General features: G+C 35.7%; 1 pseudogene; it reads left to right on the forward strand.

Annotated features, from left to right (window-relative positions):
- Nucleotides 1-10771: 10771 nt before the first annotated feature.
- Nucleotides 10772-59536, forward strand: LOC102905043 (actin, cytoplasmic 1 pseudogene; annotated as a pseudogene).
- The last annotated feature ends 12553 nt before the right edge of the window (nt 59537-72089 follow it).

Consider the following 72089-nt stretch of genomic DNA (forward strand, 5'->3'; position numbering starts at 1 on the left):
AGGCTGAAGATGATGCCCCAACACTGCGAATAAACCTCAGGTGACTGTCCAGGCAGCTGGCTGTTTCTGTCAACTCACAAAATTTTTGGAAGTTGCTTTTGTGCACTTCCTGTTTTTATTTTTGTTAGCTAATATTATTTCCTTCTTGGGTCTCTGAGGGAGTTGAAGATTACTTAGTTATAGTTGAAGATTAATTAGGATAGAAAGTGAATTAGATACATTTTGGACTTACTAAAATAGGATAGATAAGGGAATTATTTTCTCTGATTTGTCAAATACAAATGGACTAGACATCGTTTAGGTATTTGTTACTTGTATATATTGTATATAGTTATTGTACTTTTGTATATAGTTTTTCTTTTGTTAGTTACAACCTTTTGCCTTTTTTCTTTTTATTAAAATAGAAAAGGGGAAATATGGTGATATTTTATTTGTACTGAAATGTGATTTTAATTTTATGTTAATAAATAAAGTTGCCCTGGGGTCAGAGCTATTAGAGCCATAGCAAGAGCGTGGTGGTTAGAAGAGCTAGGTAGATTTCTGTGTGTTCAGGGATACAGCCAGTATTGGAGACATATGCCTTTAAGACCTGGAGGGCAGTACTTACAGGCAGTGATGAGGCAGTCATGTGGCTGGGTTTACAACCAAAGAGAAGACAGAACAGAAAGACTATTTAAACACAGACAAACAGGAAGTAGCTCTCTCAGGGAAGCTAGGAGCACTGCAGGAGGTAAGATTTTATCTCTGAGCTCTGACCTCTCGGCTTTCTCTTTTACATTGGCTCTGTGTTTCTTATTTTAATAAGACGATTGGTTACATCTACAAGATACCCCCACAATAGACTGCTGGCAATGGTCAAGAGACAGCCGGAACTGAACTACTCTGGTGATGGGATGGCCAAACACCCTCATAGTTGTGCCAGAAAACCCATCCAACAACTGTGGGATCTGGATGCAGAGATCCACAGCTAGGACCCGGGTGGAGTGCCGGGAGTCTAGCGAGAAAGAGGAGGGTTTATATGAGTGAGAATTGTTGAAACCAAGGTTGGATAAAGCACAGGGACAAATAGTCAAACGAATGGAAACACATGAACTATGAACCAAAGGCTGAGGGGCCCCCAACTAGATCAGGCCCTCTGAATAGGTGAGACAGTTGATTTGCTTGATCTCTTTGGGAGACATCTAGGCAGTGGTACCAGGTCCTGGGCTCTTTGCATGAGTTGGCTTATGAAGGGAAGCTTGGCTCAGTCTGGGAGGAGGGGACTGGACCTGCCTGGACTGAGTCTACCAGGTTGATCTCAGTCCTTGGGGGAGGCTTTGCCCTGGAGGAGGTGGGAATGGGAGGTGGCCTGGGGGGAAGGGGAGGGGGGCAGGAGGGGGGAGAACAAGGGAATCCGTGGCTGATATGTAGAACTGAATGGTATTGTAAAATAAAAGGAAAGGAAAAAAAAATCTTGCTCCAAAAAAACACAAACTAATATTTTGAAATAAAAATACAGGCAGTAAGGCAGACTGTATATATTTTCTAAGCTTGTTTTATCACACTAGAGAAATAAACTACTGTAGGGGGATTGTTACTTAGAGAACGTTTTTTCAGGCTAAATTATACGGCTGTTTGTGATGACTAATTTATAAGCTGTGCAGTTCCTATTTTACAGGGAAAGAAACTCTTATAGGTGATCTATTTTAATATTTAGATCTTTCTCAAGGCTCTCTTAAGGAAATGAATTACTTATAAGATACTCAAACCACTCCTACGTCCTGTGCATTACTAAACCCCAGATAACATAGCGGTTTGGGAAACTAAAATAAAAGATTAATGCTAATCCATTCATAAGATCCATATTCAATAGCTACCAATTGCTAGCACTATGCTTGGCATTTATGCAGATTATGACACTTTCGTGGTGTTGAATAGGCTTCAAGTTTACCTGGAATTTTCTTGTTTAATTTAAGATTCAATATTTAGTTTCACAACAATCCAAAAACACATTAACAGTAGTTTGACTGGATGGAGGCCAAGACATTTCAAGAATACTCTTTCAGAGGCCAGTTTGTGCTTACTGGATGCAGGGTATCTGTTCATTCATGAATCTTTGCTTGGCATCAGACCCACCTTGACTCTTACCATAAATCAGGACACATATTTTTAGTTTCTTATATTACAATTTAAACAAATCCTCTCTAAATATTATGTTTTCATTGTCTTTATTAGGCAAATAAGAAAATAATATTTTACCTAATTTTAGATATCTTGTTTTAAATATAGTACAAATCTAAACAGCAAAATTTAGAAATATTTTAATTTTCAAACAGATGTTTTCTGTGCATATTTAGAACATTCTTGATGTTTTACTTAGTCATAGAAAAATTTGCTCTCTTTATGGCTTGTATCAAATTTATATCTGTTCTAAATTTTAAGTAGATGTATAGTAAAATAGTTTTTTTGCATTTACTTTGGTAAAACTAACATTTCAAATTTAGAACTTGTAAAAATCAAGTTTAAAATAATTTTTTAAAAATAACTTTTAAGTAGTTACTTAAAAATAGTTTTAATGAAAAAAACTATCTAAAATTCTTTTTAAACTTGCATACAGATACATTTACTTTACATAAAAACACAAAATACATAAATCTTATTTTATAACACATATTTTCTCTATTATTCACATATAGAATATTAAATGAGGGAAAGCTTGTAAATAATTAACTCAATATTAAATTTAAAATACATCTAATTTTTTCCAGGAGCATTATCCATATAGGCTGTATAACAAAATTATACAATAGAACATTTGTTTATCAAAGAAATTTTTAGGTCATTATATATTTTCTCCTATCAACTCTTTAAATTATTTTAAATAGGTATGCTTACATACAAATGTATGTGCATAGAAAAGGTTTATTTATATTACACTTGCTTGATAAATTAGACTGACACAATTTCACTTGTTCTAAAGTATTGAGCATGAAATTGATATGCATGACCACTTGAATTCCTTTTGTCATTTGAAAACATGTTTACATTCTGATGGGGTATAAATGAGCTGTGAGTCTCTCGTGGATCTAAGCTTACTTTTAATATAAGGTCTTCAATTAATTGGAATATTTCAATGTTGAAAGTACAAAGAAATATTTTATACCAATCCTATGATTGTGAGAATGAAGTATTCCCCATCTAACATAGGAATAATACCCAATATTAGAATACTATAACACTTCCCTTAATTACTAGCTTACAGATAGGAAAGTATGGATGACTGTAGACCATGGTGAATCAAAGATTAGTTTTGGAGTCTATGTCTGCCAGGCCATCATGGCAAGACCTCATGACAGAGGAAAGGCAATCCATCATGCCATGAGTTCATGAAGAAGATGCTGCTCAACTCAAGACACAATGAAGGTGAAAAGGAGAAAAAAAGGACTGCAATTCCTAAAATTGTTTCATTCATACCAAATCACTAAAAGATTCTAACAACCTCAAGTATTGACATAGAGACTAGGTATTAACACACGTAGTTATCAGGATATGTGTTCAATTATTACAGAGACTCTCACAGATTCCTTGATTATAGCCTTTGAAAAATAAACAGAAGGACTTCTTAAGCTGTATCAGAATGCCATGTACAAGTAAATTATGAAATAAAAGATGTATGTTGATTTAAAATGAGGAGATCTTAATAATTCACTATAATTTTAGTACAGTGCTATTGCAATACCATAAACAAATAAGAGCCTCATAGAAAACATAAAAATTAATTTTAATAGACAATGTAATAGTTCCCTTTTTAATGCAAAATAATCTTATTAGATGGGAAAATGACATCAACTTTTATGTAAATAAACATGTAAAATAATTCATAAAAACAATTAAAATGATAACTGAAATATATTCTAGTGTTGAAATATTCATTTTTTAAAAGTATATTATTAGAGGAAATGAAAATGTTCGTTTGTTCAGACTCCTTTCTTTATCCTGTAATCTGATTTTTTTCTCTTTCACACATTTACAAACTGTCTTCCATATTTATTTAAGTTTTCTCTATAACATTAGAAAATGACCAAATTTACAAAACATAAACTTCAAATTACATCAGTGATTATATTTATGTTTATGGGAGAAAAGCATATTATATTTATTTAAGATGCAAACCTAGCTGGGCACTATCTTCATTTATTTACTTATGGTTTATTTTTTTATTAACTTATTCATTCTATCAAATATTTTTGAATCAGGAAATTGCCTGGAAATAACTGGGTAGATGTTGGGACACACAGAATGAAAGACAAATGGATAGGTCCAACATTCAATTAACAGATATTTGTAGTACCTCTCCTATACTGTAAAGGGTTTAATCATCAATATAGATAGTTTCATTAGGAAACGGTTCAACTTTTATTTCCTATGCTATAATAAATATATATGAGTAATACATGAAACACATATCAGTAAATTACAAATCTGACCTAGATTTGAGTATAATTATAGTTGTCACACTATATAGTATGCATTATTTTACTATTTTGTATTTATCAAGAAATTTCAAATAAAAAAATGAGCTTGGCAGCATCTTTCTCAATGATTTTTTTAATTAGCCAGAAATCTATTCTGATATACTGTCAGGCATTCAAGGAAAAATGAGAAAAAAATAACTGCTTGTACCTTTGCCTTTAAGACAAGCTAAATTCAAAGTAATTTTGAATGTCTTCAAATGTTTTTTTATTATTCAATGGAATCTAAATGATCATAATCTCCAGTTTCAAATACTTATGTTTGTTTTGCCTATTAGTACATAAAATAGGCATTTTGTGCTTTATATTTTTTCCATTTATTACAAAATTAGTCAGTCTATTTACCATAATAGACATCATAATTCTTCCTTAAAAATAATCTGAGAGACAATACAAAGTATATTAGTATTATCATGTAAATCCATTTTAATGTATCTGCTAATATCAGATGTAATATGCAATCTAGGCAAAGAAAATATAATGACAATTATGTATCTAGACACAGACTAAAAAATAAACTGCTAATGTGCTTGAATATTTTGTCCTTAATCATCCTCAGTGATTGCAGAAAGTTAGCTAGTAGATACCCTGGATCATCTGCAAATATTCAATTCCATTGGTTTTCTATGAGGATGTTGTCATGGCAACATCTCTGTGGATGTACCAACCCATTATTTCATTAAAATGGTGTTCTGGAAAAGTTTTGAAATAGGTTTACTCTTGACAGCTCATTAAACTGGCAACTTTTAGGTGAAGAGTGTATTGGGATGTCTGAGGAAATATTACTCTCTACTAGTGCAAAATGCCTAAAGCTTACTTAAAGAAAGATAAAATTCCTCCAAATATTCATATCCCAGATGATACCAGTTGCTGAGAGATTGTTACTAAGCCATAGTATAAACTTCCTGCTTTTATATTTATTTTAATGATTTAAAATACATAAAAAATTACTCTTGACGTTAATGTTGACATCTATTTTATCCTATGGTAACATTCAAATCATTCAGTTACATTTGTGAATTTACTTTAAAATGCTGAATAGAGAAATGGGCATGGCCCTGAATAATGATGAAAAGATAATTCATATACTTAGGACTAGGTGTCATCATTGGCTGCTTGAATGTCATTTTCCTTTGGAGCTAGTTTATTCATTTAGTTCATATCATTGATGGTTTCAAAATCCAAAGTAGTCCCAGCTCTGCTTTGCATAATTTCATATATGATAGTCTGCCTCATTTGTGAGACATGCATTTAAAGAAGTTCCGTGAATGCTTGAGGTCAAGAGCATTAAAAATATTTTGTTGTTCCTGGGTTCCACAATGGGAAAAAAAAAATATAACATCCTTCTTCATTCCTCTCATGTAGTACACTAACTCCACTTTTTAAATGTCTTTAATCATAGATGACTGATAAGCGTTTAATATGACAAGCGCCAATAAAACATTTCAGTGTTGCTCTAATAGGATACTTTGTGACAAGAGACATATCATTTCCATCATTTGATCTTTGTTGTTATGACACTTGGCTTTGAGAGAAAAAACAAAAATATTCATCATTAATCTGGAGCACATACTGTATCAAGGATGGCATTTTCTAAGTGTAATCAAGCATTTTCATCATTCAGAAGCCAAAACACATGCTCATGGTTGTTCAGCATGTCTTCCTGCCAGTCAGGGCAGCTTATTTAAAGGCAAAGCTAAATCATTCAAATTTCTCACCACAATGACAATAGTGACTCCCATGTACAATAAAGTAAGTATCTGGGCCAAGCACAATGCTGTGATTCAAACCCATTAACAGTAAAAAAAAACTGCACATTCTTTTCTTGACAATGGGTATAAATGAATGTAAAAAAGTGCCACCCCTTTCTACTTTTCAAGTGTAATTGATATGCATTGGTTTATGGCTGGTATCATGGTGAATTAGATCACACTGTGTGCTCTATATTTCATTTATTTTGGATATGTGTATACCCAACAGTAAGTTTAGCAATATTTACCTTGGCTAAGTAAAATGCATGCTACTGAATGAAAGGATAAACTCCAGCTGAGTCAATATTATCATTTTTAAAATAAACTTTATGGGTTAGATTGTCTATGAAATGAGTTGGTGGTGTAAGTGTTTCATAATTTCTCAGTATGTTGCTTTGTATTGAGATGCATTTTTATTTACTTCTGCTTTCTACAGGTTTTCCATAGCTGCCACGTTGGAGCCCACTGAGGTTTCCCAGTAGCTTTACCATGCAAGACTTGCAAAAGATGTTGATTGGACCACAGTCCTGAGTACCAAGTGTTTGGAAGGGTCTACACTTGGCTGTATCTAACAAGGGGGTGGTACTTTGCCCCTCCCCTTGGCATTGTTATAAAAAGCCTTTTGGAATAAAGTTCTGGGCCGGTACATAAGGATCCAGGACCACCCAAGGATATCCTGCATTTCTCTCTGTTTCTCTCTCCTCTGTTTCTATCTAAATCTCTCATCCCTCACTCCTCAAGAGTCCTGGGGTAAATAAATGTGGAGACTGGTCTCCCACAGATGGCACCACTGAACAGGGACCCAAGGACTTGGCAAAAGGAATGAGGTGGCATTGCAAGTATGAGGCATGCCAAACAGGAACTGAAAAATGAAAGCGATGGTATTTTATTCTGGGGTGTGGAGGTTAGGTGGGGAAGCGCAGCAAGGGTGCAGCATAGATTTCTCTCTGTCTAGGTTTTTCTTCCTCCCTCTTAATTTCTATCCATAAAAATTAAGGAAAAACGTAAAGTAGAATATAGGAAAATAGTGTAGGAAGAAATATACAGAAAGGTAGAATATAGAAATATTGGGTTAGGAATATAGTTAAAGAAAGAAAAAAAAAACCCTAGGTTAAAGTAAGATAAGATAAGCAACTAGGCAGAGAAACTATGTCTTTAATTTTCCAGTGATAGGGCTAGGAATGCAAGCTGGAAAAAATCAGAGGAAAAGAAAAAAGGGGCAGAAAAAATAAAGGATTCCTGTGGAAGCTTTTGGCCTGTGAACGATTTAATTTAAAGTCTCAAGTGGCAGGGAAAGATTTTTCCTTGAGTCAAATGTGGATGAAATAAAACTTTTCACTCTGCAGAACCTACCACTGTATGGATACATCATTCCACCAGAATTAGTTTCTTCTTGGTCATGAAGCCAAAGTATAGAGAACAGAAGTTTTGGCCTTTCTCTCTCAAAAACGGAAAGCTTTCTTAAGAAATACTTAATCTCTCTCTAAAATATTAAAAGCCTTTCAGGGCAAAAATAAGATTCACCTGAAGATATTAATATGGGAACCTGTGGTTCGCTCTAAGGAAAAAAAAAAAAAAAAAGACCTCTTGGAAGTAGACAAATCCTTTCCGCTAGCCAGTAAAAACAGCACACAGAAGTTTCCTACAGTTAGAGCCTCTTGAGAAAGTGCAGGCAGAAAGCCAAAGCAGGGACAGCTTCCCTGAAAGGGGCAGGGACAGGAGTGGGGCTGCTGGTAAGGAAGAAGCAGTGGAGGCTTTAAAAATCCTCCTTGCCATAAGGGAGGCAGGGCTTGAATTACCAAAAATCTCTGAGCTTTTTTTTTTTTTTTTTTTTTAAATCAGGGGAAAGACCTTTCTAAAAAACCTTTGTTTCAAGTGCTTTCCTTTTATTTCACTGACCCTGTGAGGAGAAGGAATGAAGCCCTGAAGGGTTTTTGCCTCTGGCAATATGTTCTATCTCAGTGCACATGTACAGACAGATGCAATCTGCTCAGGGACAGGGTCAGGTGAAAGGTCCGATTGAGGAAGTACACATGTCCTAATGCAAGCTTAGGGAAAACAAAAACATCCCTTGGTAAAAAAGCATAAGCTTGACTTCAGTAAGAACACAAACCACACAGACCCTGTAAACAGAAACAGGAAGTGGTGTGCTTGAAAGGCATCATGGGAAATGTAGTTCAGAAAAGTAGCTTGGGCAATGTAGTAATAGCATGATGCTATAGAGAAAAGCAGTCTGGAAAACAGAGTGCCTAATGGAACAGTGGGCTCATATAGAAAAAGGCACCATGTGAAATGTAGGTTTTTCAGCTCAAAACGGTGATGCTGTCCAAAAGCTGTTTTTTTTTTCTTCCAGCTCAGAATGCAGTTTCTTTTCAAAGCAATGCTACAAAGCTTAATTTTACATCCTGAGAACTAAGAACAGGCAAACAACTTGCCTCTAAGGACATAATTAAAGTTCTAGTACCGTTTGTCAATAAGTCACTTTGAAAAACTTAAGAAACTAAGGGAAAGTGGTCTGGACACTGGAAAACTGTGTTGTAGATGGGGATCAAACTCCAGAATATCTAGCTGTCTTACTAAAAGTTGAAAAGCTACAACTATAACCTGAGTTAAATAACTCATGGTTAGACTATATCACAGCTACTAGTAAAGTTGGCATCAGGGTTTGAGAAGCTAAAATACTAAATCATGAAAATATTCTTTCTCAGAGTAAGCTAATGAAGGATGTTTCATGAACCAACAACTATGTTCTTGACTCCTTTGAATAGTAGCAGTTTTAGTAAACAAATAAGCTTGCCAAAATATTGGGCATTGTTAAAAGAACTCGTGGTAAGTACAATTTTAAAAAATTAAGAAAGGGGAAAAAATCAATCATCTGAGAGTTTGGTGAGGAGTCTGGAACAGAGCAATGTCAGCTCCAATGACACTTTTCTAGAGGAACTGGGAAAGCAGCTGAACCAGTGTTCCTGGTATTAGAGGTTCCCTCCTGCAGTGGGAGGAAAACAGGAGACTTAGGGGCCTCACAGACTGCTGAGGAGTTTGGGACAAAGGTTGTGTCACTATTCAGTAAAAGCTGAAGAAGAAACGGAGTTCAGAGCCACATGCTTTTGACTCGCAGCAAATCAATGCAGGCTCCTTTGAGAAAGTGCCTAATAGCTGCGCAAAGAGTTTTTGTTAAGAACTTTACAGTAGTTCAATCTGGTAATTTCATCCTCGCCCTGAGGCAAGGCTTCTGCAGCAACTGAGTGAAGTCAACAGCCTTTGTTGAAATTGAAGCGCTCAGGGGAGCTGTTATGAATTTGGGCAAAGGGAGAGCCTCTAGTTATAAACCATCTGCCACTGAGTGCATTGGTACTGCCTCAGGAATGGCTAAGAGAACTTGGCGGGGAAAGGTGTTACAGCTCCCTAGCAACAAGTGTTACTACTCCATAGTGACAACACTCACTAAGTCCCAGGGTTGAGGGAGTCATTGACAAATTAGGCTCTTGTTTCCAACTGTCAGGAGAACTTTCAGAATGATATTAAAACTTTATTATAAACTGATCTTTAGAAATGATTTGCATACTTCTGGTCTTATAATAGTTTAACTACGAAATATTTTCTAGGTATTAAGAAATCTCATAGATTTTTGCTAATTTCTGCTAAGAGATTCTTTCTAGTGTAAGTTAGTTCTGTTAAGAGAGTCTCATAGTTTGATAATATTCTCTTAAATATAAGTTTGGTAAATATTGCTTCTACGAAATCTTTTCTAAGAGATGTGATGTGTAAAGTGTTAAGAGTTCAGAGATCTCTTCTAGATGCTAATAAAGTCATCATATAGAATGTAAGTTTAAAAAAGGAGTGTAAATACATGTAGTAAAGTAAGTCGTAAGTTCAGTTTAAGAAATGTAGGTTTAATTAGGGTAGAATAACTTTTAGGCATAAGGATGTTGTATAGGCTAAAGTAAAACTTGGATATAATAGAAATTTAGAGTAAAGTAGGTATTTTTCCCCTGAGTACAAATGCAACCTGGGATGCAGAAAGCAGCATCCACAGCAGACTGCAAAATTGGCAGTCTAAGTGGCTGCAGAAGCTCCAGAAGCCACCAACAATGGCAGACACCAGAGCCAGGCATAGGCAACTGAGACCTATGGAACATTAATGCAGCACAGGTGGCAGGCACCCGAGGGTCTGCAAGCTTTCTGCCCAAAGGAAGCCAGGTGGAGTGGAGATGCTACACCGTGGGAGAGGTGAATTCCAGGCAGCAGCTTGGAAAGCCCAGCAGAGATGCTGCACTGTAGTGAGAGTGAACAGTGAGCAGTGGTGAGCAGTAGAGACTGCGGAGATCAGACTGCTGCCAGGGGCAGGGAAGTGGTGTTAGCAACAGATGAGTAGCTGAGATGTGGTGGAGCCCAGGTAGCTGTGGAGGTGAGAGCCATGCTCCAAGCTGAACAGACAGGCCTGGTCTCTGCGGGAACTGTTGAGACTGACACAGCCTGAGCTCCCAGCAGCAAGATGTTGCTGGAACCATGGAGTTGCCCTCGGGCTACATGTGGTCATGCAAGCTGGACAGCAGACAGAAGTTCCTGGGAGCCAGGGTGATGAGCAGGGGGCCACCAGTGAATCAGGTAATGGTACTCAAGGAAGCCACAGTTTGTGGTGCCTGGGTTTCCTCCCAGAGCCAGGGTTGCTCTAGGAAAGCCACAGCTCAACTCATAGCAGCTCCAGGAACCTTTAACCCATGTTTCCTGAGGTGACTGAGAGCCCTTTAGCCTTAGGACATAGTGGGAACAGCCCAGTGAGGGGAAGCACAGACACATCAGGATTGTGAAAGCTGTAAAAGCCTGAATAGAGCTATCAGCAAAAGCTTTGCAGTTTCTGCTTGCTGGCTGTAAGAAAGTCTCTTTTGAGAGTACTTTGCACCAACCAGCTCTTGTGGAGCTAATAGCCTGAGGCAAAGGTTCCTCAGGTAAAACTTCCATAAAATGCTGCTGTAACTGAAAGTGCCTCTGGCCTGAGAATGAAAGTTGCAGAGAGACACTTGCTTGAACTAAAATAGTTAGTGGCAAAAAGATATTGGTTGTGAAAAACGTTTCTCCATATTTGGAAGACTGGTACCAGAATTAATTAATTTATTTGAACATTCTGGACTCAAGAAATGGTTTGGACAGGAGTGATTTCATTGCATTTGGGACAATTTTTTTTTCTTTTTTGGAGTGGAAAATTGAAGTTTATATTTTAAGAATGTTGTATCCAGAGTCCAACAAAGACCACCAGGAGACCAAATCCAATGCAAAAGCAAAGAGTCTTGTTGCCAGTTGACTAGGAATTTAGGGGAATTCCAATTTACTTGTGCATATAAACTCTATTAATGGTGATGACTTATGAACTGCTTATAGAACTGGTTTTGTGTAAAAAATGGACCTGTATAAATGGAAAAGTTTGGGTTTTTTTTTTCTAACCTGGCTTGAGATTTAGTTTAAAAACTTATAAAGAAAGGGGAGAATTAATATTCTCAGTCTATTTAACTTAAAAAAAATTCTTGTTACTTGAGTGGATTAATGTTATATTTATATAGTTCTATTAAGAAATTACTTTTGATCCCAGCACTCGGGAGGCAGAGCCAGGTGGATCTCTGTGAGTTCGAGGCCAGCCTGGGCTACCAAGTGAGTTCCAGGAGAGGCGCAAAGCTACACAGAGAAACCCTGTCTCGAAAAACCAAAAAAAAAAAAAAAAAAAAAAGAAATTACTTTTGTGGATTTCTGGGGACCTTTCTACCACGCTGCTTCTTCCTATTCTCCTGGGATCTTCATTCATCATGGTATCTCTCTCTCCCTCTCCGTTCTCCCACTCTGCTCCTGATCCAGCTGGGACCTCCATCTCCCCTAAGCTCTCTTTCCCCCGACCCTTGTCTTCAATAACCCCCCAACCCACCCCCAGTTTGCTCATGTAGATCTCGTCTATTTCTCTGTTGTTGGGTGATCCCTGTGTCTTTCTTAGGGTCCTCTTTACTAGGTAGCCTCCTTGAAGTTGTGAGTTACAGTAGACCCAGGAACTGTCCTTGGTGCATGGGCTGGCTTTTTGGAGCCTGGGGCCTATGCTGGGATGCTTTGCTCAGCCTTGGTATAGGGAGGAGGGGACTGGACCTGCTTTGGCTGAGTCTACCAGACTGGGCTGACTCCCCAGGGGAGACCTTGCCTTGGAGTAGGTGGGAATGGGGGGGTGGATTGGGGTGAGGGCTGGGGGGGTAGGAGAAGGGAGGATTGGGGGATCCATGGCTGATATGTGAAATTAAGTTAATTATAAAATAAAAATATGATTAAAAATTGCTTTTGGATGTTTTGCTAAAGATTTTAGAGTGTTAATGGTAATAGAGTATTTCTTTTGAATTTAGGTTTGTAGGAATTATAATTGTGTATAGCACTATTTATGTTAGAGTTATTATGTTAACCTATTGATATTAATGCACCATGGTTTGATTAAGTTAAAGGAGTATTTAAGTTTGATGTGAATACATCAGAAGTTTATCCTATGTTTTGTTAGCAAAAAATTCAAATGGTTCTATTAAGAGTTTGTTTTTAGATGTATGAATTATAATTATGTAGCAATATTTATGTTAGAATTATGTTAACTGGTTAATGTTAATGATGAACTAAGAGAGTCTTTAAGTTTGATGCAGTTGCATTAGGAGTTGATTTATTTGTTTGATATGGTTGCATCAATAGTCTTTTATTTAAAGGACATGATGCAGCTAAGAATCCTGTAGTCTTCCTAGACCAATTTCAAAAAGGACATTGCATCTTTATCATCCTCTACTCCTTCACTGAGGGATGTGAAAACTATGGATATTGCTGTGAACCTTTAGGGAGGAGCCCTTTTAAAATATTAAGAAGAGAGACCTGTTGTAACCCACTGAAATTTCCTAATGGCTTTACCTTGCAAGACTGCATACAAAGATAATTGGACCACAGGCCTGAGTACCAGGTGTTTGGAAGCATCTGCACTTGGATATATCTAGCAAGGGGGAGATCTTTTGCCTCTCTTCTTGGCATTGATATAAAAATCCCTTTTGCATAAAGTTCTTGGTAGATGGCTAAAGATCCAGGCCCTGCTGAGGCTATCCTGCATTTCTATTTGTTTCTTTCCCCTCTATTTCTATCTAAGTCTCTTATCCATCATTCCTCAAGAATAAATAAATTCCTGAAATAAATAAATGTGGGAGCTGGCCCCCCACACTGCCACAAGTAAATTCTTTACTACAAACATTTTATTATATTGATTATCAACTTTCAATGTGACAATGCTGTATACAGAAGTATTACATTTTGATCTTATATGCTGTCCTTGTTTTCCTCACATTTTATGTCTCTTTCTTCTTTCTAAACTTTTTTTTCCTTAGAAGTAATTTCTCCAATTCAGCACTTGTACATTTGTATATGAAGAAAAAAAAAAACGATATTTATTTTCTGTGTCTGTCAACATTCCTTAACATTCTAATTTCCAATTACACCCATTTTCTTCATAATAACATTATTTCATTCTTTATGGCTGAATAAAAGTCTACTGTGTACATTCCATATGTACATAGAATTGAAGAATCTTTGGGTCATAGAAATGGAAAAAAAAATTGCTTTAAATAGTGGATATCTGACACAAGCCATAGACTGAAATGAGATTTCCTATGTTCTCTGATTATGTATAAGCGTGGCAAAAACAGTGGAGTACATGGCAACATTCCTGGCCAGTAGCTAGTGCATGAAAACTCTCTTAGAGTTGCAAGATCCACCTCCTGGTCCAGAAACCATACCTGCTTTTTCAGGAAAAACTAAAATGATCAACACAGTCCACAATCCCTGAAATAATAGCAAGTAGTGACAAACACCATTCCCTACAATTGTATCCAGAAAGCAAGCAGGTGTAACTATGGTAGCGTGACAAAGTCAACATCAAACCAAAATTACACAGAAGGGACAAAGCCACTTCATACTGCTTAATGAAACAACACACTGCAATGATATAAAACTGTAGAATGGGCACAACAGCATCAACACACATGGTCTCAGTTTTTAAAAAGCACTAAGTGAGTAAGGAAATATAATAAAGTTAAATGACTCCAATTTTCCACTCCCACTAACAAATTAGTCAAGGTGACAAAACACACACACACACACACACACACACACACACACACAAATAACAACAAACAAAAATAAAAACAAAACACCCAACCAAACCAAACAAAATCCCACATATTTCTGGACATAAAATGAATCTTCTCAAATAGAGGAAATTGGAAGAATTTATTATATTCTTTGTGACCACATAGGAATGAAAATAGTAATCAACATTGTAAGAAGAAAATCTAAGTCAGTAGATTGACAGAATAATAAAAAAAGCAAAATATAAATTAATGGAATAAAATGAAGAGAAAAATAAATAAATAATAATACTTAGTTCTTTAAAAAATGAAATTATAAGGCCTTACCTTACATATATTAGCCAAAGAGGAAAAAATGACTCTAGTTAATGAGACTGGAGAAGAAAAAAGGAGATGCTACATGATACCATGGAATTCACAGAATTCTTGGGTTTAATCTTTTGAATTTTTATTCTAATAACTCTTAAAGCTAGAAGCAATAGATACATTTCTAGACAATCAAGTCATATACAGAAAGAGGGAGAGGGGAAAAAGAGGAAGGGAGGGGAAAAAGAGAGAAAAATAAAGAGAGACAGATACAAACTAAGACAGAAAGACAGAAAGAAAAATAAGAGAGAATTATTGATAAGCATCCCTGATAATGAACATAGATGTAAAATTTGTAATCTTTTTGTAGACCAATATCAATAGTATTATAGCATTAAAAAAAGATCAGGCATATCCTGAATATCATAGGGGAGAAAGGTGCATCCCTTAGAAAAATGAAGCACATGTCCAGGAAATCAATAGCTAACATGATAGTAAATGGAAGAAGAAAAAAGTAAAAGAAAACATTTTCAGTACAGTCAGGAAAAACACATCTGCCCAGTTTCTGTATTTTTATTGAATGTACTTATTGACGCTTGGGACAATAACAAGAAAGTAAAGTATTGCGATCCTAGAGAAGCAGGTGAGCAGTCTGCCACAGAGTTTCAAGGAAGAAAAATCAACCACAATGGAAGTTCTGATAGAGATTTGATCACAGCAGGAATGCTGGAACTCAGGCCACGGTATTAGTCTCCATGCTACATTCCTTCAATAGAGATCCCAAAGGAAACTTACTCCAGGACACAACATGAATAGATAGGAAAGTACCACAGGACACTGCTTCTTTACGAAGCTGCATACATGGGAACAGTATACTCTGGAGAATTAATAGAACATACAGTGGCTCATTGTTGATAGTTTTCTCAAGAAGGAGACCCAGCATTTCATATAATAAATTCACATATCATAATTTTTCAAAAGAAAAGGAGATGTTGCCCTCTGGAAGTTTCGTTTGAATCCTCTGTTATCTCCAGGTTTCAAATACTCTGTTGTTTACCACAGTGCCTCAAAGTCTTTGTATCTTCCCTATTTAACTCTTCAGCTGAGGGTTATAATCAACCCTAATGATTTCCAATTAACTGGCTACACTTAGTCACAAGAAATTGCTTGAAATAAACAAATTTCGTGGCTCAATTTCTTCTTTTGACTGCTGGGGAACAAATTTCATTTTACTGTGTCTGACTTAGTTTCTATGAACATATTTTAAGAAAAAAATATATTTAAAATGTTTTCATACACACAGATATGTATATATAATTGAAATGACTGGTAGCCCATTGGAGTAAGTGTGCACACAGGAGGCTGATATTACAATAACATTTTGATATTTCCTTGTGATTTCTGAAAAGAAATCTAGGAATTTATATCTCTAGGTTCATATTTATAATAACAGTAAAATATTACATATCATGAAAAGGTACTGATAAAATAGTCTTTCTAAAGCTATTTATGGACAATAATGTTCTTTTTCTAGAATGGTGAATTAAAGCAATAATTTTGTGAAAGTTCTCTTATAGAATAAAACAGACATTTAGCACTAGCATTTCAAAACCGAAACATCTTTACTTTAAAACTCTAACTTCTATCAAAAAGAGGTCCATTCATTCTTTTATTTTCTCCCATTGATTAAGTTGAGAACTGTCATGCTCATTAATTACCCATGGGTCAGCATTGACTTGGGAATCCTATATCTGGAGTGCTTAAGAACATAATAAATACTTTTACCACTACACAATGATTTTGAATGGTTCTATTCATAGAAGAGATAGCATCTCATAGCATTATGGAGGACAGTAATTATTTCTATTGTGTCTCTTATGAACTAAACTTTTATGATTTCTTTATGTGATATTTTACCACTTAATGGCTTCAAATTTGTTAAAACCTTGATAGGTTATTGAAGTTATTAGTTACAAGAACTCTAATGAATTTTTTACAAAGTTGTCAATTTCCCAAATATTATTTTAGGACAGAGTAGAATTTTCACTATTCTTCCCATTCATTTTTTTTTTGCAATTGTAAAAATATTGTATTTCCTGTACATGGGCAAAACTATTAAACTTTTCTAAGGACATTGATTTTAATGGGAGGCAGAGTACCTGATTCCTGAGCTTGAGCTTCAAGTAGCAAAATAAACAAACTGTATAAATTATGCATTTCAGTCTCCTATTAATCAAGTCCCTAATACAGGTGGAAATGATTTACCATGGGTTTCTGTTTCCAGGGGTAAATATTAATAATAGAAGGAAGAAGAGACTAATAAAGAGTTATCACAGCTAAAGAACAGAATAACAAATGTTGAACAAATATTTACTCTTCAAATTAATTAAAATCAGTCTCTCACAAATATTTTTGCTATATATGCTATGCAACAAGAGAAGGAAAATGCTACAGTCTTTCAAACAGCTTAAAATAAAATTTCATGCTAGATTAAATTAACACTATTACAAAGGTTAATTAACTTTCAAAATATACAAGCCATTGTGTTAAGTCTGATTTTTTTTAATCTCTACTTAAAAGGTAAGTGAAATTTTAATAAAACCAGGTAAAATGAGGAAGTTTTGCTTTCAGAGTCATTTGCACTTAAAAATTCTGCGTTTGCACAATACATATATTGCTTCTAGTTTTACTTTTAAATATTAAAGAAATAAATTAACAAAATAATGGCATTGCATGACCACATACCACATTTCAACTCATTCACCTCACAGCTGTTTGTGATTTATATCAGGATCATTTGGTTGTTTATATTTGGTAAGGAGTCATGAGAAGCAATTTCATGAATATTTCCTAATCCATATTTCTTTCACTTTATTATTGTGGCTGGAAATAAGAATTATATGCATGGGTATATTGAGAGAGAAACATTTACAAATGTTTCAAGCAAAAGTCATCAATAATCCTTGGTTAAAATATAGGGGTAGGAAGCTATTTTTTCCAACTTTCACCTTTTGAAGTAGATCCAGTTGCATACAAAGAATATTCAAATATATCCCTAAATTTATTTTGTTTGTCTGTAATACCTTTCTATATACAAATATATAGAGGTACTTGCCTCAGGTCAACAATGCTCTCATGAATGTCTCATTGTAGAAAGCTACAGGCCAATACATGTGAAATCCCATTGTCCCAGGTCATTAAACTGAATTTATCATGCATATCGCTTCTACACTTCTCAGGAAAGTGTAAGGCATTCTATTAAACATTAATGCCCTTAGGTTTACATAATTCAGCCTCTCTCACATTTTCCTCCAACTATAGTAAGTATTTAAGCCAAGACATTTTCAGAGGAGTTCAGATTACATTTAGATATTAGAAAATATAATTTCTCGATATTTGCCCAGCATAAGCAGTTCTAAATGCAGTTTTTTGTCTATTTACACTAGAACTAAAGTAATTGTAATATTTATTTGTGAACATTTATTTTCTTATAGTTTTTGAGAATTTCATACATGAATACATTGTATTTTAATCATATGTACACACCCTGGCTCCTTCCCACAACTCCTTTCAGATTTGGGTCACCCTGTACTGACCCCTTAATGTTTGTTATATTCTAATTTTTTCTGTTCATATATTCATGGAATATGGAGCCAACCAACAGAATGCAGCAAGCCTACCAAGGCCAGACCTATAAAGAAATCTGACATCATTCTCCCCAAAGTCAATAAATTCTCAGTAGCTTATCAATGAGGGGATGAGTATTATGATGATTTTTATTTATTGATGCTTTTAATTAAGAAATGATTTTTTATTGAAAGATAATTTTTTGAATAATGCCTTCTAATTTTTAGATATGCTGTTTTTCACAAAATAATGTATTTACCCATATTGAAAAAGTATACTTACTAAATAATCATTAATACATGAGCAAGCAGTCTAGCATACAAGCAAAAGTCTGCTATTCTTAGCCTAGAAATGTGTCTTACTGGAAGAGAGCATTGTACTTTTCTCTTATTTGTATATGTAGTGTTTTGCAATAAGAATACCTCTGCTTTGACAATTTTAAAAGATGAAGTTAGTAAATGGCTTATCAGCAGTGTGTTCTCAAAATGGCTATTACCTTTATTTATTAATTAGATCTGTAAGTTTTCCCAAACAGATGGCAGAACCCATGTATTCTGTTTCTCCATAAATTTAATTGAAAGTATAAAATTCAGTTTTTTCCTGGTGTCATTATACTCTGAATTAAAGATGCTTTTGAGGATTTTTCCCCTGGGGAAGGAACCTGGCAGTATTCTTGCTTTATTTTCAGTTATGAGGCAAAGAAGTAAAGAAGAAAAGATTGAAGTGGAAATATTGTATCATGCAAATGTAAATTGTTATAATGGAAACATTTTATCATGCATATATAAATGATCCTTTTAAATTTTTCCACCACTGCCTTGAATCAACTGCTTTGATAACATCTATAAAAGGACTCTTACAAAAGAAAAGTATGTACATATATGTACATATAGAATTAGGTGGAAGTCATTGCTTATTACTTTCTTGATCTCTCTCAAAGAAAGAAGGAATGCATGCACTCTTGATTTTCATATTTGTAAAAACAAATATGAACCTGATGATATTTCTCAGGCTTTGACGTAATGAAATACATGTAACTATCAGGGCTAAGGACTAAGTTTTAAGGTTTAACAAATGTCTTCAATTTACAGAAGAAAGATTATTTAAAACTAAAAGAGATTTACAAATTAGAAGAGTTGGGAAATTGGTTCAGATAAACAGCTTTCTGTGTTTACAGTGTTCCCTAGAGGAATAGAAACAATGAAATGACTCAATAGCAAAAGGGTCTTTTCAGAATTGGCTTGCAGGATAAGCTGGGCAAACCCATAATGGCTACCTTCACTTTGGGGAGTCTGACACCCTGTAAGCTGCTCAATGGACTAGGATGTGTGTTTCAGCAGACTCATTGGTTCTGAAGGCAGAGGGATTCCTGAAGAGGTCGTTTGTCTTAGCCTAACTAACTTAGAAAACCAAAACCATATGGTTCTGATATCAGTGAACTAGAGCAGAGTCAAAGCAGTGGTAACTGCGTAGATGAACTTGCCATCATGGTGAGAAAGCACCACAAAATCAGAGAGGCAGCAAACAAAAGTTTTTCTTCTTTGGACCGACTTTCATCTGGCTTACACAAGGCACTATTTACAGGTAGGATGGATATTCCTGCTTCATGTGACTTAATCATGATAATCCCTGAAAGCTGTGCCCATAAAATATATCTCTAAGTTGATTACAGATGCATTCATTTTGCCAAGCAAGATTATCCATCACAGGTACACAGGAATTAAAATTGAATTTTTTTTAAAATTTCCAGAACAGATATCAAAGACTATTTGTCTTAGAGACCCACCTGAAATGCTCAAAGAGGTGGAGGTGGGAGATATAAGAGTCAAATAAGCCATCTAGACTACAGGGAATAAAATGCAGAGACACCCAGTGTTATTTATCAGCATTCATCCTCACACATATCCATGTGCACACACACACACACACACACACACACACACACACACACACACACACAGCCATGTGCTCCCACACACATATACACATGTAGTCACATATACACAGGCAAATAAAGAAAATAGTTAAACATTAATTTTCTGTATGACTACTTCTGAAGAGAACAGAAAAATCACAAAGGATATATTAAGTAGCTTCAGAAACCCCTGCCATCAACAAAGAGCCCTAAGCTTTTTTTGGATAAGGAGATAGAAAGCATGAAAGCATGTAAAAATTTTACTGAATTACTAAGAAATAATGAAATAGATATGAAGAGGACAAGTGGTTAATGTTTCCTGCCAATAACAGAAACACCATAATGTACAGACACCTGAAGCTAAGTGATTGTTCTAACATGACTCTACTGTCCTGTAAATAACAACAAACAGAGGAAGAAAGTGTTTTACACACTTTTCTGTTATGTGATAATCCACCCTCTATTGCTAAAGCTGGCAAATGTACTCTGGGATATGCAGAACTTGGAATCCTGAACGCTTGTCATTTTTCTATCCCCAGAGGCTAATCCTTCACCCCTGGCTTTCTTTACCCATGTTTCACATGAATTATGTCTTAATAGTTTCTACTTCAATGCAGTCGACTGCTTTTTCTTTCCTGACAGAGATCTAAAAGGGCCTAAATACCCCGATGGCAACCTGCCTGGAATCAGCAGCAGGTAAGAAAAAAAAAAAAAGGATTGGGAATCAAAAAGTAAACAAAGTTTGACCCACAGACAGAGGCTCCAAGTGAGATAATAGAGACGGCAGGCCTGTCTGCTGGTTTCTCTTCAGGGAAAGAATGTTGGACAGTTTCCTGTTGATTGATTCTCTAAATCTTCCCCTTTCATGTCCAATCTTTCCCCAGCATTTTCTATTTTCTGGTGTATTTTCAAGCAGGTTGTTTGATTCCCAGCAGTGCTAATATTGGTTTCTTCCCAGACAAGAAGTTATGAAAATCTGAAAACGAATGAAGTGGAATTTTTATAGCATCCATTCACATGACAAGTTTATTGCTACCTTTGGAAAAATATGTTTTGCAGGCCTCCAATGTAGTCATCCTGTAGTGTAGACAAAGAAAACAAAAGCTGAGCGTTTCCATTTATTTTCCAATACAAGGGGCACGTGCAGAAATTTTATATGAACTCTCAAATTTCTGCCAAAGAAAAGAACAGTTTGAGGACTTCATGAAAACCTGATTTTCTCTTCCTGATGCTGTCTGTTTTTACCTTCTCCTGTGCCCAAAATATAAGGAAATGGAACTTGGAGTAGAAAAGGTGATTTGCCTGAGAGCTGCAGGCTGGCTTCTGACACTTCAGTTCATGTCATCTGTGTTCCTTGCCATGTTCTTTCCAGTTCCCTAGAGAGCTGTTTCCCCACGTTTTCTAACTTGTCTATTAGTGAAAATGTGAACCACACTAGGTGTTTTACAATGAGGCTTGTAGACACTTGGACCTGTGTCAAGTAAAAGGCGATGGTAGTTGTCTTAACTCTCTTCTAGCACATTCACTGTGTTACCATGGCAGTGTTGGCATTGCCTGTGTCTTCCCACTAAGTTAGGGGAAGCTACTTGAACAGTTATACTTGGGTTTCTATAGTCAATGGATGGGCTCCCAACTCAGCAAACCTGGGAGAAATCCAGGCTTAATGCTAGCCTTTCCTTGGCAATGTTTACAGTCTTTCTCCTAGCATTATTATACACTGAAAGAAAAAAAAAACAACTAGGTGAATGACAATAGAGTTAATTAGATAACTATATTATCGAACAACAAAACTAAACTCTAACATATATTCATACCTAATGTTAGCATGAAGCCAAACTTTAAAAGTGGAAAATCCTGCTTTTATCTTGATTATTAGACAATGAGCATTTGTGGCTAAATAAATGTATCTCAGAGCTTTCCTATAAAAAGCCACTCTGGAAATCAGGATGTTGGTTTCTCAGAAAACTGGGACTCAACCTATCTCAAGATCCAGCAATACTACTCCTGGACATATACTTGAAAGATGCTTGGTCATACCACAAGGACACTTGCTCAACTATGCTCATAGAAGCATTATTACTGACAGCCAGAACCTGGAAACAACATAGATGCCCCTGAACCAAAGAATGGATAAAGAAAATGTGGTACATTTTCACAATGGAGTACTACTCAGCAGTTAAAAAAAATGACATTGTGACGTTTATAGCCAAATGAGTGGAACTAGAAAAAAAATCATCCTGAGTGAGGTGACCCAGACCCAGAAAGACAAACATAATATGTATTCACTTGTAAGTGGATAGTAGATGCAAAGTAAAGGATAGTCAGGCTGCAATCCAGAACCCCAGAGAAGTTAGGATGACCCCAGCTAAGATTCCCAGATTCCCAGCAATAGTGGGGAGGATGTCTGAACTGGCCTTCCCCTGTAATCAGAGTGACTACCCTAATTGCCATCATAGAACCTATATCCAGTAACTGATGGAAGCAGATGCAGTGATCCACAGCCAAGCCTGGGCTGAACTCCTGAAGTTCAGTTGAAGAAAGGAGGAGGGATCATATGATCAAGGGAGGGGGGGTCAAGATGAGGAAAACCAGAGACAGATTACCTGAGCTAATGAGAGCTCATGGACTCTGGATTGACAGGGGACTGAAGTAAGTCCTCTGAATGTAGATGACGGTTGTATGACTTGATCTGCTTGTGGGGCTCCTGACTGTGGGACCAGGATCTATCCCTGGTTCATGAACTGGGTTTTTGGAGCCCATTCCCTTTGGTGCTCAGCCTTGATGCACATGAAAATGAACAGATGCAACTTCAGTATTCAACTTCATGTGCATTTGAATTATCTCGGAAAACTTGTGAATAATCTAACATACACACATATATAATTAATATTGTATTTATGTTGGTCAGAAATCTATATGCTTCTCAACATATAAAAATCACAGTTTTGGGCAACCCACTTTCCTTTTTGGAGACACTAGGGCAGAATCAATCCATGTTCTCAATAACTTGTCAGCTGGAAATAGATCCATGTACATTTAGAAGTCCTGCTCAGATATCTGTTGTCTTGAAGGTAATGAGCTGGAGGAAACCTTTGTAGTCTTATAAAATGTCCTTGACTGTTTACATCCCCGCTTCATGGGAGAAACAGCAGAAGGCTGTGAAATTCATCTTCTGTTGCTCCCTCTAAACCTCTGTTTATCAGTCATCACATTTGCCTTTGATCATAGTTCAAAGGTCCTCTACTTACATGGACTGGCATTGTTAGAATTAGTGTGCTTCCAAACTCTAAAGTGAGTCCTCTGGAAGGATAGAACCTCGTTTGGGTCCACAAGTTCTATCTTGCTAAGTAAGCTCATTGTTGCCAGTCATGAGGATTTGGGACATAGACACTTTGGGGATAAATTATTTTGTCTATAATACTCATCATTTTCTATTTCTCTTTCATTCATTTTGGAAATAGATGATGGAATAATTTATGATATATAATATCTACTAATAAAGGACTTTGACAATCTCTGATTCTCAGGGTAATAAATGGGAGAATAGGGGTAAATTGTGAATTTTAGATGGAAGATTAAACTTTATTTTTAAATTTAATATTTTCCAGCCCAAAACTGATAAGAAAACTAGGAAATATGTCTCAAATAATGTCCATGTGTTAAAAAAAAAAAAGTTTATTTGACCTACCAGTTTGGAAATTCACTGCTAGGGGAAAATAATTACTAATTGTTTATCTACAGACAAGTTAATTCATTAAAACATATTTACACTTACTTGAACATTGTAGTGATTTCATGCTATATTAGCAGTACCATGATTAATTGGACTTTGAAGAAAAGACATACTGATTTGTAGCTGGTTTGCTGTTCTCATCTGCTGGGCTCACAATGATAGAAAAAAGAAATTCTGTTCCCCCCTCCCCCAAGTATCTATTTAGTGCCATAATTTGTTACAAATTTTTAAATTTTTCCATAAGGAAGCAAACAGTAATAAATGCTAGAGAAGTGTATGTGCTGCTCAAAGTGGAAGTCTTAGTTTTTAATCCAATTTTCCTGTATTCTCTCCTCTCCATCATTCACATTGATCATGAAAAATAAAGGTTAAAGATTGATGAAACCCTTTGAAAATTCTGTATAATTATTAAATAATCTACCCTTCAAAATAGAATGATTAATTATTATTCTTCCCTCCTATTCTTCACTCATAATAGAAGCTGTTTATTTGTGTTTGTTACATAAGCACTCAAGAGTCAGTAGTCATCTTGTTTTTCAATCAAATGTATTTATATCTCAAGGCTTATGTCCAAGTGTTTTAATTGCAATTAGGCTCATATGCCAGAATATTGATTCATACAATTTATACATGCCAAAAAGAAGCTGGAAATATTTTTAATGAAGAGGAAAAAATTCTCAACTAGCTTGTCAAAATGTATGTATAAGAACAATATAATATATAATATATGTATATTGTTTTTATAATTGTGTAATATCTACAATTTAAAGCATCCATTGTTGGTATCACATGTAATAGAGTATTTTGCATTTTTCTGAATTTACAACTAACAGAAATTCTATATTCTTCCAAAAGTTTTATGGTGTTGCATTCTTGAAGGGTGATCTCAATACTTCAGAAAAGATTGAATGTAGTATAATCTAGACAAAGAAGCTGCCCATATATATATTGTCAAGTAATGATCATATATTTTCAGACAAATTGAATTGATGAATTTAGTGTATTATAAAAGTTGTAGTGAGGAAATGTTTTTGAACTACTTTACAAGCCTAGGTGAAGATCCATTTCATTTTGTGGAGGGCTTCTGGAGCAGGATGAAAATTTATATGATCTACATATAAGTGGAGGAAGCTATAAACAATCTTCCGCACAAGACAGCAGTGTTTACCCCTCATGTCCCTTAAAATACCACTAATTACATAAAATAGTTGTAAAATATCATGTTTCCAAATGGTTACCGCACTTAAAAAAGAGGAGGGATAAACTTCAATTTTATAGATGTCTGCAGCAATAAAGTAAAGCACATCATGATGTCAGCTTCAAAGTTGAAAATAAAATTGGTTTCTGAGCAGATGGCATAAGATGAGGGCTACATGAGCATATGAAAGAAGGACTTTATTGCAGCTAATTTTTTAAAAGTGAGTTAGAAAATTGTTAGTGGTGTATTATGTAAAGAAAATAACACTGAGTGTAATAATAAACAGGTTTTAAATACAACTGTCTCCACTGGCCTGCAAAGGATCATCATCACACATACCTTAAAACAGATGTTTCTTTTTCCTTTCTTTCTTAATTTTTCTTTTTTAATTAAGTTTTTTATACATTATATTTGATCTCATTTCCCCCTTGCACAACCTTTCCCAGATGCTAATCTCCCTCCCTACCTACCAAACTTCATGTTCTCTCTTCCTCTCAAAGAAGGATATATGTGGACATGTGGGAATTGTTGATGGTTTGAATATGAAATGACACCACATCTAAAAAAAAATCTCATGGACTTATGATTTGTTCCTTTATTGAAAGAATTTAGGATCAGGAGATCTTGAGCATAAATATATCATTAGATCCATAATGTAATGTCACTATTGGAATGTGATAGATACTTTCAAAGATAAGGCCTATTGTAGAAATGGGTCCCTTATGTTAATTGGAGATTATATTTGTTCTGCATCTCTCTCCATCTACGTTCCCCTAGCAACCATTCTTGTTTTCTCTCCTCTGTTCCTTTCTTCTCCTCCTCTCCCATTACCCCCTCTTCTGTCTTTTCCTCTCCTCCTACTTCCTGTCTTTGCATCTCCTCCTGTGCCTTCCCTTCCACTCTCCTCTCCTTGCCTCACTTCCCACACCTTCTCCGCTCCTATTTTCCAGTTTTACTGACCTACCTTCTACTCTTACTGTTCTTCTTCTCTTTTTTTCCTCTTACTCTTTCTCTTTTCCAATCTTCTTTACTCTCTTCTCCTTCTTGGCCATTATGAAGTAGCTATTCTGCTTCAATATGCCCACCCTACCATATTTACTGCCTCATCACATAGAAACTGTATTCTCAAATAATTATTTCCTTTTTTAAAATTTTCTCTTTAATATTTGTCATAGTGACAACTACAAAATTACTAGCAGATATTTATAGAAAAAGCTTCTTAGAAAATTCTTTAATGATTTCTCTTTACATAATGCCATAATTATAACATTGGGGAAATGGGCATGAAATGTGAATTAAAAGAATTTATAATGATAAAAATTTTCAAAATATGGACTTGTTTCAACCAGTAATGCTAAACTAGTCAGGGTTCTGAATAAGGATTAGTTCAGAATACTCAGCCTATCACATGCAAAGCCAGTAAAAAAGAAGATAGGTACAAGAAGACCTTACTTGTGCCATCTATGACTAGTTTTGTGGGTATGATTTGAAAACATGGTAGCCTGTACCTAGCTAAGGCTTAACTCTTAAAATTGAGTGAGTCTCAAAGTGCTTGATGATAAACGTAAACTCTTATGAAATTAAAATTTTGGTGCATAGCAAGTTGCTGTTCAAGTTCATATTTAGAGACCATTTTCAACTGAGTAGTTTCAACTATTGAGACAGATACAGGCCAAATTACTTCTAACACACTAGAATGCAATTATTTTGATTGAATTGAGGAAAATAGTTGATGGTAGGTGTTGACTGTCAACCTGCCTGGATTAAGATCTGCTTACAATGTGTTAAACACACTACTTATTGTTTCTGTTGCAGTGTTTACACAGAGGGTTGATACATGATCCAGTACTTGTGTAGGGAACTTTTCTGAATATTGGCAACACTATCCAATGGTCCAGAGGCTCAGATGGAAGAATTTTGAAGAAGAAAGAAGCAATGTCAAAATGAGTGTTCCCTCATGAACAAAATGTTCTATCACTGGTGCCACTGTTTGAGGAAGCACAAGTTTACTTTCTTTAGCTATATAGTAATAATTTAGTATTAATTTATCTCCAGGGAACGTCTACCATGTGAAGGTACTAAGACAACTGAGAATTCAATATTTTTAACTCAACAACCACAAAGGGTATGTACCTCCAGCATGGAAATGTCCATCGTTGGATTACATGAACTCTTTTTATGTAAGTCAATACAACCATATACACATGTGACATATATGTATTTTTACAATATATATGTGTGCGTAGATAGATAGATAGATAGATAGATAGATAGATAGATAGATAGATAGATAGATTTTTACAGAACACTGACCAATATAAGTGGAATCAGGAATATATTGGTGAAGACAGAAGCAAAATAGGTTATTGTAATAATTAGGGCTAAAATTGATTAATTGGAACTGCCATTTGATGATTAAACTTGGCTTCTAATTATGGCTATAATTATATTTTCAAAAAAAAAAAAACTTAACTGTTAGGGGAAGACTCAATTTGAATATAGCCAGCATGGTGCCATAGGCCGGAGACCGTGATAGACACATTAAGCTAAATCTTTTAAACCAGAATGTTTCTTTTATCCACTGTTGTTCTACTTATACAAAAATTATGATGACAGAAATTCTGATGAATATATAGTTATCCCCATGCAATACCTGAATATATGAATAATTATGATAATACCTTTTAAGTTAAAGATTATTGACAGAGCTTAGAGTAAGAGGATTAAGAAAGGTCCCATGTAAGGAAACACTAAGGAACTCTCATGACAGTGACATTTATAGTAATTAGGAATTAGGAAGAAAAAATAACCAAAATATTTACTTTATTGTGTTTTGATGAACTGCACTGATTCTCTATGGGCAAGAGCAGACTCCTTCACTGTCTATGTGTGGCATAGGTAAGCCTTTCCTTCAGTGTCAGGAATTTTCATTCATTCAAATTGTGTGTGTTAAGCTAATATTCTTTCAGGCTTTTCATTTCTTTTCTTCATTCCCCTTCCTGTATATACACTAATTTCTAACCATCCACATCACCAAAACTCTGTAACAAAGTTCAACCATACATGTGATGGGTAACTTTTAGATGCACTTAGCCTGAGGTTTATCCACCAACCAGTGGCTTAAATTGGATGTGTTCCTGTGAACCTGAAAATGAAGAACTGTTGACTTCAAGCTGTTCTAGCTGAGAAACTGCTGAGCTACTGATTGAGACAAAAATGAAGCCTGAAAATGGATTATAGGATTTATCCCATGGAACTTTCAAAATTAAAACTTAAGAATGTCTATGAGGCAATAATCAAGAGTGTAGATGCAAATCGATCCAAGAGATACAGGACCTCAAAGGAAAAATATAAGATGGAAAAAAGTGTACCATTAGACATTCAGCAACAATGCCAGCAGTCAGTGAGAACCAGGTAACGTAGATCAGTAGGTCAGGTCTTCATTGGGATAACAAAGAGGGTAGGCAAGAAAGACCTTAGTGTTGATAGCAAGTGATCCCCAAAATTCTGAGTAATGAGGACATTGTAGAATTTTAATTAGGAAGCTAAATTATTTTTTGAAAGTTAAGAGAAAGTCTGAAGTGTTCTGATGCAGTAAGTGAAACCTGGGTTCAGGCTGTTCGATATATTATGAAATATATGTGCTTATGTGTGTCTCTGAGTATGTGTTTGTAGGTGCATCTATTTTCTGAAAATGACAGTCTTTTGCAAATAGATGCAATGAGAAAAATCAAAATGCTAAATTTAAGAGAATAAATTGTACTTGTAGCTGTAAATGTTTTACTAATGATATAGTTTCATGAAAAACAATATAATTTTTGAAAATAAAAAAATAACCCAGTAAGTAAATGATTAGCTACTTCTTTTGTGGACACATTATGTAGCACATATAATGGTACATTCTAGTATGTTTTATCTGAAGAGATCAGTGCAACAAACCTGAATGATAGGAACCATTATTCAAGTTCCTAAGACAGGAAGCAGAGTTTAAAAGGGGTTAAGTAATTTGTCTGAGGTCACAGAGTCAGTGATTGGTTTAAGTCCAAAGAATGTTCCTTATCCACTAAAACTCCCCCTGCCTCTTATAGAACCTGCAATACAAATGTGTCCTCTATGTTTGTTACATTTGTTTCAAGCAAAATAATTTGTGAAAAGGATTTGCTAAAGAATATTCATGTGAATAGAAGTATAAGAGTCAAAAGGAGTGGCGGTTTCCACAGAAGACAAAAAGATGTTGGTTTTGCTCTTAGAAAGAGATGTGAAGAAAGTGGAGAGATGTTAGATCTAATTATGCAATATTTAGGGAAGTTCTAACATTGTAACCTCTTTGATAACATAGCCATGTGCCTCCGCTCAAGGTTCTCAATAGTAATTCACCAGCCTTTTCCCATCACAATTTATAACAAGTTAATAAAGGGGCAGGACATTTACTTCCTTATCACCCTCAGGTATGATTCCTGGGCTCAACTCCCAAGGCTTTTATAGAAATACCCACGAAACAGCACTGGGAAACACACTCTAAGCTACTTCTGTCATAAAATTGAATTGGATTCCTCATCTAACACTATTGAAGACTTTTTGAAGTTTTGTACCTAATAGTCCCTCAGTCCAAATTCCAGTTCCCATTTATCAGAATAATTAAAAAAGCTCCACTGTGCTGCTGGTGTTCAGGAAGCTAGGAGTGCTACAGCGCTCCATAGGTTGTACATCCAACACTAATATGTACATAATAGTAAGTCAATAGCAGGTGTCACCTAAAAAAAATGAATGTCATATCAGACCAGCTCCAGCAACTAACTGAAATAGAAAATCCTTGGTACTTGCGTTTGAAATTACAGGACCCTGAGCTTTCAGGGAGACTGAGCTGACTATTTTTCTGTGCTGAGTTGACCCTGAACTCACATTAGTTTTCACATACTGAGAGGAAAGAAACTTCTAGAACAAAATCAGAAATCATATTTTTTTTTTGGAAGTTGGCAAAGATTAAAAAACTTGTTCATATGAATCTTTGGGTAGAATAATGAAAATTTATTTGCTGGAATAGTCATACTATACCATAAGGAGAAATTCTAATAAGTTAAATCAGGAATAACCATATAAGTAATTCTGAGATTTGAGAGGAGAGTGAGCTTTGCTAAAATTCTAAGGTTTCCAAAGTTCAGGTCCTCTTGAACTTAAGTTGCCTTTGCCATGAAAAATATACCTAAGATTCTGTAACTGACATTTGCCAGTACCTAAAATTTTATCTGTTATAAAGGCATTATTTCTTCTCTGAAATACTGATCTTTATCTGATATTATTGCATGGGTTCTTTGATTTATCCAATATTATTAAAATAGGATAAATATGAAATTTAGTTTTTTCCATATTTTGCAGTAGAAAATAACCTTAAAACTTTCATCCATCTTAAGGAGAAGACAACATTTTCTGTAATTTTCAACATAGAAGGATATTTTACATATTTTTGTTTGGATCTCCCATGTTCTTGTGCATATGTCTGAACATCTTGACCAGAAACATCGTCCAGGTGGCATAATGGTCGTGTTTTTCCCTTCCTCCATTCCTTCTGCCAAAGGCCCCGGAGCAGCATCCTTCCTCGAAGCAAATGGAATGTGTGATCTTCTTGGAGACTGATTTTAATGCCATTTCATCCCTTCGTGAAAATGAGATTAGAATTTTAAATGTTCAAAATCCAACAGCCTTTAATGAAAAATGAGAGGAATTATTACATACCTGGAGTTTAGAAAGGATGGAATTGTATTTGCACATTATTAAAGACTTGAATAATTTAGGTTATTTTTAGATTTGAATTGCTTAGAGGATTTTAGAAGAGCTCAGTTTAAACAGCTCAAGAAAAGCATTTCCTCATCCTGACTTCTGCAAATGTGTATCATTTTACTGTTTCCATCAAATGGTTTGGTTGTTGTAACAAGCATACATCCCGCACCTCAAGTTAATGGAGTAGAAATATTGAGTTTTAAATAAGATTCCTTTAAACCTTATGTTAGAGTTTCATGCCTGATCTAATAAAATAATTTTCAAAAGACAAAATATTGTCCAGTTTCTGTTTTATTTTCCATCATTTCCAAATACTTTTAAAAATCCTTACAATTTAAGAATATTCTTGATTTCACATGTTTAGTACTGTAGAGCTCTTCCTGTTTGTTTGTTTGTTTGTTTGTTATTATGTTTTGTTTTTGTTTTTGAGACAGGGTTTCTCTGTGTAGTTTTGGAGCCTGTCCTGGGACTTGCTTTGTAGATCAGGCAGGCCTCCAGTACACAGAGATCTGCCTGCCTTTGCCTCCTAAGTACTGGGATTAAAGTCATGTGTCACCATACGGCCACTCTTCTTTTTTAAATATCATCATATTTGATTATGAAACAAAACTTGTAAGGAGGAAATAATGTTTCTCACAGCTATTCTAAGTCCAAAGACTGTAACTTCCAGTGACTCTTCAAATGTCATGGGACTGCAACCAAATCTCCTGCATCCTTCCTCAGACATGTTCAAGCCTCCAAAATACTAACTAATCCCTATTTTGAATTCCGATGTTCTGTGATCATTACAAATGCTAAATAAAACAATTTCTCAAAGAACATATTTATTTCCTTAGCAATGTAAGTATAAAGTGATCTTGCAATATCTTACTGGTCCCATATTACACTAGTAATATAAACATAAATTTAATATGTTTAAAATTTATATCTCTAGAAGTGGATAGCTAAGAATTTATTATGCTAGTAATGGTCTTATTTTATTTTATATAGTTTAGTGAGTTTTTTTCTTTTAATAATTTATCATTGTCCTAGGCTTCAGTTTAATGGACACTGCTTTTGGTGACATTTATATTAAACATACACATACACACACACACACACACACACACACACACGTATATGCACACACGTACACACTCACACATGACTTCAGTTCTGAAATGTCAATTCATATAATTATCAGGAAAAAGTAATTTAGTGAGCAGATCAATTTTAATACAATGTTTTACATCTTTACCCATGAGGAAAATGTCAACTCAAGGTACTTAAAAATTGAAAAATTTTATGACATTTTAATATCTAGATGCAATAAAGGCACTCCAATTTTTGTAACTGGGTTAGAACTATGTCATATCTTTTTATAACTCACTTGATAGGTGTTTCATTAGACAGGTAATCCAACAGGATACGGTGTAAAGTTTATAAACTATTGCATTGCCAGAAATGTCTGTTGCAAGAAATAGGTACTTAAAACAGGTAGGATCTAAATAAATCGGATGAACAATTTACTCCAATTTAGTGTATAAGGCTTAAAGTCAAAAGCAGCTGACTGATTTAGGAATATCTATAGTTAAAATATGGCAATGAACATGCTTTTCTTTCTTATATTTGTGATGATAGCAATATGAAATATGTAATTTTGAGTAAACACAGAACTACTGTGAAATAGATATACAAAAATATCCAAATTTCTCACACAGAAATAATTTTTACTACTGTTTCCTTCCCTTTGTTCCACATGTTTTACATTCAGGGGAACACTCCTAGATTTACTATCCACATCGTATGCCATGGTATATTCAGTTTATAATACAAATACCAAAGTTAATGAATGACTGATAAGAATCAAATGTCCAATGCCATGGTCCTTTAGGGTAATCTTACAAAAGAAACAGAAAAACATTTAGTATATAAGCCATAACTGCTGAAGTAAGCCTGCCCCTCAGTGCTGTGAGGTGTGCTATTGGCAGAAACACAACACTGATATTCACAGTGACTGTGAATCATCTCAGGACAGAGTTATCGATATCATTTATTGGGAGGCTATTTGCCTGGGTGACTATTGAAGGAAAAACCTATCAGAAAGGACTTTTATAATCAAAGTTGGCCTATGTGGACACTAAAGAATAAGCATTCTAATATGAAGGAAGAGATATCACCATCCAAACCCTCTGCTAGCCACACCCTAGCTGGGCACAAGAACACTCTGACCTAGAAACAGAATAAAAACACTGCTTCAGAGTACTGGTCAGGAAAGATATTGCTTATTGTGTAGCTCTGTTAAATGGCTCTTATTTCTACATCTTCTTTTGGGGATTAGGGGGAATCCATGGCAGTTAGATAGTAGAGATCACTTTACTACAAATCAGATACTACATTCTCAAGATTCATGACTGTTTGAGATTCATAAGTCAAAACCTACCATGGAAATCACCATAGTAAGAGTGAGGCTTTGGAGCCATGAAAGGATCCTGTTGAACTTTCCATCCTCCAGTAATGCATTGACATAGCATCGGGTTGTGAAAACATCATGTCAGCAGGTACCTAGGCCTTGAGTATCCAGTCTCTGTCACCATAAACAATGTGTTTCTGTAAGGTGTAAACCTCCTGACTGAGCTACTTGTTCTAAGAGAAAGGATCATATAAAAAAAGATTAGTCAAATGATATAAAAGAAATTAAATATCAGTATTCACCAAAAAAGTTTTTTTATTTACTATAGACATTTTAATTAAGAATTCCAGTTTGTCATCCACTTCCATGCTACATTGGATGCACATGCATAGACAGATAGACAGATGCACACACACTGTGTGTGTGTGAATGAATGAATGAATGAATTAATTAATTAATTAATAAAAGAATTAACAAATAATATATGCTGTTTCTCTGGGAGTTACTTTTCTAGAAGGGCTGTCTCTGAGTCAAACACTGCTGACAAGTGACCTTTCATCCCACCTTATAACCGAATGAGTCTTTTAACTTAATTTCTGAGAAATATTTCATAAAGGTGAAAGTATAAGTAATGAGTCTCTGAAATCCACAAAAGAAGTTTGTATCATTTTTAAACCTAATCCATAAAACTAGATCACATATGAAAAGAGATAAAATAAGTTCTAACTTCATGGTAGGAAAATCTGAACTTCCATTACAAAGAAATGTATACCAAAAAATATTGCTGTTTAAAATGTTTATTAATTCTTGAGTAATATCTTTGTGTTATTTGTATATCATGAATATTTAAAATTAATTGGTTTGATAATAATTTATTTTATTTTTAATAAAGTTAATACTAATGAAGATCATTTAATGCGACACTTCTGTGGGAATTTTTATAATGCAAATTATAGTTGGATGTAACATATTAATTATTAATATGCATCATTTAAAATTATGCGATCAAATTAAATTGTTTCCCAGAACTATATTTATGCTCCTCAATTACAGTACCGACTTAATATATCACTTTGAATATTACACTGAGTAGTGTATAAATCCTGCATTACTTAATTGCCATGATCTTGCTAATGTTCTTGCAGCTATTCAATCATTCATTGAATGTGATCCTAATATGTCCACGGTAAAAGCTTGCTTCTTTCTTTCTGGTTAAAATTGATAACAAACTAAAGGAAAGCAAGAATAATAAAAGCAAAATGGGCACCACAGAGAGAAGCCACTATAAAACATTCATTAAAGCTAATGTCCACTGAAGATAAGTCAATGGACAGAGATGTGACTTGCCTCCTCAGCTCCCGGAGTGTTTGGAATTAGTGAGGGCTGTGTTCTACCTCTAGCCACCATGATGCACCTGCAATTATGCAAATGTTTGCTGTTTCAGTGCTGTGTCTACAGTTTCCCAAACCTAAACCTTTCCCCCTGTGCTTAGATAATTCCCAATTCTTTATTAAAAGTTCATTTGATTTCATTTCTTTTTTCCTTTTTATTAAAAATACATTATTTTCTCATACAATATATCTTGATTATAGTTTCCTGTTCCTCTACTCCTCTCAATTATTCCTTGTCTCCCTTCCAATCTGGATTGACTCCATTTACGTCTCTCATTAGAAAACAACAAGCTTATTAAAGATAACAATGAAATATGACAAAAATAAAATATAATAAGGTAAAGCAAAAAGTATCATATCAAAGTTGGACAAGGTAACCCAACAAACGGAAAGGAGTCCCAAGAGCAGACACAAGAACCATAGACTCACTTGTTCTCACCCTCAGAGTGGCCATAAAAATACTAAGCTGGGGTGTGGAGACACATGAATCTCACTTTCAAGCGGAAATAGAAGAAGACATCACAGGTGGACAGGAGGAATGTTCTGGATGGGGGATGGGCATGGGAACAGATCAGGGAAGGATACAGGGAGAGCGAACTGAAGAAGACAACTGGCATCAGGGGCATCTCTGGGACAAGCTAGAAAATAGTGCAACGGAAACCCCCAGCAATCTATGAGGGTGTCCCTAGCTAAGATTCCTAACAATGGAAGATACAGAACCTGCATGGGCCATCTCCTGTAACCAGGCAAGACTTCCAGTGGAGGCATTGGGACCCCAACCCAGACATATAGGGTATGACTTACAATTTGCCCTGCCAACAAGATATGCTGGGGTGGCACCGAAATTATGGGAGTGGCCAACAAATGACAGCTTGAGACCCATTTCATGAGAGGGAGTTCACCATGACACTGCCTGGTGGGCCAGGACCCGTAGGCTGGATAGCCCAGAGATCTAGGATCGAATTGAACAGGGCTGAAAGAAAAAAAAAAAAAAAGATCCTTAGCTGAATTCTGCTAGACTTACAGACTGGTGCCTAGCCTGCTAGGATTTTCCCAGCAGCTGATGGAAACAGAGACAGAGACCCACAGCCAAACATTAGGGGCAACTCAGGGAAGGCCGTTAAAGAGGGAGAGGAAGGATTACAGGAACCAGAGAGGTCAAGGAAACCAAATTAAAACCCACAAAATCAACTAACCTGGACTCATAGGTGCTCACAGAGACTGAATCTCCAACCAGGCAGAGTGCATGTGACTGACCCCAAGGTCATGTATAAACTGCATATATGTTGCAGTTGCGTAGCTTGCTTTCCTTGTGGGGCTCCTAACAGTGAAAGCAGGGGCTGTCTATGACTCTGTTATCTGCTTTTGGGATCCTTTCCTCCTATTGCGTTGCCTTGCCCAGCCTTAATAGAAGAGGTTCCTAGTCTTACTGCAACTTAGTATGATACGGATGGTTGATCTGCATGGGAGGAATGCTGTTTCCTGAAGAGAAAGGAGGAGGAGTGTATGGGAGGGAAGTTTTATGTAGGGATTGGGGGGAAAGGAGAGAGAGAGAGGGGAAAACATGATCAAGATAGGAAATAATTAATAAATTAACAATAAAAATATATTAAATTAAAAGCTGTAATATATATGCAAAGGACCTGCTACAGATCTATGTCATTTCTGTGCTTGCTGCTTCAGTCTCTGTGAGCTAATGTGCACCCTGCTCAGTTGATTAAGAGGGCTTTAATGGGGCTGGAGAGATGGCTCAGCTCACAACCAAAAATATAAGAGGGCTTTAATGTCCTGCTCTAGTGGATCTTCTCTGCCTTTTACACTACACTCTCTGCCTCCTCTTTCTGTGGGGTCCCTGAGCTCTGAGGAGAGAAGCTTGAGATACCCCTTCCATTTACACTATCTCTTTCCATGATGTCTGGCTGTGGGTCTCTGCATGTGTTCCCACTTACTGCTGGAGGATGCATCTCTGATGATTGAATAAGGCACTGATCTAGGAGTATAGCAGAATATTACTTTGAGTCATAAGGCATACATTCTCCATTTGTAAAGCAGATGCTAAACTCATGGTCAACCTGTAATAGAATATACCTCAGGACTGGAAAGTATTTGTTGCAGCAGGGCTAGAGGCCAGTCCACATTTACAGTGGAAAACTTGGTTTAAAGAGCAATAACATGTTCAAAAATATTTCACAATGCTATGGATTTTAGTTTGTTGATACAAATTTAAAATTAATTTTGTTATACTGTATGTATATTTCTACTCTTGTTTAAAAATATTTTGTCTGTGTAACTCATTTAAGATTGTAGTGTATAATTGAGAAATACAGATTAATAATTAGTCATCTACATTAATCAAACTTATAGTCATGTTAGTTAGGTTTTCTAGGTATATATAGATATATTTCAATTAGGTAGGTAAACTTCAAACACTTCTAAGACCTATAGATTATGGCATTTAAAATGTTTTAAAACTTAGACTTCCCTGGACAATGAGACACATTTGCTCCTGGCAGCACCAATTTTCGTCAAAGAGGAAGATGGGCATCAAAGACACTCCACATGGAGTTTATCTTCTTCTTGGCAAAAATAGCCATTTGGGCAAGAAACTGTTCTTGTATGGACTAATTGACAAAATGTTGTATCCACTGGACATGCAGGACACGTAGAAAGGTGACCACTGAAGTTTGCAAGGCAATATGGTCCTTCAGGTTCCTGCTTTGCAGAGCAGAATAAACAGACAGACATTCTACAGGACACAGAAAGAAGTGACTGAGAGTCTCTAGGCCTGTGGGCTGAAGATAGATGCCCCAACGTTACAGAGGAACATTGGATGACTGTTCAGGCAGGCAGCTGTCTGTGTCAGTCTAGATTTTTGGAAGTTGCTTACAATGCTTTTCCTGTTTACTTAGGTAATATTATATCCTTCAAACATCTTTGATGTAGTGGAAGACTAGATAGTTATGGTTATAATTTCCCTTGGTTATGATAAAAGATAAGTAAGATATGAAACCTTAGACTCACAAATATAGGATATATGATAGAATATTTTCTTTAATTTTGCCAAATACAACGAGACTTGATATTGTTACTGTAATTCTTGCTTGATAACTATTTTGTTATATATAATTATATTATGTTAAAATCTTCCTTTTTGATTAGACAGAAAAGGGTAAGTGCTGTAGGATGTCATTCTCTATGTTATGAATATGTGTTGCTTTGATTGGTTGATAAATAAAATGCTGATTAGCCAGTAGCCAGGCTGGAAGTATAGGTGGGCAAGTAGATGAGGAGAATTCTGGGAAGAGGCTGGAGAGAGTCGGGAGACGCCAGCCCACTGTCTGAGAAGCAGCATGTAATGGCACGCATGTAAAGTCATGGAACACGTGGCGACATATAGATTAACAGAAATGGGCTGAGTTTAAGTATAAGAGCTAGTCAGTAATGAGCCTGAGCTAATGACCCAGAAGTTATAATGAATATAAGCTTTTGAGTGATTATTTTATAAGCAGTTATGGGACTGCGGGCCAAGCAGGACCAGAGAGAAACTTTTCAGCTACATATTTTATTGATACTTTTTAAAATTTTAGATCTTAGTGTTTTAGTCTCTGGAATACCTAGTCTCTGATTCCTGGTCATACAAGCAGTATCAGGTATGGATTCCTTCTTATGGAATGGGCCTTAAGTCAAATCAGACACTGGGTGGCTATTCTCTCCCACAAGTGCTATGCCATCGTTGGCCTATCATATTTTGCAGACAGGACAGATTGTAGGTCAAAGTTTTGTGGCTGTCTTGGTGTTTACATTTTTCTTTTGTTAGCCTGCAGAGTGCTTTTCCACACCAAGAAATAATATCATTTCTTCAGATTCTAGGAAAAATTTAGAGGAACACTAACTTTTCTGGTTTATTCAGCATGTATCCTGTGTATACTCAACAAGGCAAAGGGCCTGTTTATAATTCTGTCAAGTATTTAGACCAAAGGTTTTTATGCTTAAATGTAAAAGTGAAACTGAGAAGTTATTAAAATGTGGAATCTTTGGCACTAATTAGAATGTTCTGATAGCTTTAATACAGCAAGCAGCCAATATATTTTAAATTATTCTTTTTTTTTTTTTTGGTTTTTCAAGACAGGGTTTCTCTGTGTAGCCTTGCACCTTTCCTGGAACTCACTTGGTAGCCCAGGCTGGCCTCGAACTCACAGAGGTCCGCCTGGCTCTGCCTCCCGAGTGCTGGGATTAAAGGCGTGCGCCACCACTGCCCGGCTAAATTATTCTTTTTAAGAACAACTAATATGATTCATGATTACCACAAAAAGTATAACATTTCCATAATGTCCATATTGCATGTTGTTTTCCAACTCAAAGCTTTCCTTAACCTTGAAATAAAAAGTTCTGCTGTTAATGATTTCCATATTCAGAATTGTTGCAAATTTATGAAGCAAGCACATTAAATAACCAAGAAAACACAGAAAAAGAATAGTAAGCACTTAATCTACCATTTAATTCATTAGACAAAATGAAGATAAAGGTAATTGAAAATCAAGAACATAATCACACCATGACTTCTCCGTTGTGAAAGTCTCTTTATCTAACCTTCCATTTTCATTACTTAAAGTGACTTTCTTTCATTTCCTATTTCTTTTTATGATGATAAAATTTTACTTATATATTTTAATATCAATAGAATGGCAAATATAAGATATACATAATGGCCTGAATAATGCTTCAAAGAAAGATTATTGAGAATGTATACTAGTATTTATAGGACATATGGTGGTGTTAGTATTTGTTGATTACTCTTTAGTGTACTAATAAAAATTTAATGTTTTACCAAGCTTTAAATTAAATATTATGTCAAAATGTGCCTGTAAAAGAAAACAAAAATGGGCATCTGAAAAAATAATTAATTCTTCTACTTTATATTTGTAGTGATGTATTTTACAAATTATAACATATAGAATGCTGTCATATGAATACTAGATAACCATTGATCTCTAGAAACAATTATTTTTAAATTCAACTATAATAAAACTATAACAATTATGAAGTCTAGAGAAATTTCAAAGTTTAATCTGGCCAACCAAAAGTAAGTATATGTATTGAGTAACTTAGTGGGATTTTTTTTGCTATTAAATACACAAATTAACAAAACTATGTGTGCTTACCTATTTTGAATTTTTTTGGGACACAATATATTTTATATTATGCATTTGAACTCATATGCTTAATTTGTACATGACAAGTAAATTTGCATACATATTAATATCATTCCCTTGAAGAATAACCTAGGAATGTGTGATGTCACTTGCTCATATATAATAGATATTCATATATATTAGTATAATTCTCTTCTGGGTTATTTTTAAAAACACCCCTTGTCATATGTAAAAATAAATTATTCTACATTTATACTGCTGTAGGATTTAATTTTTTGTTTTACTTTTACCACATACATAATGTGTAACTATAATATTTTTTCTCAGGGCTGGAGTGATGGATCAGAGGTTAAAAGTAAATGCTGCTATTCCAGAGGTCATGAGTTCAATTCCCAGCAACCACATGGTGGCTCACAATATTTTTCACATATTTTGGTTTTCATGGTAATGTGGTAGTAATTATTAAAACTAAATTATATAAATATAAAAAATATTTGAATTTTATTCAGAAACAAGTTTATGTTTTTGGCAGTGATATTGGTGGGTCATAAGAATATACATTAGAGATCCAACTGTGTATTAAAGCTATACTTTGACTGGCCAATGATCTGTCAAAAGGCAAGCCATTTATTATGAATATTTGGTGCTATTGAACTTTTAATATTTCAGCTGTCTTCTGCTATGAAATTCTTATGTGCCAAATATTCCCAGACCATTTGGCAAACAGTTCAGCTCCTCAGACCTTCTGAACTTCTAGGTAACTAACTCCCCCACTGAGCCTAGGAGACAAGCTGACTGGAGTTGTATAGCTTTGTTTCTTGGCCAAAGAAGTTCAGACCATCCCCTTGCCTTGAGGCCTTGTGAATCTGGAGAGCAATTAACTGAGAACAAAAGAGGTTTTTACATATCAATGTGAAAGGTAGAGTGGAGCAACTTTACAGAGGAGACCAGAAAACCACATGGTCAGGTAAAGAGGAACAGGTGTTTTCTGTAAAAGAGACAGAACTGCATGACCAAGGAGAAGGGAAGAACACAGAGGTTTTGTAGATGGTAAAGTAGATCAGAGCCAGGAGTAGAGATCAAGTAGAGATGGAGGGCAAAGAAACAGAGGACAAAGATGAGGATAGAAGCATAAGAGCTTAGTGGTTAACAGGACTATACATGTCATTAAAAGGACAAAAAAAATAACTGAGTGTCAGGATAGAACTGAAGCTATGTAGACAGGATTTCATCCCAGAGAAATATAGTCGATGGACAAAGAGCTTGGTGTATCTAGATTTATTCCTTCCCTGAATGCCTGATGGAGCTTCAGCTGTAAAGATAGCAATTTGTCTTAGAGAAATAAGTCAATAAACATAATAGCATAGTGTACATAGTCCCCCCCCCCCCCAGATATCCCATGCTGGACATAGCCTCTAATCTGACTCCAGGTAATCCATACAGCAGAGGCCTCTTAGATCAGCAGGGCCCCTACGGGCACATCCCTTGGACATTGACTTGGTCACAGGTGTTGGTCAAGGCTACTGCTGTCTTCAGGGCCCTCGATGGTAACAGGAGCCAAGGACATCAACACAGTCCACCAAATCTGCATCAGGGCTATGGATCCAGCCATGGCCTTTGGTAGTAACATCCTAGGCTGAGGCATCACCAAGGCCTCCAGTGGCAAGCAGGCCATTTGCATCAGTTGGTTCCTCACTGCCCTTGTCTTTTCAGACCCACCTCTCCAGCTAGAAATTAAGAAAGCCAGAAACTCGAAGGAATCTATGAGGCTGACCCTAGCTAAGACTCCTAGCAATAGGGGATACAAAGCCTGAAATGGCCATCTACTCTAACCAAGCAAGACTTCCATGGAGGGACTGGGATACCAACCCAGCCACAAAGAACTTCAACCTCCAGTGTGCCCTGCCTACAAGATGTGTTCAGGTAAAGATTGGCACAGAAATTGGGGGAGTGGCCAATTAAGGACTGGCACAGTTGGAGACGGGTACCCTGAGAGGGAGTTCGCTTCTGAACAGGACACAGAGACTGCCTACCCTAGAGACACAGGATAGAACCAGACAAGAATAAAAAAAAAGTCAATAGAATTATTCCTAATGATATTCTGCTCTACTCATAGATTGGTGCCTATTCCAACTGTCATCAGAGAGGCTTCACCCAACAACTGTTATAGGCAGAGCTTTGGGAATCCAGTTGATGTGGGGGTTGTAAGTAGTAAGGATTGTAGGACACAGTGATGTCAAGGATATCACAAGGACACCAACAGGGTCAAGTAAAAAGTGCTCACAGGAGCCCACAGAGCCTGAACCTACAACCAGGGAGCCTGAAGGGGACTGACCTAGGTCCTCTGCATATATGTTACAGTGTGTAACTTGGTCTTCTTTTGAGACTCCTAATAGTGAGAGCAGGGGATGTCTGACTTTGTTGTCTTGTCTACTTTTGGGACCCATTCATCCTACTGAATTGCTTTATCTACCCTTAATAGAAGAGGAGGGGCCTTATCTCCCTGCAACTTGATATCCCATGGCTATCATGGGATATGCCATGGGATAACCATGCGATGCCTGCCTATATCTGAAGAGGAACAGTAGAGGAAGTGTGATGGAGCAGGGGTGCAGAGGAGTGGCAGGGTAGGAACTGGGAAGAGGGGACAGAAGGCATATCTTGTTGAAGACTAGACTACGCAATCTTTTATGAGGATAAGGGTCCCAAAAGCCAGCAAAAGAGTCAGACAACCACTGTTACCACTGTTTGGAGTCCCACAAGAACACCAAGCTTCACAACCCTAATATATGTACAAAGAGCCTAGGTCAGGCCCATGAATGCTCCCTGGTTTTTGGTTCAGTTTCTGTGAGCCTCAATGAGGCCAAGTATTGAATTAATATGACTATGTTGAAGATCTCTTAAAAAATTGATCTTTAAATGAATCTTGCATTTTTCTGTAAGAATTGAGGATTCATGAAATAACATTTATGCTTTTTATAAAATTTATCAAAATACAATTGAGTTATAATAATTCTTTTATTGTCAGTTATGATTTATTACATGAATAAGAAATAAAGATTGAAAAGTGGCCGTGAAACAATAATAAATATTAATATTTAACTCAGGCCTTGCAGTCAGTAAAAAAATGGCCTATGTATTCTGGGTAAAAATAAATATATTCATACATTAATTCTAACTATTGTTATATAACATTTAATTGTATAATACCTGAAACTTAAAGATGTACTGATAAGTCTATTAATAATTAAAATCAAAATAATATCTAAGTATCAAAGATTTATCATTGGAAAAATAGGTTATCCCAAAAAAAACATGAAAATATAAAATTTCTGAGAAATGAAAACTAGCAGTTTTCTTGAATAGAATAACATAATAAAATCTTACAAATATTAATTTAAGGAGTTTTAGCTACACAAAAACTAATCAGATTTTAATTGTACATTTTAAAATTTAGAAATCTGGGCAGGAGTCTTAAATTTCTGAGGCTTGTTTCTTTATTTAAAAACTATGAAAATAAGGTTTTTGTGAACATGAGTTATTTATTAAAATAATTAAAATACATAAATAGTACCAGAATACAAAATTATTCCTATTTTTATTGAAAAAATTTCAGCCAGTATACTTTGATGAAAATTTCCCCTAACCTAACTCCTCCTGCTACCCAATCTCATATACTTTCTTTCTCTCTTTAGAAAACAATCAAATAGGCAAACGAACAAGAATCTAAAAAAGTAGTACCACATGAAATACACACACACACACACACACACACACACACACACACAAATTCGGAAAAGCATAAAATTGGAAACTATATTATACACAAGCAAAAGACCAGTATGACAAAAGAAATTGGCCCCAAAAAGCATGATGAGACCATTGCTGTTGCATAATACTATAATTTATTTTCAATTAGCAAATTTTTACAGTAATCAGTCCAAATTCATAGTAAGTAAGAATTTCTCAAATGCACACAAAACTCTCTCTAGAATATCCCTAGACATATCCATAGGCCATAAAATGAATCATAATGCATTTCAAGGCTTGGAATAAGAGAAAGTATGCATTAAGATGAAAAAAGTAATCAGGATAATAAATCAATAACAGTATTATAACCATCTGAAACAATTGACTAGCAATGTGGAAGGTTCATTTTAGTGCTGATGGTTTTAGCTCATGATTAAGATGCCAGACAGTTTTGGGTCTTGGATAGCAGAGCATCAGGAAGAACTATGTAGAAGATAAGAGTCTTAACAGCTGAACTAGGCTTCAGAACAAGGAAATGGTGGGAGAGTCTCACAGTCCCCTCAGAGACATTGCAACAGAAATCTAAGAGATCAGCTATCAAATGGTTTTAACAATTAACATACGGTGTTAATAGCATTTTAGTATTTCATTTATACCTGAAATTTGTTACTGAGTAGATTACTTCATTGAATTAAATTGCATGGTAAAAATTCATTTAGCTGTTTCTTATTTGTTCTATTTCAAATGCATTTTAAAGAAAATATGGTAATATTTTATATTAATATAAATGCATGTTATCCAATATGACGTTTTATTGGTGAACATGTAGTATGATATTTTATTCAAATGACTTGCAAATGGACGATTAATTGAACATTAATAAGATAGCAAAGCATTTGCTATCTCTCTTCCTATTTTGCCATATATTAGATTTAAAACTAATATTACCCAGTGTTGTTTTGTACACTGCAATTTCACTCTGTACTGAGCTAGAAAATTCAATCACTTAGGAAATTAACAAACAAATTGATTTGCAATTTATTTCAGTATAAACTATTTCCATGTCTGCAGCAGGAAATTGTCTGAAAGACATTTCATAATGTAAATGTACTTTCTTTCTAAGCTTTTATTTGAAATGCCCTGAGTCAGGTAGAAAAAAATGAATATTTTACTCTTTCATTGTCTCAATGTGTTTCTTATCATAAATCTTTACCTTTATTGCCAAATATAAAATGTATACATATGTTATTTAGGAAGTGTACCATGTTTATTTTAAAAAATGACTTCTTGATTATATTCTGATGTTTACTGTATACTAAAAGCAGTATGCTATTTACATCTTTGTTAAAGATAATTTTTGATCACTGTTTCAGAGCTTCCAGTTACTGGATTGTGGTAATGCAGAACACCATGACCAGGAGTTTGTGGCTGATCAACACAGTGCATGTTATTAGCCAAGGTTCTCACACACTGAATTACTTCCTTCGACTCAGGCCTACATTCAACTTTTCTCCAACTCCAAATGACTGTCTTATATTCTGAATTGATCAAGTGCTTAATCCATTTACTAAACCAGAGACTTCAAGATCAAGCCATATGCACAAACTTCATTACTTGTCAACCACGTTCCTGATACATGAATCAATAAAGAACATTTCATATACTCAACATAGCATAAAGATAGTATGATTTCTTTTAGTAACAACTATTTATGAAACCAACTACTGAATTTGGTTTAATGAGTTTTCTCTCTATTAAAACATACAACTGTGTGTTGTTCTATGAAAATTATTTTTAAATTAATATATAATATGGGAATAAACAAGCTGATACAAAGAAACATTATTTTATGGAGCAAATTTACACCTCAGTAAGGAAGGAAAATTGATAGACTGCAAAGCAATAAAACCCTTATTTTTAAGAAAAAATATTCAACTATCTTACAAAGTAAGCAATGGTGTGAGAAGCTATGGCAAACATAGAGGGAAGAATACTATGAGTTGAATTTGCCTGGGACTCCATATTTCAACTCTGTATGGCACTATTGTTGGCTATATAGCCTCAATCAGGGTATTTTTTTCCTTTTAAACATTTTTTAAAGTTTATTATTCTTCTCCCATATAATACATCCCAACTGCAGATTCCTCTACCACCATTTCTATGCCTCCTAGGGTTATCAACCAAATATGCCATAGCAAGTTACAATAAAGTGAGGCACAAACCCTCATTATCATGATTTGCTAAGACCCCTGCAGGCTCCATGATTGCCCTTTCTGACTCTGTGAGCCCTATCATCCCTGTTTAGTTGATTCTGTGGGCTATATTTCTCTGGTGTCCTAGACTACCCTGATTTCCTCAATTCAACCTCTCTTCTTTTGCTGGGCTCCCAGAGCTCCAAAGAGAGGTATCTTGGAGTGAGGGTGTCTCTGACTCTTTTGCCCACTGTTGGGACCCTTTTCCTCCTAGTGGACTGCATCACTCACTCAAGGCATTTTAAAACTCTCTGTAGGAATATCAGTGGATGAAGATGCACAGCTCTCTTTATCCCGTCATTTAGACCCACATCTCATCTACTTTGAACTCTTGCAATAGTCCAAGTGGTACAAATTTTGCATTTGTTCATTAAAATTTCCCTTTCTGAACATAAGAAACAGGGAAACCATTGAATGTGTATGCATGTCTGCAAGGAGGATTCTCACTGCTCCTTTCTTTACAGAACAATTTTTTTTTCTTCAAATCCTTCATGTTTTTTCCCCTTTGCCTTGCTTGCCCTACAGCTTTTAGGTTGCGTCTCCACTGACTTGTGAGTCCAATATTATTCCATTTCCTCAGCTTCTTTTTAAGTCTCCTTCAGTTTCATCCATGACAAGAAAATAAAGACTCAGGGCTTCTTTCACCAACACCCCTTCCCCATTAGCATGCTAGCCTTGTCAGGGTTATGGGGGAAACAGCTCCCTGTAGCTTCTGGGCTTTGCTTTCAGTGTGCATGCATGCCTCTACATGATCTCTGTAATGTCAGTTGGTGTTTAATCATTAGACTTCCAAGCACAGTGTTTCTCTAAGGAATACGTGTTCAAGGTGTTAATTATAGATAAAAGAGTGGTGCCAAGCAGAGTAAAATGTCATTTTTTGTTCATTTCAAAGGATATCGTTGTCATTTCTGAGAACAACTTACAATTTGCTCGTGATTACCTGGAAATGGAAAAACTGGTTATTTTTAATTTTTTTTGTTTTTGTTATTCTTTGATTAAATGTTTCAAGTTACTTTGACTATGAATTTCAGTAGTAAACTTTAGTCACATATTCTTAACTGTTTATACACATGCCACTGAAATATGGGCAACTAAATTAGAACAAGGGAAGTTTCTGAGCATAAAGTCAATGATCTTCTGAAAATTCCATTCCACACTGATATTATAAAATTGTCTTTAGAAGTTATGATACTCTCTTTAAAGCTGATCTTGATACAGAGGAGACAAACAACAACTACATGTTTTGGGAACAAGGCTTACAGCAAGCTTCACAGGAAATCTCAGTGCTGACAACTCCAGTTGAGTCATGAGCAGACCTGATTTCCACAGTGAGACTTTCATTTCATCCCAGAGAGCAATTGGACAGCATGAGGAGACCTCTTAGCTGTCTGCAGTCAGAGATTCATTTTTAGATGCTAAAAGAACCCCTGGAAAATAAAAAAGATTTGATAACATGTATCCACCATTTATAAAGGAGGGATCTCTGTTCATAAAGCATGTTTATATACACATAATTATCAAATGTTCAAGCTTGTACCACATTTCATGGACTTGACTCCCTGAAAACCCATAGGCCATTCCAGATAGGGAAGCAGGAGGGCAAATTGCAGATATTCATCTGTCCCTCAACTCCTCCAAAACCTATCCTTCAGTCTTATCTGTGGCAACAAACTCCTGCAGCCTCACCCCCATATCCAATGCAACACAGAGATCCTAGTCTCTTAAGATCCTTCTCCCTATTCATTGCTTTATCCCAGGCCCAGCTCAAGGAGGCACTCCCTGGGAGCACCCAGGCCACTTCAGCCAGGGAAGTAGGTAGACTAACTGGAGATGTTCACATATTCCACTTCTTCTCCAAAGCCTACCACCAAGCCTCCTACACCCACCTTTGTAACAGACCACCTGTTGCAGCTTCCCTTCCTGAGAGCTCCCATTTACTGTCAGTCACACAGATCTTCCCCTCTGGTCTTGCTCCTCCACTGTGGGGGACCAGCCCCCACACTTATTTACCCCAGGAACTCTTGAGGAATGAGGGATAAGAGTAATGAAGAGGGGAGAGAAAACATAGGATAGAATTGAGTGAACCTGGATCCTTTGCCACTGGCCCAGAACTTTATTCCAAACGTCTATTTATAACAATGCCAAACAGTGGAGCAAAAGATCTTCCCTCTTGCTAGTTACAGTCAGCTGGTACCCAGGCCCGTGGTCCACTCAACCTCTTTTGCAGTCCTGTTGGGTACAGCCACTAGGAAACCTAGTGGGCTACAACACCCCACACTCACTGCTTTATCTAATCCCTCAACACCAGCAGGAATTCACTGGGAATGCATAAGCCACACAGGCTAACTCCATATCTTCACCCCTCCCTCTACTGTTACAGTCACATCTATTGCTCTGTAGCATACCACCTGCTGCTGCTCCTCCTCCATCTCTGTGTCTCTGTCACCATTACCATGGGACAAAGCAGACCCTGGTGGAAGACACTGATTCCCTCCCTCCTGTTGTCCACATCAGCACCCTCCAAACTCCTAGCCCATCCCCATCCCTGTGTCAGTTCCCAATACCTATGACCACATTTTAGTTGGAGCTCAAATTGGTCACACATATCAAGATCCCAGAAGAATTTTCATCAAGCAACAAACACATAGCCCCCACACTCTTCAAAGAACCAGAATAGGATACAGTAAGCAATGGAAAAAAAAATAAACACCTACCCAAGAAAGGCAAGACCACATATCATCACCATGAATTACAATCTTCCCAAACCCAGGTGACTAGATATGAGTCCAGTAATTCTACCCCAGAAGGCCCTACATTGCTGAAGCACAAGAAAAAGGTCTAAAATTAGTTATTATTAAAATGATAGACATCCTTAAAGAAGAAGTTAATAAATTCCTTAGAGAAATCTATGAAACACAAACAGTGGAAAGAAATTAATAAAAGAGTTCAAGACTTGAAAGTGGAAATAAAATCAATTCAGAAAGCAGAGAGTAATATAATTATGGAAATGAAAATTTTAGGAACTCTAACAGGAACTTCAGAGACAAGTCTCAATAAGAGAAGACAAGAGATTGAAGAGAAAAATCAAAGGTATTCAAGACATGATGGAAGAAATGGATACCCTGGTCAAAGAAAATGTTAACTCAAAAGTCTTGGTACAAAACAACTAGGAAATAGTCCATAAAATATCCAGCAAATTTGTGACACAATAAAATGACTAATTAAAAAACAAAAAACATAGGAATAGAGGAAGGAGAAGAAATTCAAGTCAAAGGCACCAAAAAACATTTTCAACAGAAACACAGAATAACATTTTCCTAACCTAAAGTAGGAGATACCTATCAAGGTAGAAGATGTGTACAGAATACAAAGTAGACTACCAGAAACAAAATTCCCTTCAGCACATGATAATCAAAGCAATAAACATACAGAAAAAAGAAAGTATATTAAATGATGCAAGTGAAAATGGCCAAGTAATAAATAAAGACAGACCTATTAGAATATCACATGCCTTCACAATGAAGATCCTAAGAACCAGAAGGGCCTAGGTGGAAAAAGATGTTATATAACTCTAAAAGAGCAGACAGAGATCAGAGATGCTGGGCCAAACTATTATACTCAGGTTGTTGCTGAAACAAATGTTTGCTCTCCACAAACTGACAGTGGAGCCCCACTGCCAAGCCCAACATCCATGTACCTCACTGAGCATGGAGAAGTGAGGCTAGTGCCTACACGGAGCCATCACCACTTCCTTCTAGTGTCTTTGGTGCTGGAATGCACTCTGCAAGCAACTAAAAGAGAAATGTGGACACCAACCCATGAAATCTTTGACCGGCAATCTGTTTGCCTGCAAAATATGTTAGGGAAATGGTGACCCAGAGCTTGTAGGAGTAGTTAAACAATGTCTGATTTGACCTAATCCCACTTCTAGAGAAGGAACCCACACCGAACACTACCTGGGTTACTAAGAACCAGAGATGGACCAGAGACCTAGGGCAAAAACAAACACTATTGGTATAAAATAGAATTTAAAAAAATGATTCATAATGATGTTCTGCTGTACATATTATTCAGTGCCTTATCCAGTTGTGGTCAGAGAGGCTTCCCCTAGCAGCAGATAGGAACAGATGCAGAGACCCACAGCAAGACATTATGTTGAGAGAGTCAAAACTGAAGGTTTTCATTGAATCCCTCCCCTCAGAGCTCAGGGAATGCTGTGGAAGAGGAGGTAGAAAGACTGTAACAGTCAGAGATGATGGAGGACACCAGGAGAACAAGGCACTGTAAATCAAGTGACCATATGATCATACGAATATATATATTTCAGCTTAGTATTTTCATGGAACTCCTGAGTGTGATTGAGTGTTTCTCTTATCTTTGTACCTGCTCTTGGGGCTCTTCTCCTTCTGTTGGGTTGCCTTGTCCAGCATCAATATGGTGGTTTTTGTTTTATTTTATTATATTTTATTTTTCATGTATGGTAGTTGTGTCTCAGAAGCCTATTGTTTTCTAATGGGAGAAAGAAATGGAGTGTATATGGAGGGGAGAGGAGGTGGAAGAACCTGGGAGGAGTAGACAGAGAAGAAACTGTAATCAGCATATATTGTATGAGAAAAGAATCTTTTTTAAATATCATGAGAAAAATGAAGCATAAGTATTCTTAAGGATTAAATAAAATGCTTCTCTGGAAAATATTAAAAATAAAGTTGATATACAAAATACTAAAACTAATGGGACACAATGAAAGTAGTTCTAAGAGGTAAATTCATAGCACAAAATGCCTACCTAAAAAAAACAGAGGAGTGGGGTAAAAGAAATGATGAAGAGATATATTAGTAATTTAACAAATACAAATTAAAAAAAATACAAATAAAAACATCTTACTCACAGCTGAATTTAACAAAATAGAAACAATGAAATAAAAAGCAAAATAACTACAAAGAATCAATGGAACAATGAGTTTGTTCTTTGAGAAAATCAACAAACCCTCATAGAAGTTAACTAAAAGGAGAGGAGTGAGTATTCAAATTAATAAAATTAGAAATAAATAGGGAAATCTAACAAAAGACACCTAGAAATTCAAGTTATATTAATACAAGGTAAGCAATTTAAAGAGATCTATAAGACCTAAAACCTAGTGAAACAGGAGCAGTCATTAATAAAATTCTCAAAAAGAAAAGAAAAGGAAGAAAAAAAAAAAAGAGCCCAGGACCAGATGGCTTTAGTACAGAATTCTACCAATTTTTCAAAGAGGAACTAATGCCTTTAATCCTCAAATCATTCCACAAAACAGAAACAGATGGATCTTTTTGCCCACTTTATTCGATGAGGTCACAGTTAATCTAATACTCAAACCACTCAAAGACTCAACAGAGAGAATTGCAGAACAATTTCCCTTATGAGTATATATGCACAAATTCTTTACATAATGCTTGCATACCAAATCCAAGAACGCATTAAAAAAAATTATACACCATGATCAAGTAGTCTTCATACCCCAGTTACATGGATGGTTTAACATACATATATCAATAAATGCAATCTAATATATGAACAAATTGAAAGACAAAAACCACATCATCATATCATTAGACATGGACAAGGCCTTTGCCAATTCCAACACCCCTTCATGATAAAAGTTCTGGAGAGGTTATGGACATAAAGAACATACTTCAATATAGTAAAAGCAGTTTACTGAAAGCCCACAGCCAACATCAACATCAATGGAGAGAAACTCAAATAATTTACACTAAAATCGGGAGCAAGAAAAAGTCCACTCTCTCTCTATCTATGCCGCTTAAAACCTTTGCTAGTGCAATAAGATAACTGAAGGAGTTCACTTCACGGTAACACAATTTTGAAAAGAGAAGTCATGGTCCTTTCATTTTCAGATGATATTATAGTGGATATAAATGACCCTAAAACTTCTTCCAGGAAATGACTACAGCTTATAGATACTTTCACCAAAGTTGCTAGATATAAAATTAACTCACAAAAATTCAGTCGCTTTCATATATACAAATAACAATGACTTGAGAAAGAAAGTAGGGGAAAACACATTTCACATTAGCCTCTAGTAATATAAAATTTGGAAACAAACCAAGGAACTGAAAGTCTTGGAGGATAAAATGTTCAAGTATTTGAAGAAAGAAATTGAGGAAGATACTGGAAGTTGGAAAGAGCTCCTATGCTGATGGATCTGTAGGATTAATTAGTAAAAATGGCCCTTCTACCAAAAGCATTTACCAGAATGAATACTCTCCTCATCAAAATTTCAGAACGATTCTTTCCAGACCTTTAAAGGACTAGTTTCAGCTTCAAATGGAAACAACAGGAAAAAATCCAGGGTAGTTTATACAATCCTAAATAATAAAAACAACTGAGATATCAACATTCCAGCTTTCCTTTTTCTTTATTTATACAACCACAGAGTTGTAATAATAAAAATAGCATTGTATTGGTGATACATATGTGATGAATGAAATCCAATTGAAAACCCATATATAAATCCTCACAGCTATCAACATGTGATTTGACAGAAAAGGCAGAAATGAAAACTGAAAAAAAAAAGCCTCCTCAACAAGTGGTGCTGGATAAACTGAATGAGCAGAAGAATCCAATAGCTTCATAGTCATAATACTTTACACAATTCAACATCAAACAATCAAAGATCTCAACATAAAACCAGATACATTGAACCTTATAAAGAGAAAGAGGAATAGCCTTAAACACATTGCCACAGGAAAAGACTTTCCTAACAGAACACTGTTAGAATAGCCACTAAGATCAACAATTAATGAATGTGACCTCATGAGACTGGGAAATTTCTGCTGAGGAAATTGCACTTTGGATAAAGTGTCAGGCAACAGAATTAAAAAAAAATTGCCAACTACTTTTCTGATGGAGAAAAAATCCAAAATATAAAATATATAAAGAACTTGATATAAAGAAAAGAAATAACTAAATTTAAAAATGCGGTATTTATATAAACAGAATGCTTAATAGAAAAAATTAAATGCCTGAGAAGCACTTATAGAGATGTTGAATATCTTTTGCCATCAGGGACAAGCAAATCAAAACTACTGTGACATTTCACCTTAAACTTGCAAGAAAGGATATGATCTACAACACAAGTGACAGCTCATTCTAGCAAAAATGTGAAGTAAGATGAGTAATCATCCACTGGTGGTGGAAATTCAAAACTGTACAGCCTCTATTCTAATCATTATTGCAGTTCTTCAGAAAGGTGGAAATTGATCTCCTCCAATATTCAAGATCCCACTGTACTACTTTTGGGCATAAAGCATAAGGATTCTATATTGTAAAACAAAGGCACTTTATCTACCTTGTTCATTGCTGCTTTATTTGTAATAGTCAGACACTGGAAACAACCACGAAATCCATCAATAGAGGAATGGATGTTTAAATTTTTATAAAATGGGATATTACTCAACTGTTAAAAAATAAAATCATGAAGTCAGGTGGTAGTGGTGCATGCCTTTAATCCCAGCACTCATGAAGCAGAGCCAGGTGGATCTCTGTGAGTTTGAGGCCAACCTGGGCTACAGAGTAAGTTCCAGGAAAGGCATAAAGCCACACAGAAACCTTGTGTCAAAAAACCAATATAATAATAATAATAATAATAATAATAATAATAATAATAATAATATCATGATATTTGTAGGTAAAATGATGGGATGAGAAAGAAAATCATCCCTAGTGAAGTATCCCAGAATGACAATGGTCGAAATTAGCATATATGTGGATATTAGCTGTAATTATAACCAAGCTCCAATCCATAGAACCACAGAGGTTAGCTACTGAGTGAAGGACTAGGGGAGACTGATAGGTCTCCTTAGGAAAGGGAAATAGAATAGATAGTTATGGATGGATGGGGGGGGTTGACTGGAACGGGATAATCAAGTGGGAAGCTAAAGGGAAGAGGGTGATGAAGCAAGGAATGTGGAAGAGACAGCTAAAGTCAAGGGTCATTTGAGGAGTAGTAATTAAAAATAATATAGTAAAAGCTTCATAAAAATATGCATGTCTATGAAGTTTACCTATCTTAAATGCCCACTTAAATGATGGATACAAAGAGGCCTAAATGGCCATCTCTTGTCTCCAAATGGAGATTCCAGTTCTGGAATCTGAGTTATTGGCCAAAGGGCTTCCATGAGAATCCCCAAACAACTCAGGCTGTTACAAGAATATAAGTTGCAACGGGCGACAGTGGCACATGTCTTTAATCCCAGCACTCGGGAGGCAGAGCCAGGCCGATCTCTGTGAGTTCAAGGCCAGCCTGGTCTACAGAGTGAGATCCAAGAGAGGCACCAAACCCACATAGAGAAACCCTGTCTCAAAAAACCAAAAACAACAAAAAAAATCATGGTAGGCTGCTTTCAACAAACTTATGGCAAGGCATCATTGCTGATGACAACACATACACAACTGGTTGAACATGGAGAAGTTGAACTATTGTTTACATAGAAACTTTATCCCTACGTTCTAGTGTCTTTGGTACAGGAAGGTACTCTACATACTACCAAAAGAATATAACCACCATATAGCATGTATATTATGGCTTCCATTTTAGTGTTATTATGGGATTCCTGACTGTACAAGTATTAGTGTCTATTTCTTTTGTCTTCTTGAGCATTTTCCATTTTTTTTGTCTAATTTCAATGTGTTAATTTTTGTCTTCTATTATTATATTTTAACTTATTGTATTATAAAAATGAAAAGAATTTCTTTTCACTGATCTTATACATTTGAAGCATTCATGCACCTCACATTCATGTACTGTATGTTTATGGAATTTGAATAATTATAATACTTCTATTATTATTATATGTGGGATTGCTGTGGTAATCTTACTGGAATAATCACTCTGACACCAATGAGAATGGAAGACAGGTGATGTCACCAGTGGACCCAAGCAGGCTAGTTTTGGAAAGACTTTCACCCAGCATGCAGTTTGTATTCTCATTTTAAACTCACACAAGGTGTGGCAGGCAAGAAAGAAAGTTTTTATCAACACATACATGACAGTCAGCAGTTGGTCAAGGTCAATGGTCTAGTGTTTCAGCAATTTCTCCATGTCATTCTGTTTCAGGTAGCAAGTGAAATCATGTCTGGCAATTACGCAGTAAAAGAAATGCTCCAAGTAAGTGAATAAGTATATCAACATGTCAGTAATTAACAATACTTCTCTACTTATTCTACTTCATTATGATTATATAATTACATTTATATTCCAAAATTAGAAACTATGGCAAAACTATAAATTTAGAATGAATGTGATTATCTTTTTGCATTTTGAATTAAATGTTTATTATTTATCTTACCATATGTATTAGTGTGTTTTGTTCTCCTGTAACAAATTATTTGAGAATGGATAATATTATACATAAAGGAAAAAATTTATTTAGCTCCCTACTGTGGAAATGTAAGGCCAGTATTAAGTGGCCAAAAATTCCAGGTTCCCTGTGAGTATCTCATGCTAATATAATTAATGTTTAGGAGCAAAAGACAAGTAGGGATATAAAGAATATAGAGGGAAATAAAAACAAGCAAAAGACACTGCAGAATATTTGTTTATACTGTAAAGATGTGTCTCTGCCTAAGTCGCCTTCTGATTGATGTAATAAAAAGCTGAGTGGTCACTAGCTAGACAGGAAGTGGCAGGACTTCCAGGAAGAGAAAGAATTCTGGGAAGAAGAAAGGTGGAGTGGCCAGCCAGTCACAGAGAGAAAACAGGTGTTGCAAGATGGGAGAGAGGTAATTCCATGTGGCAGAAAGTAGACTGATATAAATAGGTTAATTTAAGTTGAAAGAGCTAGTTGAGACAAGCCTAAGCTAAAGGCCAAGCTTTCATGATTAGTAATAAGTTTCCATGTCGTTATCTGTGAGCTGGAGGGTGGAATGAAGAGGAAAAAAATAAAGGAAGAAGGAAAGAAGTAGTAGAAGAAGGAAGGAGACTCTGGGAGTGAATCTAATTTACCACAAAGTAATCAGTCATATCTGTGAGAAGCAGTAACCCCTCTTAGCAACCTTTCACTTCCAGAAGCCTCAACACCTTTCAATACTTTGGCAATTGAATGTCAGCAAGAGATGGACAGAGATAAACCATATGCAAACCATAATAATCTATTACTAGCACTGTTAAATTGACTATTTCCTTCTGATTCCTCAAAATTTGTCTAAATTTTACACTGAAAGAGCTTTGATAGGGTTAGTCATGACATTGTTTATGCAATAAGATAAATGCATTTATTTTATACATGCATACATATATATGCATGTTGTGCATATATACAAAATTGATTATGGATGAAGAAACTTATGGAAAAACAAATGAAAAAAATTGTCTTTTGATAAAAAATGTTTCTCAGAGGCTCATGTATTTAGACACTTGGTCCACACTCAGTCTACATTTGGTGGCTCTGTTTGAGAGGTTATAGAATATTTAGGAGGTATATCCTTGCTGGAGGGAGCACATCAAGTGGGAAGTAGGATGGCTTTAAAGATTTCTAGCATCACCTGGCTCCTGTTCTCTCTTTCTAGTTCCTATATTATTTTGAAATTTTGATCATCCAGATATGTCTGCTCTTCCAATGTGTCATAGCACCTGACCATGTTGTACTCTATGGATCTCAATGTGAAAGCTAAAATAAATTCTCTTTCCATAGTTGCTTTTGGTCAGTGTTTCTTCACAATAAATGTGTTTAGAAGGCCAATCTTTATGGATATATTTCTGTATAAGATGATCAAAACCAGGAGGCGTCTTAACATCCCTTCACAAACACACAATGCTTCCCTACCCTATTCCTTAATAGGTGCCATTAATGGTTCACCATTGGGTTGTGTTTTGCATCTATTTAAGTGATTATAATTGAACATTTGAATCTTTTGGGGCTGACATCCTCAGGATGAAACTCTAATGGATGGACTGAAAGTGACTGCGGTTTATGTGCTTCTTTGAAAATGTTCCATTCCTGTGTAATGCTCTGTGGTGTCCACTTTTCCAGTCACTGAATGCAAAGACCCAAATGCCATAGAGAACATCAAGCATAAAAATTAAAAAAAAAAAAATGTAAGCATACCTGAGCCAGGCACAAACCAGAACAATAGCAAGTTGTGTGAGTGATTTCCATCCTCCCATCATTCATCATGATTCTAGATTTAGAAATTTAAGCATCTTGAAAATATCTTCTATCCTTGACATCTCTCCTTCTGATGTCCCTTGAGAGTGCTCAACTGTTCTTAACATCCTCAATAAAGTGCACTTGCATTCAGCATCCTTCACATATGAAATCGAGTGGCTAATTCTGTCTTTGGCTTGCTCTTCTGGGAAGGAGAATGGCAAGGCCGTATTTCCCCCCATCCTTGAATAAACTTCCTTTACTGGGAAACTAAGCCACTATTTTTGCTTGCATTTTTCTTTTTCTGTCTAGTTTGCCAAGCCCTGGCCTTTAAATATTGCAGTCATCCTTGTATACTTTTTAAAAACAGTTACTCTCTTGTGGCTCTCTTCTTTAAAGTTTTTCACTATCACCTGATAACTTGCTTATTCAGTATATTTCCTGACTGATTCTCTCTCAGTCACTCTTACCATGGTTTTCTTTTTTTCTGTCTTTCAGTTGTGTCCACAATTCCCTTCATATCGCATCTCAGATGAAACCTATTAAAATGCATATTTCTGCCAGTTGTGCTGTTATACATATCTTTAATGACAACACTCCAGAGTTAGCAGTAGGTGGATTTCTGAGTTCACACCCTGTCTGTTCTATAAAACAAGTCTGAGGCTAGCCAGGATTCCAAATGTAAGGCCTGATCTCAGGAAAAATGTCATTTTTTTTTTTTTTAGTATTTTATCCCAAATGTTATCAGATATAAAATTTCTCCCATCTTATGATAGCAGCAGCGTGATTGATTTTGTTCAGAAAATAAAAAATAATCTCAACCTTGCTTATTCTTTTTCTGATCCCATAAGTACCCTACCGAAATAAATTCATTGTTATCACAAAACAACAAACATCTCTGTCAACCTATGAAATTTTCTTGCAATAAAATAAACTTGAATTCAATCTTAACGACAAATCTGCTATTAAGTTGCAGATGCTACGATGTGAAAAAGTACAAGAAAAACAATGTGATAAGAAAGGAAGAAGATGAATTAAAATGTGGAGCAGACACATTGAATTCTATAGTGACATGGATTTTATTTATTTATTTATTTATTTATTTATTTATTTATTTATTTATGGTCTTTCAAGACAGGGTTTCTCTGTATAGTTTTGAGCCTTTCCTAGAACTCTCTTTGTAGTCCATAGAGATCCGCCTGGCTCTGCTTCCCGAGTGCTGGGATTAAAGACGTGCGCCACCACCGCCCAGCGTGACATGAATATTATAATGATACAATGGTGTAGTTTAATAAGGGTGGAGAATTCCAACTCACTCTCCACCCAGTACAGCATTTTGCTCTTCTGCAATGAAGGTAGAACTGCCGCACTTTTATTTTCAAGGATTCAGGCATGTGCAAAGATGGCTTTGGTGGCAACAGTGTCCCCAGGGCTGTGTTCTCTTCCATCATGACCCCCACCCTTGACTTCAGGGCATCATGGTGGGCACAGGAGAGAAGGACTTCTATATGGATGATGAGGCCCAGAGCCAGAGATACATCCTGACCCTGAAGTACTCTATTGAACTGCCATTGTCACCAGTTGGGATGATATGGAGAAGCTGGCACCACACTTTCTACAGGGACTGCATGTGGCCTCTGGAAAACGCTGGTGCTTCTGACCAAGGCCTTCGTAAACTCTGATGTTAACAGAGAAGAGATGCCTCAGATAAGGTTTGAAGCATTCAATACTCCCAGCTATTTACCTGGCTGTGGCCATTCTCACAGTGCTGTCCTTGTATTAATCTGGGCATACCCCCAGTGCTGTTATGGACTTTGGTTATGGGGTCACATGTACAGTGCCCATCTACAAGGTGGGCTATGACCTTCCCCGGGCCACTTTTGTCTAACCAGGACCTGACAGACTACTTCATGAAGATCATGACTTAGTGTGGTGTCAGCTTCACCACCACAGCTCAGAACGCAACTGTGTGTGACATAAGGGAGAAGCTGTGCTATGTTGTCCTGAACTTTGAGCAAGAAATGATTACTACTACATTGTTCTCCTTGAACATGAGCTATAAGCTGCCTGTTGGACATGGGATCACCATCAACAACAAATGATTCTTGTGTCCAGGGGCACTCTTCCAGCCCTCCTTCCTGGGCATGGAGTCTGTTGGCATCCATGAGACCACCTTTAACCCCATCATTAATGGGATGTGGACATCTGCAAGGAACTGTATGCCAACACATCATTGTCTAGTGGTACCACCAGATATCCAGGCATTACAGACAGGATGCAGAAGATCAATTGCCCTATTACCCAGGACAACAAAGGTTAAGATCGTTGGTCCTCCTCCTGAGCAAAAGTACTAAATCTGGATTGTCAGGCCTTTCCAGGCCTCACTGACCACCTTCTAGCAGATTTTGATCAACAAACAGTGATATGATGATCAGGCCCCTCTATCATCTACCACAAACATTTTAGAAGGACCGAGCTTGCAAACCAAACAGCTGCATGACAGTTTACCTTGGCAAATGTACATATGCCATGCTAGACTCTTGAAACTGGAATAAGCCTTTGAAAAAAGAAATTTATCCCTTAAGTTTGTATCCTATATCAGCAATGAATAGCAGAACTTGTTCATTTTTTTTACCATGTTTAACTGTTTCCTTTGTATATGTTTAATACCTGTGCATATCTTGGTTTTGTTCTTAGTCCATTTGTCTGGGTCACTTGTTGGCTGGGGAAAGCATGTTGTGCAAGAGACATCTCCATCCTTCTGGATCTGCATGAGGAACCATGAAGTAATCTGTGCAAGGCATGAACCAATAGCTGACTCTTCTGGGATATCTAGAGGCTGACAAGAGTTGTAGAACCTGCTACCACTTGTCTTCCCAGCCCAAGAGGGTGGGAAAGGGGAGCCTTAGAACTCTGTTTCCATTCTAATGTTTCCTGCCGACCTTCTCTACCCCCAACCTCCATGGGTTGTTATTTGTCTTGCATTTGGAATATTTGCATTGAAACCTGTAAATGTATTCTCCCTTTTGATTGTTTAAGATTGTTTTGTACTCAATTATTTAAGAAATGACAAATTTTAGTTTTTCTATCACTCAGTGAGAACTGTAGGCCCAGTGATAAGTCACCCCAATTGGGGGTGGGACAATATATGAAGCACATATGGTGAGTGACAGTTGCAACCAGAGTGACTAGGGCCCCATTTTGCATGTTTCAACATATTTCTAGCAAAATTCTTAAAGTAAATATATTTACCATCTATCATTTTAACTATTCTGATTTTATAGCTTTGAGCCACAATAACATAGTTATTTAAATGTTATAAAAATTAACTTTTCTCGGTCCATTCCATTTTCATGTGCCAGGGCTCAACTTATTGAAAATGTCTCTTCATAAGCCAGTAATCAGGAAGTTTTAGTTTTCTTCTTCTCATACAATGGATCTAATAATTTCCTTATTAATGTTTTGTTAGACATATCTAAGTATTTCTGCTATACTCATCCATTGTGAGTTCTTCATCATGTTCTTCTTCCTCTTTAAATACTTATACCCAAATTATCTTTCTTTGTCTAAAGAAGCTGGATAAGATTAAAATAAATGTGTAATTGAAGACAAAAGAGATTGAGAAACAGCATGATATAGCTAGAGACAGTGTATGGGGCTGAAACTTCTTATTGTGCAATTTTCTTTATGAACTTGGTCATGCTGTTGGAAGTGAACCATACTACATCTGTGAAGAGCCTATTCCTGCATCTGTTCATTGTGTTATTATCTAAGAATTATGTATTTAGGCTATTTTTCAATCTCAAATAAGCCATACTTTGTCCTATGTCTAGAATATACTGTCTTAATTATGACAGTTATATGTTTATCCAGTGAAGCAAAAGTTCCTAATAGTATTTACATTGGAAAAAAAGAGTTTGATATTCAGATTTCTATTTTGGTTTTTAAAGTAACAGGCAAACCTTGTCAGCATAAAGGAAACTAATTTCTTAACTTATAATTTCTTAAAATTATAAGTAATGTTAAGCAAAAAATTTCTAGGTGTATTACAGAAATTTTCTTTTATAACATAAATCAATGTCTATTAAACTTTCACAGGAAGAATTGGAAGATTCTTGGTGAGGAAATCATTATATGTATCTTAAAGGGCAAAAGAGATTTCAATTCAGATTTATTTTTTGTGTGCTACATACAGAATTGATTGTTCATAGAAGAGACTCTCCTTGAGATAATTAAGTTACAAGATGGAAGATGAATAGTCTTGTTAGTATTATTATGTTTTTGGATTGGTACCATGAGATAAATTGACTTTAAGGAAGTTATTTTTGTTCTGCATTACCAACCTGGGACTGACTATCACAAACATATTTTTAAAATAGTTACGCTCTATGATGAAAAAAGCAGAACATTTTGGTAGACAATACCGATGTCTATGAATAGTATTTTCATGAGTAAAGAGTTGAATTTTAAATGCCAACCTTCCTATTTCATTTATATTAGTATTCTGTAAGTCATTAAAAAGCCAATGGGCAAGGATGCTTAATTCAAAGCACATTCAATTTTTATATGAGATGAGTTTTATTCATTTGCTCTTTTTAAAATGCATACAACACCCCTCTAAGCTTTCTAGTCCGTTCTGCAACCCAGAAACCTAGAAGCATAAAAGAAAATAATGACTAAATCAATGCAACTGGTACTATTAGAGACAAATATTCTCCCAGATTAAGCCACAATACAGAGTAACTATTTATAGTATATAATTATTGAGTACTTTAACTTTTCTTTAATTTTAAAATATAATGAATTGTTATAGTAACATAACCGCAACGACTCAAATAATGGCTCTGATGTGTCGTTGTTTTCATTTTCAATGCTCCCGGGAAATGCTTAGAATTCATTTGTATGAGCTGAGAGGGGCAACAGAGGGCCTGGGTTCTAGTGTACGGACACTAACTGCAGGAACAAGTGCCTTTTGGAGGGAACTGTTTCTAATGAAAGTCAGTGAAATATTGGATGCGCGTGGGTAGTGCGGACATTTTATTACTTCCCTTATTCAAACGTTTAATCAACTAACATTTCTATTTCCAATTTATCATTTCTAACTGACTGATTCTTCAAAATTGTTTGTCTGAATTGTATAATACAAATTAAGAGAATCCCTTAATAATACAAAATGATGTTAATTTTTTTGATGCTGATATCTTTGGCATCATGGGAAACTTTTCTAAAAATCATGCAAATTTAAAGAAATATTTTAGAGGAACATATTTTGAATAATTTTATCTCTGTGCCTAGTCATCGTGTGGCTTGCTTGACACCTGCAGTACCTTTTCTGAATTCCTCCTCAAACTACATCCCTGTTCCTTTCCCTAGTTCAAGCTTGTGTCATGTTATTGGACTTATTGAAATCCATCTCCCTGAGAGCGTTCACAACTTCTTAAAGGAAGATGTAAAATATGAGGTCTCACAAGAGGCTGGAGGTAAGTGAGAAGCAGGGCTTGGTGTTAGAGTGTAGCTCTGCTTCCTGCCCAGTCTCTGCTACCTGACTGACTGGAGTGGATCCCAGTGTCTCAACTAAGAGCTATCCCAATGCAATTCCTTCATACAGCAATGGATTGCACCCCCAGACCATGAAGCATCATACACACTTTCTTCTTTGAGTTGCTTAAAGTATTTGGTATCAAACAAAGGATAGTAACTAAGAATAAAAACTTAATTCATATTAAGGTGTGTTTTTCAGTGCATAAAAATCTTAAAACCATCATGTAAAAGGGGTAGTTCTATGGAAAAGATGTTTAAATATACTTTGTACATACCTCACTACATTGGCCTACCTTCTAAGTGCAAATTCAGTGAAATTTACTTTTGTAATTGTTTCAAATGCTATAAATATTACATGGTTGTACTACTGTCAATCATGATCCCCTAACAAAGGAAATACTACTGCAAGCCTGTGCAAACACAGACAGCTTAAAGCCTTTGGCAAAGGAAGTTGTTTTCTGTAATGATTTATTTTTATTTTGTATGCATCAGTATTTTGCCTGCATGTATGTTTGTATGAGGATTTCAAATCACTTGAAGCTTGAGGACAGAGAGTCATGAATTGCCATGTGGGTGCCAGGAATTACACCAGGGTCCTCTGGAAGATCAGACAATGTTCTTAACCAATGACTCATCTCTCCAGACCAAGAATTTATGATAAATGTATATAAATTAAAATTACAGTAAAGCACAATTAGTCTTATTAGTCCTAATTAGTTTTAACAATAAAAACCCAGAGTCAGAAATTAGGGGTGAAAGCTGCAAGATCAGAGAAGCAAAGCAGCCAACCACTGGAAACTTCTTACCTCTGTGAAATCTTAGACCAATCAACCATCCTGTCTCTACAAATCCTCAGACTGAATGGGCAGGAAATCTTGTCTCCAAGATTAGATTACTGTCTCTACATCACTAGCGCTGGGATCAAAGTTGTGAGCTACCACTGCCTGGATCTGTTTCTCTTTTAGACAGGTTCAATCTCTCATAGCCCAGGGTGGCCTTGAACTCCTGATCTTCCTGCTTCCTACTCCCAAGTGCTGGGATTAAAAGTGTATGCCACCACTGCCTGGCCTCTATGGTTAACAAGTGGCTAGTTCTGCCTTCTGATCTCTAGGTAAGTTTTGTCAGAACATGAACAAAATTCATACAACAGAGAGATCTTTTCTTCTTCTTACATTAATTTATTTTATTCTGGGGAACATGTCAAGTATCCTGGCATGCTTGTGGAAGATAGAGGGACACTTGCTAGAATTGTTTTTTTCCTTCCAATATGTGGGTTCCAGATTAAACTCAGGTTGCCAGACTTGAGGGTGAACATCTTTACCTGGGAAGCCACATAACTGGTCTCACCTGAAAACAAAACAAATAAACCAAAAGAACAACTCTTTGTGAATTATTTCTAAACATAGTTCACTCTATAGCATGTGACCGTGATATAATGTATGTACTAAATAATATTTCCTATTGCTCTTATGTTTAACTTTTGCAAATTCTTTTCCCATAACGCCAATAATAAATACTCCAGTCTTTGGGCTGTAAAGTCTTTGCTGCAACTCTTCATCTTTGTGGTTTCAGCATGACAGTAGACACAGGCCTTATATAAACACATGTGTGCACTGCTTTTTAGTAAGTCTTTATTTAGGGAAGAAGGTAGAAGGCCAGATTTGGTGTATGGGCTATGTTTTGATGTCCTTGGGTGAATAACATTTTTGGTTATATTTTTGTGAACACCGGGTATCTTATTATGAATGTGTACAACTGAAATACAATTTAAGGTTCTGTAGGCAGACTTTTCTGTCCTGCCATCCAACTCCCAAATGACCAACCAGGGACTTATTGTTAATTATAAATGCCCAACCAATAGCTTAGGCATGTTACTAGCTAGTTCTTACACCTTAAATTAATCCTTATTTCTTGTCTATGCTCTACCACATGGTGGTACCTTTCTTTCAGCACAGCATGTTTATTTTGCTTCTCCTTGTTTCCTGGTGACTCCCCCTTCTTCATTTTAGTGCCATTTCCCTGTCTGAAATCCCCCAACCCCTTTCTGCCTAGCTATTGGCGATTTAGTTCTTTATTAAACCAATGTGAGCAATACATCTTCACAGTGTACAAAAGACTATTCCATAACAAGGTTCTTAAAATAAAAAAAATAAAAAATTATTTAAGAAACTAGCTTTTAATATTAAAATAAATGATTTATTTTTAATGTTATCATAGTCTTTGTCATGTATTTAAAGTGGAAGTGAATTTTACAAATAAGATGAGGAATACATTTTTGATACTGTGCTTCTCGATTATGATAAAAATACATAGGTTAACTTTCAAACGTGTTAACATCATGTATATAACTTATGATTTTAACATATAAAACATAATTGAATATCAGTGTTTTAGAGGCCATTCTATTACCCTGACAAATGGAGTTGTGTCCTCTGGGCTTCACATGATCATCACTGTCTTGGATAAGAGCAGTTTCATGACCCACTGGAGACCCCAGTTACATGGGACCTAATAAGATTTCCTTATAAATGGAAATTCATAATATGAGTATCAGTAACACATGTGTCTCACAAAATCCTCATGAGATATCTCCAGATGCCACTTGGACATTAAATTGACCAGCACAGTACTTTTTCCAGTGCAGCTGTTCAAAAATTGCCCAAAAGACTTTGTAATGGTGTAGCTGCCTATAAGATTCTTCTGTTCCTGCATGTATCTCTGCTCCCACACTTACTGACCAAGCTGTGTTAGAATGAAATCCTTTATTTGTTTGATAAATTTCCTCTACAAAATAGCCGAGCTTTATATTGTTTTTGTTAGCCTGTTCTTTCTATAGTTATTATTGCTTTGTGTCAGGGCCTTTTATAAGCAAACATGATTGATTGATTTTGTGAAACTTAATATCAATACAAATTACTCTGCATACAGTGATTAGGATGGATCCAGTGGATCTGGTATTGATTATCCTGTTACTCCTTTTTAAGGTGAGAGTGTAGTTTAATTGGTAGAGTGTTTACAACCCTGGGATTTGTCCACAATACTATGCAAAATGTGCATGGTGCATTCCTCTCATCTGAACATTCCCAGATTGAAAGGGGAAGATAGGAAATTCAAGGGCATCCTCAGCAACATAGCACATTTGAGGCCATGCTGAATAACATGAGACTCTACGCCAAAATTAATAAGAAAAAGTACTGACTACCAAGCATAGTCTCAAGTACCAATCTCCAAGCATAGTCTCAAGTATGTCATTTTGAACTGCATTAGCATTTATTTGTTCTTTTTTCCTTTACAACTTTTTTGTTCTCATATTCCAGGATCTGGAGCTTTCCATGGAAAAGATAAAGTGAAGTACAAAAGAAAACTAAATTTATTTTTAAGGCCTAAGATAATAAAATATGTATTCATTTAAGAGGATCTAGAGAAAATTGATGAAAGGCTTAGGCAAGATGTGAGTAAATAAAGTTATATGGATTCGTCATTTCTTGTATATCAAGTGTTATATTTTATTTTATGTTTAATCCTAGTGAGTGTCATATGAATTGCTGAGGTTTTCTTTACCTTTCATAAATCCAGAGTCTAGCTTTTGAGAAGTCAAATAACTTATCCAAAGACATGTGCGTATGAGGTGGACAAGTTACACTTAAAACTCTACTGGATTTCAGCCACCTTAATACCATATCTTCATGCTCGAATTTACTAGTGTAACAAAGAGACTGAGTGCTGGCAGATAGAAGTAGCAATAGCTGCTCAGCTCTCATGTTTTCCATAGTAAAGCATAGTTTTATGATGAAGATGTGAAGTTAGAATAAGGCTAACTGTATGTAGTGCTTAAATGTGTTTATCAAGGTAAGAGTGGTTCAAAAGACATCTAAGTAAGAGAACAAAAGGCTACCAAATACTTACGTTTCATGATGCTATGAAACCTATAAACATTTTACTGTTCCTGTTTAAAATTGTATAATTACTATTATCCTGTAGGTTAATCTTTAGGGATTTAAATTTTTATATAGTACAATATGTAACATGTAAGGGAAAAAAAGACTTTCTAAATATTTAAAGCAATGGCAAAAATGAGTTTGTTAAGCAATATTCATACATGTATAAAATATACTTTGGGCGGAAACTTAAATCTGGATTGTTGCTAGAGTTTTCCTGCCTTGCCCACAGTTAGGACAAATCTTTGTCACCTGCCAGTCCCACAGCCGCTCAGACTCAACCAAGTAAACACAGAGACTTATATTGCTTACAAACTGTATGGCTGTGGCAGGCTTCTTGCTAACTGTTCTTATAGCATAATCCATTCCCATAAATATATACCTTGCCACATGGCTCGTGGCTTAGCGGCATCTTCACATGTTGCTTGTCCTGGCAGCGGCTGGCAGTGTCTCCTTCTGCCTTCCTGTTCTTTCTTTTCTCCTCTCTGTTAGTCCTGCCTATACTTCCTGCCTAGCCACTGGCCAATCAGTGTTTTATTTATTGACCAATCAGAGCAACAGATTTGACATACAGACCATCCCAACAGCACTGAATAATATCTAATTGAAACCTTTAATGATTTTTATATTACTTGAAGGCTAATATAATGTATTCTCATAAAATATTTGATACCCTGAAATAAAATTCTAGAAGGAAGGGTATATAGAGAGATGTATCTGCAGTTAAGAGCACTTGTAGCTCTTGTAGAGGCTTTCATTCCTAACATCCACATGGTGACTGAGAACCATCTGTAACTCCAGTTCCAGGGAATTGGACACAATTTTCTTACTTTTTCATGTTCCAGGCATTCATGCAGCCAAATCAATCATACACATAAAATAAAGCAAATGAATTTAAATATTATGTTGGGGGGACACTGAAATTATAAGTATAATTCAGTTATTGGTCTGTTTTTTCTTTTCTTTTTCTTTCTTTCTTTCTTTCTTTTCTTTTTTTTTTTTTGCTATTTTTACATCCTGAACATTTTCCTTCCTTTTCTTCCCATTCTCATACTCCTCACCTCTCCCTTTTACTCCTCTGTTTCTTTTCTGGCCTTCCATGGCTACCAGCCAGCCATGGTATATCAAGATGCAACGAGACTAAGCACATCCTCTTTTATCAAGGCTGGTTGAAGCAATCTGGTAGGAATAAAGGGTCCCAAAAGCAGGCAACAGAGTCAGAGACAGTCCCTGCTCCTTAGCAATCCCAGCAGAAGACCAAATTACACAACTGTAACATATATGCAGAGGTCCTAGGTCTCTCACATGCAGTCTCCCTGGTTGTAAGTTCAGTCTCTGTGAGCCTCTTTGAGCCCAAATTAGTAGGTTGTGTGGGATTTCTTGTGATGCCCTTGACCTCATAGGCTCCTACAATCCTTTGGTGCTGCCTTCCTTCCACAGAATTGTCCAAGTTCAGCATAAAGTGAACTTTGTTGTGGATCTCTGCACTTTTTTCCATCAGTTGCTAGATGAAACTGCTCTGATGGTAGTTCAGGTAGTTACCAATCTGTGAGTATAACAGAATATCATCAGGAATCATTTCATTGACATTTTGTCACAGTTGTGTTTGGTTTTTACCTAGGTTTCTGGAGTATCCCATATGTGGGTCCTGGATCTCAGGGGTGAGATTCCTCTCATGCTATGGGTATCAAGCTGAGCCTTACCCATAAAACATATACAACACACACACACACACACACACACACACACACACACACACACACACACACACACATACACACACAGACAGAGAGACAGTTAGATATAGAGAATTTTTCAATGGCACAAATTTTTATAAATTTTGATGCTTTTCACAAATAAAACATTGTGATATTTGTTTTTAAGATACATTTTTATTTGTATTTTTTTATTTTTTAAGAAATTATTTTTTTGTTTTGTTTTGTTTTGTTTTTGAGACAGGGTTTCTCTGTGTAGCTTTACACCTTTCCTGGATCTTTTGATGGCATTTATATGCATCAGAACAATGTAGTTTTAGAGCATTTCTATCACCAAAGGAGACCTTCCATGCTGTACTAATCACCCTCAGCTTTTCTGTTCCGCCTCTGGCAGCTACTAATTTTCCTCACTCTATGGATTACCCTATTGTGGACGTTTGCTATAAATGACTTTGTTATTATTATTAAGCCTTCTTTTCTTAATGCAAGTCATTGTTCAAAGATAATTTCAATAGAAGCTAATGAAAATTACTGCACAAAAGCAAATTAGCAAATTTTTGACATTCTACAATTATATACATAAAAGAAAATTATTCTATTTTCTAATCAAGAAACACAAGGCAAGTATAATTACTACAAATGTAATGAACAGTAAAGGATAGGATTGCAAATGGATAAGAGACCATTTTTGAGTGCTTACTAAACCTTATTTAAAGTTCCCTAAGGAGCAGCTACTGTTTCATTCTTTTGATAATATCTCCTGGCTCACATACGCATCTCCATGTAAACCTCTACCACATTTATTCAAAGCTAAACACTCTATACCAACTCTTTTACTTAACACAGCAGGAAATAATTAATATGTACTTCAATATTCTTTAACATTTAGTCCCAGTTTCCTCCAGTTTAAGCTGCTTTCCTAAAATATTGCCTAATCCTGTGGTTATTGGATTTCAAGCTTTCATTTCAATTATATACATTAGTACCACTGACACTAATCTCAATACAGAATTTCAAAAATTAGAAAAGATGTAGATTGAGAGTTACTCAAAGCACATACCAAAATTATGTGGCCTCCTAACAAATGAATTAATTATAGTTAATAGGGGCATAAAAGCTTAATGTATAGTTCATTTCAATAGTAGGCTAGACTATGTTTAAAAATGTAGAAAAGCTAAACTCATGTGTCACTTTTCTGTATTTATTCTTTGGTTTTAGTTGTGAGAAATTTCCTTACTAACATCTCATACTTTTATAAGCCTGCTGTGGATTTTATATTCCTGACCTGGTTATTAATAATGATAAACAATCTGTTCTGTAATTAACATAAGATAACCAGGTCAAAGGACTTGATGTCTAGTCATAACTCTAATACCATATGGTGTCTATTCATAGTGTTGTTTCTAACATACTAGTTCTATAATTATGTCAACATCCTTATCCCTAATATAATGTAGTGTCAACAATTAAGGTGATTCCTTAGTAAGACGATATACTAGTTACTTTTATATTGCTGTGGTAAAACAAAATGACCAAAGTAACTTATAGAAGAAAGAACTCATTTTGGTGTACAGTTTGGGAGGGATGAAAGTCCACCATGGCAGGAAAGAAAGACCTCAGTTGGCCATCAGGGTGGCAGAAACAACTGAGATCTCACTTCTTGAACAAGTAGAAAGCACAGAGAATGAACTCAGAATACCATGAGGCTTTGAAACCTCAAGGCCCTTCTGCCTTAACACTCTTCCTACAACAAAGTCATTTCTTCTAATCCTATACAAAAAGGGCAAACAACACATAAACAATTACTCAAATGCTATAGACAAAGAAGAAAATCCTTTTCAAGCACAATAGATTGTATTTCAAGGTGATTATAAGCTGTATCAAGTTGACAGTTAAAACTGCTTAGCATAGTAACTCTTAAATTTGCTTATTGAATTATTTATGAGACATTAAATAAGCAGCAAGTAATGATGAGAACATTTCTATACATATTTCTATATAATATATATAGTAAATGCATGTACTTTTTCAGTTAAGTTAGAGAATAAATATATGGTCTCCAGCATTTCTGAATGGAAAACATGCTGTTTCTTTAGAATTTGGGTCAAAAATGATTAAAAGTGAGACAGTTTTAATCTATTTTTGATTTATATTTAAACTACATAATTCATTGTCTACAGATCTTTTTGAGTTAAAACAGTTGTTAATAAAGATAAAAATATAAGAAGAATATAATGGTTAAATGGACATGTCTTATCTTGGGTGTATATTTATTGTATTTACAAATAACTAGAGATTAATAAGCAAACACAGCTATACAAAAGAAACTATAAGATTTACAAATACTATTTAGGTTCATCAAAGGCATGTGAATTATACTTGTTTACTTGTCAACAACAAGTCTCTGAATTGGACAATTTAATGTTCTTATACAGTATATTTTTATAGATTTCTCAGAAGTTTTTCTTCAAAGTAAATATCAAATTAGTCAAGATAAAATCAAAACCACTTCAGTGGTTTCCCCATCAATATGAGGACGTGATCATTTGTTCCTGGGGCTCTGAGGTTATTCTCAGAACATCATAAGGGCTGAATGTTTGTGTCCTCCATGTTCAGGCATTAACAACTTCACGGGCAGAGACAGCAACAGGAAGTGTGGCATTTCGGAGTTGCTTGCTTGGTTCATGAGGATGAAAGATTCACAAATGTTATTTGTGACCTGTTAAAAGATAATCCTGAAGATTTGGTGCTGTTCTTCTTCCACCTAAGGTCATTAAACAACATGGCTGTCTAAGACCATGAAGCATACTCCCACTTCAATCTGAATCATGCACTTTCTAGACTGTCGAACTGTGAGAAATAAATAATTGCTTTTATGTTACTCACTACTTGGTACTTTTGTTACAGTAGCAAGAGCATTTTAAAACAATATTTATTACTTATTTTATTCAATAATAATACCTCTATAGCAATAATATAGATATAATAAAACTAATTAATATACAAAATGAATACATGTAATCAAGTTAGTAAATTATTTGCAAACATACATATCACCATGAAAATATAATATAAATCAACTGTATTTTTATGATGATTTCATTGCGTGAGTTTTATTTTGTTGTTATTACTCACAAGTAGTTTTTGTTTACAATATGATTAATTAGGGTCAGCAAATTGGCACTTGCAACCAGCTCTAATGACATAAGTTTTATCCATGAGACCCACATGGTAGAAGGAGATAAATGTCTCAAACAAATTGTCCTCTGGCCTCCACACACTCATACATCATGACATGAATGAACCTAATTCATGCCCCCACAAAATAATAAATGTAATAAAATAAATACAGAAATATATTGTAAAAAGGGATAATAAAATTACATTTGCAAGATTCTTTAAAGTTGTGAACAAATACATTATAAAATATGACCTTACTGAATCCAGTATGGTATTGTATCTATAAGTAAAATAATATCTAAAGATAAGGACTGAAAATACATTACCCTACTAATCCATTAAGTAGGAAATAATCCTCTGCCCTGATAAAATGATACTGATTTATGTAGTTCATGCATGCTATCTGCATTTTTAAAGCTCTTTAATTTAATTACCTATCAAAATATTAATTGGACTACATTTAAATATGTACTCAAACACAGTATTTTTAATTTTATATTATAAATGTCCTTTATGATAATCATTCTGTCAAACGGATATTTCAAAGGTAAATGAAAAATGTTCACTTTGTTGCAGAGAACGGACTCACTTGAATCACCACTCTCGTGTGAAGTAAGTTTTGCCTTCTCAGTTTAATATCATGTTGTCATCATATTGCCACGGAAATGACACACACATA

Source organism: Peromyscus maniculatus, chromosome 15 (assembly GCF_049852395.1).
Source record: "Peromyscus maniculatus bairdii isolate BWxNUB_F1_BW_parent chromosome 15, HU_Pman_BW_mat_3.1, whole genome shotgun sequence".
Taxonomy (NCBI): domain Eukaryota; kingdom Metazoa; phylum Chordata; class Mammalia; order Rodentia; family Cricetidae; genus Peromyscus; species Peromyscus maniculatus.